General features: G+C 35.4%; 1 protein-coding gene and 1 long non-coding RNA gene across 2 annotated transcripts in view; one reads left to right on the forward strand and one right to left on the reverse strand.

Annotated features, from left to right (window-relative positions):
- Positions 1-8,373: 8,373 nt before the first annotated feature.
- Positions 8,374-44,824, reverse strand: LOC109136128 (uncharacterized). The gene is made up of 9 exons (XR_007269537.2): positions 44,136-44,824; positions 37,291-37,347; positions 24,336-24,392; positions 22,396-22,549; positions 21,169-21,268; positions 20,999-21,076; positions 20,444-20,537; positions 18,710-18,807; positions 8,374-8,715 (listed from the first exon to the last, which is right to left on the reverse strand). It is a non-coding gene; the product is annotated as an uncharacterized LOC109136128 (long non-coding RNA).
- Positions 44,825-63,845: 19,021 nt separating this feature from the next.
- Positions 63,846-72,089, forward strand: part of LOC104903074 (la-related protein 1A) — a 14,687-nt gene continuing 6,443 nt past the window's right edge. Inside the window, exons 1-7 of the mRNA XM_010691054.4 lie at positions 63,846-64,551; positions 65,069-65,600; positions 67,333-67,498; positions 67,926-68,016; positions 68,242-68,313; positions 68,446-69,164; positions 71,553-71,622. Of these exons, the coding sequence (XP_010689356.1) occupies positions 64,303-64,551; positions 65,069-65,600; positions 67,333-67,498; positions 67,926-68,016; positions 68,242-68,313; positions 68,446-69,164; positions 71,553-71,622 (1,899 nt within the window). The 5' untranslated portion in view covers positions 63,846-64,302. The remainder of the gene's footprint in view (positions 64,552-65,068; positions 65,601-67,332; positions 67,499-67,925; positions 68,017-68,241; positions 68,314-68,445; positions 69,165-71,552; positions 71,623-72,089) is intronic.

Consider the following 72,089-nt stretch of genomic DNA (forward strand, 5'->3'; position numbering starts at 1 on the left):
TGTTCAAGAAATTGAGTAATTTTTTAAGAAATTGAAAGTATAGTTCATTAGCAACTAAATAAATTACTCCAATAAAAAAACTAAATAAATTACCAAATTGCTTTCTTAAGTCACAAAAAAAGAGATAAGCTTATATTTTATAATGGTTAGGAGAGTTGAGGAAATCAGTGCTATTATAGTTAAATAAAAAAGAAAGTCTTTTAGAAAAGAAGAATAAAAGATAGTACAATCACTAAAAAAGATTGACATGAGCTAAAGATAAAGGGGAGGAAGAAAGAAAGAAGTAAAAAAGAAAGAAGGAAAAGAAAAAGAAAAAAAAAAGAAGAAAAAACAGAAGCATTTAAAATGGAGAAAAACAAAAAAGTCCAAATGTGTTGATACAAGGTTTGAACTTGCAACTGTACACCTTGCTTAATTGCCACTGTACCACAATTTGTTTTATGACAAGAACTATAATTTACTTATTCATCTTATACGGTTACGGGAGGTCAAACCCCCACCCGTCCCTTCTATAATCCGCCCCTGCACATCATCGCACACCTTATCACCCCAAAACCCAAATTCCCCTGCTGCCATACCAGATACTACACTTAAAACCCAATTAATTAGTGAATACCACCTCATTGCCATAAGACACTAATACTACTACAATAATCATCAAACACAAACTATTTTTTTAATACTCAGTTCAATAATTCAATTTTTCAAAATCCTTACATATCAACGATCTTGGACGCTGATATAATTTCTGAGGGTCAATTAAATTAACTATTTTTATTTCTTTATATATTTTTATTATTTTCTTGAAATTACTAACATTCTATTTGTGATATAGATTGTTAATGTATTTGTGTTACTGTAAGTATTGTATATTATACTAACTCTTTGCGATATTTTATTTTCTTATCTTTATTAATATTCATGTACATTATTATTTTTTGCCTCTGTGTGCAATATTTATCACCTTGTATTTATTGCTAAACAAGACTTAAAGAACTATTCTAATTCATTCAGATAATTTGGTGTTAGGAACCTTGTAATATGATTAATTGCATAATAACTTATCACTAAAAATATAGTCTTTTCTTGTTTCCAGAACTAACTTAGACTAAATATTTTTAGGGTGCTTAAAACATTGTTTGATTATTCATTTGCATAAAATCTATTATGAATCGATATTTAGTAGATGCCAGCAATGGGCAACATAGTTCCTGAATATGTTGTACCCTCACCCCTGAACTCAATCTTTGGTTCATTTTTGACCATCTATGGAGTCAAGATAGAAAAATTTATATTGAATAAGTCCCTAAGATGTCTCTACAGTTCTATATTCAATTAGGTTTATAAGCTTTCCTCCAAAAATCTTTTGACGACTTTAAAAACATATTGAAATAAAACCTTAACAATGGAATAGTCAAATAAACACGCTCATACCGCGTGTATGCATTAAAGGAATGAAAAATCCACGCCTACAACACACAATGGCATTTTTCAAACTATTCAGTTTCAAGGCACATGCGGGCAGATTCAAATGTAAGGAGATAACCATTTTTTCAACTATTCTGTCATCATCAACATTATGAGTCTAATAACACATAGAAATTTCACAACCTTGTACTTAGAAAAAGCTTTATGAAATTCACAAAGCTTTAGGGAATCACCTTCCTCTTTAAGTAAAGCAACATAGGGGCAGGTTTCATGGGGGCCCTTGAAACTCTCAAACAATTCTTCCAACTCTATCAAAATATCTCACTATTGTTGGTTGGAATCAAAAACTTTGACGCAAGCTACGATGTGTCTGACCATAACATGCTAGCAATAACTTGTGGATGGTTACTGGTGAAGCTAAATCGAAAAACCGAGGGGGAGGGATACCATTAACGAGTAGCAGGAAGTATCACCAGACCGGAAGCTCGTTGGTGGCCGATGAAGAGTAGCATAGGAATTCTAGCCATCGGCGAGCTCTTCAAATAGGTTAGATTGACGGCTATGGGAGGGAGGCGAGCGCCGCTGAAAGACGGTTTAGGTCGGCGCTAGAGAGAGAAAGTGAGTTAAGCATAAATACAGGACTTAACATTTGATATTTTTCACCTTTAAAGACCTCCCACTTTTTTTGACCTTTAACTCAGGCCATTTAATTCACCCGAGATTAGCGAAAAGTTGAAGACCCTAAAAAAAAAGTTAAGTCCTTCATTGCATTAAGTACATCAAAAAAATTAGGTCTTTTAGTGCATTTATATAACCAAAAAGGTTGTACATGATTTTTTTTCTTTATTATCATTAACTTGGACAAGGGTATTATCATAGCAGCCGTCTTCCGAAATGACATGCCTTATAACGTTGAGCGGTTTTTTTCCATCAATCGCGTTTGCCTTTCTGATTGATGTTTATGCAAACGAATTTTGCTGATTTCTGCTAGTTTCTATGTTAATCATATAAATACTTATTTTTTATATGACAAGATTTCTAATTTCCTGGTTTTACAAAATGAACACATTCAGAAAAACATAAGTCATGTCAAGCCCAAAGAACTAAACATTTGGAGCAACCAAAACCCTTTGATGCAATCACCATCTTCTAATCAGCAAAAAGGATTACAGAGGTGCTCTAGCCAGAAAGATTTCTTAAAGTCATATGATGGTTACTCTATATGTGCACTTTATGTCGTCTGATGCTTATTACTATAACTTCTTTTTAAATTGTTGAAAGTTGACATAACTACCCAACTTAAAGAAGCTGGTTTACAAGAACTTCTGTCTGTAATACAGTATTATATTAATGTGATGCAGTAATAGTTTCTTTAGGCATTCTGATTACGAAGTATTCTATCTTAAACTGTTGTTCAAAACTTTCAGAGCTATTCCTCTACGTTAATTGGTGATGAAGGGAATGATGCTTATTACAATTCTAATCGAAGAACAAAGGAAATGCAAATACAAGCAGCACTTGGACTAAATAAGGTTTGTGACTGTTGTTTTCTTTCGATTAGGGTTGGGAAGGGTGAGCATCGTCAGGCAGGAAGGAAAACTCATATTTTGCTCGCTGTTATATGTATAGGTTAAGGTTGAGAAGCAACTATCAAAATTGCTAGTAATAATGGTCTGCAATCAGCAGATTCTCATGTTCTTAAGGCTATTTCGACTATAAGTAGGAATTATGCACTAAAGGACCTAAGTTTTTGATGTAATTAATGCAATGGACTTAAAATTTTTTTTATGGACATCAACTTTTCGATGATCTTAGGTGAGTTAAATGGCTTGAGATTTAACTTTAGGTCCTTAAAGGTGAAAAATACCAAATGTTCAGTCCTGTATTTATGCTTAACTCGAGAGAAAGTATTTACTAATGGTGACCAAAACGTTGATCCCTTTCCTTGTTTATGATATATTTCCTCCGTTTCTCAATAAGTGCCACATAGAGAAAGTGCAGGAATACCATATAGAGTGAGAAAGTTAGGACCGGAATAAAGTAGAGTAATTCAAGTGATAAAAACACCTTCCAAAGGATTGGATGATGATTCTAAACATAGGGGCAATAAAACACTCACTTTGACTAGAAATCACTTGAAATAAGGGATAGTACCAAAACACAAGAACTCACTCAATGTTTTAGGGTTCTAGGCCAGAGATAAGACTCGCTCAATCTCCCCTCGGCTTATCACTCAAGACTCACTCAAAGTAATAAGGGTTAGCAATACTTGAGACAAACTCAAAGTAAAAACTATAAACACAAAGGTTTTTTTTTTATCAAACTCAAATCTGAACTTCTCATACCATATGCTCTCCTTAAATAGGATATTGGAGCAGCAAAAATGAAGCCAAACACCCTATAAAACTGTCCTCCCTTTGAACAGGTTTTGGGAGTTACAAACTCCCTTAAAACATGCCATTTTTCATGCTCATTTAATAAGCTATTACAAGAGGTTATAATCAGCACAATTTATCCTAATTTGCTACCTAGTCACAAGCCTAGTAGCAGCAAAACACAAGTCTAAGATGAGTTTACTTTATGAGTAATCTCATGGTTTTATTACAACCTAAAACTAACAACAAAAACAGATAAAAACCCAAACAGAACTTGGGCTTCCTTTATAATCATGCTTGAAACCCAAACAGATCTTCAATTGGTTGATGCACGCCTCATGTTGGACCTTCAATTTGGTTCGTTGTTGGGCTCATATTTGGTTCATTCCCCCTTCTTTGAAAAAGTTTGGCATCAAAATTGGATATCCAAAAGCAAAGAGATAAACCTCTCAAATGAAATGGAGGATTCACACTCTTCATAGTTGACGCATACAAAGGAAATACATGGCATTCTCAAAAGATCTTATTGCAACACCCTATTTGATATCTCCCATATTCAACAATTTGGTGAATGGACTCATGAAAATAGTGAAGTACTTATGGAACCTCTTATAAAAGAAGGCCAAAAGCACTATTAACCACTCATACACACTTTGTTTTGCTTTGGAAATCATTTTCAATGTAGCCCCCTCTAGAGATCTTTTTTGATGGTAATATTTCCTTAAGTATATTTTTGAAAAGACTAAGGTATCACCCAATTCATGCACTTTGTTGTCAAGCTTGTTACTCACTTTCGAGGTACATCTATGGGATGCTTTGTTGGGCAAATCAAGAAAGTCAACGCCTTGCTCAATGTCTCTTATAGGACAGAGAACTTTTGACATGTCATTGGAAATCCCTTCTTTGTACTCTTCTAACAACTCATTCAAAGGAGATGAGTCATTACAAATAGTACTATGATGCTTTTTGGCCGTCACAACCAATGTAGTCCCTTCCCCATTCTTTTCCACTATCTTGTCATATTTATTACAAATTACAAGATAGTTGCTTTTTTCCTTTTCTTTTCCAACAACCTTGGGGGTTAGGGGAAGCAATTTTGTTCTTCTGCCATCTTTGGTAGTTACATGATATACATTGGTTTTGCCTCTATGCTCCGAATCATGGTCGAATTGCCATGGCCTTCCAAGTAACAAATGAGACACATCCATAGGAAGAATGTCACACCATCTCTCATCTTCACACCCTCCAATGGAGTAAGTCACCAAGGCTTGTTTCTTCACCCTCACACTAGTACCATCATTTAACCAATTAAGCTTATGAGGCTCTTCATGGTCTCTAGTTGGTAGCTTCAATTTACTCACGGCTTCGGATGAAATAACATCCACTTGTGCACCACCATCAATAATCACATTGCAAGTCTTCTCACCTACCTTGCATCTAGTGTGGAACAAGTTGCTTCTTTGCCTCTCATTAACTTGAGGCTCACTAAACAACACTCTCCTAACTACCATCATGTTCATCTCTTCCTCCGGAGGAATTTCCTCCTCAAAATCATCATCCTCAAAGCTACTCTTCTCATGAACAACAAAATTATACATTTTTTCCTCAACACTCATGTCATTGTTTTGTGAAAGGTGGGTCAAGTTTAAGTATTGCTCTTGTTCATACTCCTTACTAACCCATTTATCCCTCATTTTCTTTTTCAATCGATTCCATGAATCAATCTTATCTTTTCTTTCTCTTCTTCTATTTGACTTGAGGTTTTCATACCATAATGCAACAAGTTTAGTGAGTTTTAGGACAACAACTTTAAACCTTTTCCTATCATCATACCCCTTATAATAAAAAACGGTTTAAATTTGCCTCATCCAATCTAGAAAAGCCTCAGTATCATGCCTCCATTAAATTCAGGCATCTCAATTTTCAAACCCTTATCATCATCAAAGTTTCTAGGTGTATTAACCTCACCATCCTCATTTTCAATAAAATTCAGTTTTCTACTTGCTTGCATCAACATTTCGGACATAGTATCCAACCTAGTCTTTTGTTGAGCCTTATCTTCATTATTTGCTTCTGATTTTCTCTCTAAGTTATCTAATTTCTCAGTAATTACTTGTAACATCATAGCAAGATCACCATAAGCCATGATTTCACTATTTTTGCTAGATTATTACAAATACAAGATACAAACTCCTGTAAACTTGAACAACAAAATGAAACTGTAAATGGCCTTGAGACTCTCAAAGGCTTACAGATTAATAAAATTCAGAAAATTTCAAGCAGAATCAGAAAAAAGAAACTCTTTGAAAAGATTTCCAGATGATTGAGGAACCGTCGTTTGAAGTTTTGTGTGCCAGATTTGCTCTATTTTGGCGCAGTTGCAAAAAACGTGCACAGTTTAATATCTCAAAAATACATAAAAATCTGAAAAGTTTTGTGAGTATTCTAGACAAAAAGTTATGAAGAATGAAAAAAGAATCGACCAATTTGGACTCCTCAAGTTTGAGAAATCGTCCTTCAAAGTCGGATGAAAAACGGGTTAAATTCTAGCAGTTTCGTTTCTTCTCCAAAACTCGATTTTTCCGACGAATTTCTTCAGCAAACCTCTGATAGCAGATGATGTAAGTCTAAAACACCTTCCAAAGGATTAGATGATGATTCTAAACTTAGGGGCAATGGAACACTCACTTTGACTAGAAATCACTTGAAACAATGGATAGTACCAAAACACAAGAACTCACTCAATGTTTTGGGGTTCTAGGCTAGAGATAAGACTCACTCAATCTCCCCTAGGCTTATCACTCAAGACTCACTTAAAGTAATAAGGGTTAGCAATACTTGAGACAAACTCAAAGTAAAAACTATAAACACAAAGGTTTTTTTTATCAAACTCAAATCTGAACTTCTCATTTATATGCTCTTCTTAAATAGGATATTGGAGCAGCGAAAAAGAAGCCAAAAATCCTATAAAACCGTCCTCCCTTTGGATAGGTTTTGGGAGTTACAAACTCCCTTAAAACATGACCTTTTTCATGCTCATTTAATGAGCTGTTACAAGAGGTTATAATCAGCACAATTTATCCTAATTTGCTGCTTAATCACAAGCCTAATAGCAGCAAAACACAAGCCCAAGATGAGTTTACTTTATGAGTAATCTCATGGTTTTATTACAACCCAAAACTAACAACAAAAACAAATAGATACCCAAACAGAACTTGGGCTTCCTTTACAATCATGCTTGAAACCCAAACAGAACTTGGGCTCTTCAATTGGTTGATGCACGCCTCATGTTGGACCTCTAATTTGCTTCGTTGTTGGGCTCATATTTGGTTCTTTAATGATGTAAGTCTAAAAACACCTTCCAAAGGATTGGATGATGATTCTAAACTTAGGGGCAATAGAACACTCACTTTGAAAGCAATGGGCGTCCCTATTCAAATTGTCTAACTTTGATTGCGGAATTTAGAACTTTAAAAGCAATGGGAATGTAAAGTACGATAGAGAGATTTAGCGAGGAATCTCCTATCTCAATATAAGGAGATTAACCTAGACGCACTAGGTTTTTTCACATCTTTTACTATATTAGAGGAACACCTAGTTACAATCAATTATGGACTTCACAAATCGAGTTCCACTAGGAACTTAACTACCCTCGCAATGATAACTCTATCACTGTCCTCTTTCTCTGTATACCCGACTTTACTCAATGGCTTACAAGAGTTCCCGCAACTCTTTTCCCAAACATAACTCTATAGAAAGAAAAGCTCTATTGTTTCGAAGATTAAGTAACGTACTAGGAACTCAAAACATACTAGGGACTTTAGGGATTTTCTTATAATTATTAGCTCAATGATGCTTTTGGAATATGTCAGTTGTGTATCTCAAAGCAAAACATTCATTCTATTTATAGCGAAGGTGTAAGGACAATTAATGACCTTTGTTACAAACTTCCTCCACTAACTGACTTCGTGCCTTAATTTTAGGCAGTTAGTTAGTAGTTGAATTATGCTTGAAGAACACTCACCCACACTCCTCACTAACGTCACTTAAGAATCTGTTAGAGATTTTTAAGGGAACGTGTGATATTATTGCTTTGCCACAAAATTAAAAATATTTTCTAAAAATATTTTCCAATTAATTTTTTCCAAAACAAGTTTATTATTTTCATAAGCTTGTACAAATGTCCTTGTTCCGTAGTACCTTAATCAAATACCTCTAAACACTAACATAAATCCTAAAATTAAACTCTTAATAACTTTAGCCTTCATGCCTTCACCATTTGAAGCTTGATCTCTTATGTTTCTAGCCAAGGACATGCTCAGGAACTCCATCTACTCTTCAATTACTTCGACATACAGGGACGTCTCTGACAATTTATGGGCCCTATGTCATGCATTAAATATGAACCCTATAAGGATATAAAACGGATCTCTAATCTCGTATTATGAATAATTAATTAATTTTTTTTGTTAAAATAGATGAAAATGAATTAACTTTCTTAAATACTTCAATGTTATTTTCAATTTTAGCAAGGAGACAATAAAGATTTAAAAGAATGTATAGTAAAGACATACCTTAAAACTACAATAAGCTATGAAATATGAAAATAAAGTATATAGATTAGCGGCAAAAAATTTGGATTAATAAATGTATTTTCCATCTAAATCTAAAGTGCCTAAAATGTAAGAAAAATAAAATATAGGTGGGGCCCCTTATAATTGGGGGCCCTAAGCGGTCGATCACTCTGATCATATGTTTGAGACCCCTCTGTTGACATAAGATATACAATACTTGATACTTGAAACGTTCCTTGACTTCCAATGTGACTTCACTTCATGCATTGGGCTATTACTCAAGGTCTTTTGCTGCAAACTCCTACTCAGGAACTCAACTCCCTTTGACGTTTTCCAACCTAGGAAAATTATAGCTAAAATAGACTTAATGAAACCATTATATCATTTGTTATGTTGTCATCACGGAAACATCAAAGGCAAGAATATTCCCTTTTTGGGATGACAACATAAGCACACTTTTAAGAACAAAAATGAAGCAAACGCAAATAAAATTTTGCTAAGTAAAGTAAAACCAAGAAAAAATTTACTAATTGAAATAAACTAAGAAAATTAAAAAAAAAATTACTAATGAATAAATAAAAATTACTTACTATAGAAAAAAAAAACAAAGCAAGATCAAAAGATTATCCCCTTTTTGGACTAAGAGATAAACACAATATAGTGATGAGGAACTTGAGTTAATTCAGTTTCACAAGTTTGCACTTTACTTTTCCTTGTTGGCATTGCCAAAAAGGTTTTATGCCAAAGAAATGACAAGTCAAATCACAACACCACTCTAATTTTTTTTTTCAGGTAAGAATGCAAGTTAGTAAGTTCATCAGTTAACACAAACAAATTATAAAGCGTAAGCACTCTAAAGAATAAGAGACACATCTCTATTCTAAATGGGAAGAAGGGTAGGACACCAAAATATTAGAAACCCCATTTTACCCTCATTATATCTCTATTCGAACTACTTTAATTAAAAAAAATAAAAAAATAAAGGAAACTACCTCATTAATTTTAAAAAAATTAAAAAAAGAAAACCATCAACAATTCAAATATCCCTAATTTATTAAATATAATTAACAATTAATTTAATTTTCTACATCCCCCCAAAAAAATAATTTTCTACGTATTTTCGCACGCATCGCGTGCATATAAAAACTAGTAGTCCTAAGCAAAAGTTACATTAAGAAGCAAAACAGAGAACAAAAAGAAACTTTATGTCAAGAGAAATTCAAATTATATAAGCCAAAATAAATAAAAAGAAATTGTCCCAACAAAATAACATTTTTTGGTTTTATGTAAGGGTTGATAGGTTTAGGCTTGAGGAGGTGGAGTAACTTCAACTTTAAAAACTTCTTCAAAAGCCGCCTCTTTGATGCGCTTGAGGATAGTTTGTTGACACTCTATCACTTGTTGATCAAGTGCAGTCACTACTTATTGAGGGCCTTGGATTATCTTCACAAATTAATCCACAGTACTATGAATCTTAGCATCTAGACTCTTCAGGGAACCCAAGACTTCCTCAACTTTGTCTTTTAGTTCCTTGATCGCAACATCCATGGAATCACTAGAGGACCTAGAGGAGAAAGGCGTGAAACCATTGAACCCACCAAATTGAGAAGGAACTCCTGATGTAGCTGGAGTTCCCTTAGAATGGGAAGGTACTTTGACTTACTTCATTTTAGGAACCAACCTTGTAATGTTTTTCACTACTAGGGGATATTCCTCTTATTCCTTGTGTTTCTCCTCGGGTTCTAGTTCAAGAACTTCCTCCATTTCCTCAGTTTCCCCAGTGATATCCAAATACATTGGAAATCCTGCTACCTTTACTGTTGTGGGCGTGTTTTTATTTCACCTAGGTGGGATAAGACTGTATTTGACTACCTCATTGTAAAGTTTTTGTTAAAAACATTTTTGAAGTCACAAACAAATCTAAAACCCCCCGGGGGTGGCCTTACACATAGAACATGCACTAATGAGGCAAGGTACGTAGATTGTCCTGATGGTGGCTTCAACAATAGTTATGCATATGCAAAAGTGTAATATTATTCTGTTGCATAAAAGAGTATGAAATATATTTTTTGAGTTTCAGCCACTCATTTTAAGAATTAATTTTTTGAAATCATCCACAGTTGAGTCACCAAATTTTAGGCATGTTTTTATTTCGCCTACGTTGTATGAGCGCCTATCTGAGTACCTCATTGTAAAGGGTTTTCTTAAAATATTTTTGAAGTCGCAACAAGTTTTTAATTTGATGGAAGACTCATATATAAACCTAATTGTATATTGGAAAATTGTAGGGAGAACTTAGAGACTTATCCAATGTAGATTTTCTCGTGCCGACTCCATAGATGGTCAATGCACCATAGATTGAGTTTGGGGTGAGGGTACGAACACGATCAAGAACCATGCCGCCCATGGCTGACCTCTACTTAATATCGATTCATGTCAAATTTTATGGAAAAGAATAACCAGGAAATATTTTCATACACCCTAAACATAATTTAGTCTAGGTTGGTTCTAGAAACATATAAAAGACTATTTTTAGTGGCATGTTATTAAGCAATCAAATTACAGAGAACCTAGCAGGTTTTTCAAATTATCTAATTAATGTTAGAACAATTCTTTGGGTCCTTGATTAGCAAAAATAACATGTGAGGTGATGAATTCATTAACTGGACGATCATAATAACATGCATGTGTATGTAAAATAAATAGAAAAGAAATGAAAGTGTTAGAACGTACAAAAGAACGAGTTTTATATTCTTCGTTAGGAAATAAAGCGTTAGTAAATTCAATATAAAAATAAAGGATTTACTAATACCCTCAGGATTATACCGTGGTTTGGGTCTAAGAGATTGACAACTTTCGGGACGAGTAATCGTGAAGAATGAACAATATATTTGCAAGTTATGACGAGTGTTTTGAATGTCTAAATGTTCATGTTTCTATGTGTTTATGTGTTGAAGAGTATGAAAGTTTTAGAGAGAGTTCGTAAAAGTTATTAAAGTGTCGAAGTGTAAAAGTAAGAAAGTCGTATGAAAAACCGTGTAAAAAATCCATTGCAAATGAAGACCTATTTAGAGGAAAACAGAATATGTGTGTTGTGCTGAGTATGCGCTTGGCGCATGTCTCTGTGCGGCACACATTTAGATGTGTTAGGTGCACATTGGTGAGCCTACCGCAACATGCCCAATCAGCTGAGTACACGCTTTAAAAAGAGATAGAAAAGAACAATATGCATCATACATGGGAGTGCGCCAAGCACACAACTCTGTGTCACGCATAGTGTCACGTGTAAGGTGCAGATTGGTGCGCTTGACACAGTTCGACAATGATGCACAAGGCGCACGATGATGCGCCAGGTGCACCATGTTGCTTTTTGACAGCTTTTTTTTAATATAGAACACATTTTAATGATTTTTTTATCTTTTAAGTCCGTAAATGCTATTTCAATTATGAAAACATCTTTGAAAATATTTATTTCTTGAAGTAAAACAATTATCTATCATGAATAATTAATTGTTGGGCTTTTTCAAGAATTAAGCTCAAAACTTTATTTTTGGGCTCAAGATGCAATTTATTGTCAGGAAAATTTTCAAATAAGACTTTAACCCTTTTAAAATCGTTTTGTGATGGCTTTTCAAACTGTTGTCCCCTTGGGTCGGACCAATTACAATTGCGGTATGTTTCATCCTTGGATCCTTAAATAGGGAGACATGATTATGTGCCTACAAAAGCCCCCACTTTGAGTGGGTTTAGGAAACCAAAAGTCAAGTATATAGTGTAGGGAAAGAGAACGATTCTAAATGCTCTGCAGTTTAGAACTGATCTACATACGCCACTTTCTGCAAAACAAAGTTAGTATGCAGGCCACAAACAATTTAATTACTTGCTGAAGAAGATGTTAGCAGATCAGTGCATACAACTCAGAAAAATCACATAATGATGCTATGATGCAAACTGAGACTCTCTTAGGATGCATGAGACTTTATCCAAAGACTAGGGTTATACAAAGAGAAGGAAGATGACACGTCATGCAAGATTAATATTATGCAAGACCTTAAAGATGGAATGTTATGAAAGGTCAGGGTTATGCAAGATTAGGATGTTTGGAAATCAAGGTCTGCAAGTGAGATCCCCATATTACAACTTTTCAGAAGTCTAATATGATTTGGGGGAACCCCCACATATATAGAAGGGACTACTTTGGGTAAGTTTGTATTGAATTAGGCTTGAGCCTTGATTGAAATGTAGTTGATCTGGCTTAAGTATTCAAAATTTTCAATGGGGATTCTTCTTTGGAAAGTTGATAAGGCAAAGTTAGATAAGTCAGATATCGCTAGAGATCATGGAATTGAAGGACAATTCTTTAGGAACAAGGGGAGTTTGGATAGAAAAAAAAGAAAGGTTTAATTTATGACTTATATAAATATAGGTAGAAAAAGGCTTTGACAAGGCTAGGTTCAGACTCGAGTCTATGTGAGGATCTAGAAAAAGTATGCTACTGAATTCTAGAAATTCAAATCATTAGACCATGACTAATTTATTTTATTGAAGCGGTCGGACCTCGAGATAAGAATTCCTACATATCTTTGTGGAATCAGACCATTCGTAATTCTGGATCTGGTTTTTTTTTTTTTGTGCCCCAACTTTTGCCTAGGCCGCCCTTTCGTGTATTCAACCTAGCAGGCTTGGACATACCTTGAATAATAAGTTAGGGTTGATGAAAGGTTGAAGTGGTTAAGGTAAGGTTTTTTAATGTTTTGATGAAGGTTTAATTGGATGGCTAAGGTAAGGATCATGTTTTTGGTTATATATGCTTTAAGAGTTTCATGGATTGAAGGATAATGAGGGGTAGAACTTGTTTGCAATCCCCATAGCTTCACTTTTTATTTGTTTGCTTTTTGGCTTTTTTTTTTTGCATTTTTTCTTTTTGTCCTCTGCGTTTTCTTTTGCTTTTGCTTTTTTTCGCACTTTGAATTTTTTTTCACTTTTTTTGAGTGGCATTGATTTTTTTTTGCACACAACTCATTTGTTTTAAGGTATTGGAAGGTTTGAAGAATAGTTTTGGAGCTTTTCATGGAGGAATTATTTTTGGCTAATAGAGATGATGGTTAATAGATGATGGAGGGAAGATGGGAATAACTACTGATCCAAAAGCTGTCCTTTTTTCATTTTTCTTTATTTTTTATTAATCATGGTCATTAGGAATAAACCGATTCAGGTTTCATCATCGAATCCGAAGCATATATGATGGTGAAAGACCAATGAAAACTAAAATAAAAACATAATAAATAGACAATTGAAAGGCTATAAGAAATAAATTTTCTATAGTGACATAAACTCAATGGGAAAGGAGAGAAATTACTTAGGGTAAGGACTCTCTGACTTATCCCAAGAAACCATAAGGCCACGTTTATGGACTCATTCCACCCTCATTAAGCTCTTGTTTAGTCCATTTTATGCTTATTTAGGGCTCTTTTCAATGTTAGTGATTCCATTAGTTTTCTGCATTTGAGTCTTTTAGGGAGTTCTAGGTTGTTTTCCAATTCATGCGAAGATTGGATGCTGTGAACACCGTATGCTATGACTTGTTCTTGTCTCCTTTTAGGTTCCGTAGCGGCCTATTCGAGATTACCGAGGTTTGGAATGGAAAAAGGGAGCCTCTAAATGAACAGAGGGAGCTCCAAATTGCAAAGAAGAGGAGAAGCAGAGTTAAAGCTGACACTCCAGCACTTGGAATGGGAGCTCGGAGTTCCCTGTATGCAAGCAATTTTCATCATCCAAATGCTGAGAATTCAAAGCTGGCGTTCCATCTTCTTGGAGCGGGAGCTTCGACCTCCTGCTGAAAAATCCCAAACTTCACATAATTTTTAGAGAGGATGGTTCAGGCATGGAGCGAGAGCTCTAAAGGCTTCATCTGTCGTTTTTTTTTTTTTGAAATTTTGCCCTTACATTAAATTGATTTTTTTGATTTTTGAAAAGACTGATTTTTTCTTGAATGAGGTGAGATCCTTAGAATGACCATGCGTTACACGAATGGAGATGGACCAAACATAGGATCGACCACCACGCAAATCGACGAGAAGCATGTGAACTACAGACTGCTTGCCACGCAACATTTTTGGTGCGTGACACACAACTGTGCATCTGGTGCAGGAGTGGTTTGCAGGCACAATGTAATGTTTTTTGGGGATGTAGGCGAGATTTTGGCCAATTGAGAATCTTTTGTTGTTTTTTGGACACGGTTTTTAGGTATGAAGCATAATAATGACAAATTGACAAGATAATAACATTCAAAATTGTAATCACAAGCAAGTGTCATGTAATATGGATGCGAAAGTTTCACCTAAAGTCCAGTTTTATATCTGCAACTATGGTCAGGTGTAGCTTAAGTCAAAAAGGGTCCATGATTAAGAGATTGATCTCATGCTTCGTTCTTCTGCTTAAAGAGGTTGCTATGGGTAAGAAGCACTCCAGTATGTTTTCAAGTCAGAAACAAGAGAACAATGCCATGGTTGGGTAGGTTTGCTTATGACTAAGATCCAGTACTATCACTCCGGAAGTTGTTTAGAAGGACAAAGCGCAAACCCCTCGGGGGTGGCCTCACGCATAGAACATGTGCCATTGAGGCAATGTAGATTGTCCTTATAGTGGCTTAAACAATAGCCATGCATATGCAAACCAATATATTATTTTAAGGCATAAAAAGAGTATGAATCGTATTTTTCGAGTTTCACCCACTCATTTAAAAAATTAATTTTTTAAAATCCTTGCCAATGCAGTTAAAATTGTAGACATGTTTTTATTTCGCCTACGCGGGATGAGCGCGTATTTCACTACCTAATTGTGGAGGTTTTATTTTGAAAATATTTTGAAATCGCCAACAAGCTAAGTGTTTAAATGCTAGTAAACCTAATTGGATATTGGAAAATCATAGGTACAAATTAGGAACTTATCCAATGTAGATTTTCCCGTCTTGACTCCATCGATGGTCAATGAACCAAAAAATTGAGTTCGGGGTTGAAAGTACAAGCATAGTCAGGAACCAAGTCGTATATTGTTGGCCACTACTTAATAGCAATTCATGTCAATTTTTATGCAATAGAATAAACACATAATATTTTCATGCACCCTCTAGGTTGGTTCAAGAAACATATAAAAGACTATTTTTTTACTGATATTTATTATGCAATTAAATTTATAGGGAACCTAGCAGGTTGTTCAAGTTATCTAATTAACGTTAAAACAACTCTTTATGTCTTTGATTAAAAAAAATAACATGTGATATAATAAAATCATAAACATGACAATCATGTAGCTTGCATAAGCATATGAACATGAATAAAAAAAAAAGTAAGAATGGGGATTAGTATGTACCAATAGAATGATTTTATATTAAAGATCTACATCATGAAAGAAATAGTTAGTAACTTCAATATAAAAATCATAGATTTATTTAATTACCCTCAATATTATATTTTGCGTTGGGTCTAAGAGATTGACAACCTTCGGAACAAGCAATCATGAAGCAAAAAGATATGAACGTGTATATGTATGACTAAAAAAATATGTTTGTGTATGTAAGCATGAATTTTGTAGAGAGGTTTTCTAAGGAGATTCATAAAGTATTGAATTGTAAATTCGAAGTGTTGTGTATAAAAAAACCGTATGATTAATTCGGAAAATCACGCCTATTTATAGGAAACTGGAAAATGCATATCACACGCAAGGTGCGCCAAGCGCGTGCCTTGTGTGATGCGCAATCGCACGTTGGTGCCCCTGGCACAACACGCCAAATTGGATAAGTACACATGGTATGCGCTTTAAAAAGGATAGAAAAGAAACTTGCGCGTCACGCAGAGAAGTGTGTCAGGCACACAAATCTTTGTGACACATAATGCAACGTATCAGGTGCAGATTGGTGCACCTGACACAGGTGGACGGACAATGGCACCGGACGCACCAAGGTGCGCTAGGTGCATGACGGTGCACCAATCGCACCGCCTTGGTTTTTGACACGCTTTGACAAGTCGTTTTAGAAAACGTGTTTTAGCGATATTATTTTATCTTTTGATTCCAAAAATATGGTTTTATATATGAAAATATCTTCGAAAATTTTATTTATTAAAATAAAATGATTAACTATCGTGAAAAATTAATTTCTGGACTTTTCCAAAGGGCTGGGCCCGAAATGCAATTTATTATCAGGAATAATTAGTTGGGATTTAAAATAGGAATTTCACACTTTGCGAAATAGTTTGAGGATAGTTTTTCGGCTTGCTATCCCCTTCGATCAGACCAATTAAGACTGTGGTATGTTTCATCATCGGATCCCTAAATTGGGAGACGCTATTATGTGTCTACACAAAGCTTGAGCCATTGAATTCTTGATTTTTGCCTATAAGCACTCTCTTTAGCACGTGTTGATTTACTTCATTGCGGTAGTGAGCCTCATGAATACAATCGTGCTATGGATGCAAAACTACTAAAAAAACTTGGGAGTTGCTCCAAAGAACTCATGAAGGAACTAATGAAGCAAACGTTAAAAATTGATCTTTTAATGTCTCTGTCTGAAAATTTTGAGACAATGTATAGAGAAACAATCAAAGAAATGCTTACTCGTTTTACTAACATTATAAATGAGCTTGTTCTTGAACAGGTAACGAAAGTTCTAAGGAGTCTACCTCAAGATGAGAGAGGGAGATCCAAGGTGACTGTCGTAATGGAGACAAAGGACTTTACTAAGTTCAAAATAGAAAAACTAGTAATGGTGACAGTTCCAAGAATCGTAGCATGGAGCTTAAGGCTGATGAGGATGATGAATACGAAGTAGATGATAAGGAAGGAGCTATGCTGGTGAGGAAGTTCAAGAAGGCATCCAACAAAATTTGGAGTCATAGGAGGAACTTAAACAGAAAATTCTCAAGTTCTAGAAAGGAATTGGGTTATCACAAGTGTAGTTGTATGGAGCACATTATAAGAGATTGTCCCCAATGGGATATTAAGAAAGGAAAAGTAAAAGGCAAGGAGCACAACAAGGAAATGTACTATAAACCTTCATACTCCGAGAATGATTTGAAGAAGGCTATGATCGCTGCTTACGGTGATAGTGATTCTGAAGGTGATGAGGAACAACCCGAGGAAGAAATTACTAACTTATGTTTGATTTCAAAGACTGATCAGGACAATTTCCTTGAGAAACTTGATAGCAAAGTATTCATAATTCCTATAGATCTTAAGTATCTTTCATAATTCCTATAGTTATAGAATGACATGATAAATGGATAGTTTTGAGTAACAAGAAATTTGAGTGCCAAAGAGATTATAAAATATGCAATGAACACTTTGATTGGTTGAACACTATAAGGATTGATGTTAAAAGTCTTTTCTTTGAGCTTTTTGATAAAAACATGTCTTTGAAAGAAACTATTGAAATTTTGGAAAGTGAAATCAATTACAGCAATGTGGAACTTGGTCGTTATAAGTTAATCAATCAATCTTAATATTAATTCACTACTACATTTTAAGCCTAATGCAACCCTTGAAATTCGTCGCATTAGGGCCAATTTCAGTTGCAATATGTCTAATGCAATGGCCCCCCCGTTGCATCTGAAGGCGTTGCTATAGGTCTAATGCAACGACGTTTTAGACCTATGACAATGGCTATCACATAGACATTGCAATAGGCTATCACATAGACATGACAATGGCTATCACATAGACGTTTATGACGTTTTAGACATAGACATTAATAGCACTACGTGCTGCACCACCGCTGCTTCTGTGAGTAATAACTCTCATCTTCTATTCCTTCATGTTGGCTAAACAGGAGTCACATGTTTTAGTTTCTAGTTCGGCATCATCTCACCCCTCTGAGGTGATTGTTGCTGATGTTATGGCTGCTACATGAGTTAAGACCTCATATCATGTTTTCAATCACTATACAAAGATCGAATGTTAAAAATAGTATAAATAACTAAATGATTTACATTATACATGCCATAAACATATAAACAATTTTCTAGATTTAAAAGCACAGATAAATAAATCAAATGAATAACAAAAACTACATTATGACAAGGGTTAAAAAAATAAAAGCGTAGATTAATGAACCAATACCACAAGCAGATTAATAAACAATTCAAATGGACAAATAAATACAACATGAAGAATTTTAGTTTCGGTTTAAGATTTGTATCAATCGGAGAAGATGCATGATCGACCCTTGTCTTTGGGTGTATGACATTGATACTAAACATACAATCAAATATCACATAAATGCATGTCAAGAAAAACGTACAAATAATCAGAGTTCAAAAACATGTACAAATCACTCACCCTCTATTATGAACGATAAAGAAGAGCTTAGCTTCAGCTTCGACATAGAATCCGCCCTTCAACTTAGCCTCTCTTCACATAGAGATAGTCGCTTTCTCCTGCAATCAATAAGCAAGTTGCATTAGGAACCAAACATCACGACTAACTACATGTAGTGACGGAACTAGTATGCCAAACCTGATTTTCGTATGTAGTATTGTGGAGATCTATTAAAAATTAGCTTCCTATTTTTAGCTCAATTATTTTGTTGAGCATCAAGCTCTTGCTTATTGGCCAAAATCTCATTCTTCCTCCCTTTTTTACATTTTCCAAAACTGACTTTGAAACCAAACAAAAATAACTATATCAAACAATATCTCTATACTAGAGCCATCGACATTACACTTAGCATGATAAGAGGAAATATACTATATACATAACATAACTGGATCAAACATTAACTCTATAATATTACACTTAGCATGATTAGAGGAGAGACAATATATACATAATATAACTAGATGAAAAACTGTACACACATAATAAAACTCTTTAATATAACTGTTGTTTAAGATCCTTTTGTTTCATTACCCAAGTTATTTTGGTGTTGAACCTTTCTCAAATTGTATGATCGTACTATATTGGACTCCACTCAAATGATCATGTATGATAAATTATAAATTCTATCACAATTTACTTGATGACGATTGTGTAAGGAATACGAAAATTAGGTTTGTCTTAATAAAAGTATGATTGGGGTTTGTACGGATACATAATAGCTAGCTAGCTTGGAGCTTGGGCTATATAAACTTTGTTTTCTCGGTTCATTATACTTCACACTCTTAATTTCCATGAATTAATGGCCTCAACTAGCTAAGTATAGCATTACTGAATACATTGGCCACTCCATACTCTAAATCAAGACATGGAAATAAATCATACATAAGATTTTTTTTTCTTGCTTTTAGTATCACATAAGAATATATATATATATATATATATATATATATCTTGATACTACCAAAAAAATAATGTACCTGCGTCCTGCTAATAAATGCTAATGAATTTACAAAGACTTCATACAATAAAAGTAATCATAATGGAGACATCTCTACTAAGGCCAATTGGCTAAGCTAAGGGATACACTCCTTGCAATATAACGTACATGATAACTAACTATTGTACTTGGGCGAAGTAGCATGTATGTAAATGTTTTTACAATTAATTAATTAATGCACTAGTACTTAAATATGAAAGATAATGCTGCTAGTCAGCTAGAGGTTAACAAATCACAATAATGTTTATAAGAACTTTTTTTCTAATTATCATATTTATTAAGTACTAAAAATTGAAAACGTAATACGACCGCGAACAGCGTTTAATAGATTCTGTTAAGAAATTCTGATGGTGATAAAACTTTTTCTTTAAACATGTGTTTTATTTAAAGTGGACAAAATTCTATATATGAAGTAAGTTACATGTTTTTTTGAAGCTAAGTAAATCTCATGAATTCATAAAGTAAATATGTTTGAACATGAAGTTTTATCACATGTTAGTTATAAATCCATTCATTACTATAAACACTATTTATTTGTCAACTACTAAATGGACCGTGTTAGCTTTAACAAACAATAGTTTATTTATGGTAAGGAGAAGGAAACGATTTTGACTTGAACATGCCAATGTTTTGGATTTAGTATTTGCGGGCCAAACACATAAGAGTATGGGGAAAAAGATAACGGGAAAAATCCCTACCTTCATGTACCGTAGTTCAGAAGATTCAAATTTGTAGCCCCCAACCAACTATACAAATCAAGCTTGGTATCTACAAACAATAGTGCATCTGTATCTATATGATTAAAAAATTCGTATATTACATCACATTAGAATTACCCTAAATATAAATATAGGAGAGCAAACTCCTTCTGTTTAGTTAAACTATAGTACTATTAGGGGGTGTTTGGTTCATATGATTTTGGTATGAGGTATGGGTTTAGAATGAGCAAAACCCATAACTAGTGTTTATTTACAAAATTAAAAGATTTAGAACCAATACCTCAAACCCATAAGGTATGGGGTTTAGAAACCTAAGGGGGGTAGGTGGGTATGACTCATACCAATACCTCAAGGTATCAAATAGAAGAAAATAAAATCATTCCCAGATAAAACCATACACATGGTATTAGGTATCCAGTTCCAAATTTATACCACCTTGGTTTCATTCCTGATTCAAAACCCATACCACTATATGAACCAAACACCTCCTTAGAGATAACAAATTTCATAAACTAAAAGATAAGCTAAACTGACCTTTTCCCTTGATGAAAATTCCTCTTTCCGCTTGAATTTTAAAGCTAGAAGATTTCACCTTTTCCAGCGACGAAGTGGCTAATAGACATAATAGAATTGTTGCTAATACATATAATAGAGAACGAATTCAAGTAGGAAAGTCTAGAATATAGCTTGAATTGTTCACTTACAATGGTTTACACATTCATGAGCTTCTTCTACCCTCTAACTTCAAGTTTCTCTCTCTTAGAGCTTTCCACAAACACTTCGTGTTCCTATCAAAACGCACTACTATACCAGAATTTACAAATTGCACATAGAACACATTTAATTTATACTAGTCTTTTGTGCACGCGATGCGTGCAATGATATTTATAGGCCTAATACTAAGTAGTAAACAAACTGAAAATGCAAGTTAGTATTTAAGTTCACCTCCATTTTGTGAATAAGATTCTTTCATGTACTTTTTATGTTGTTATTCATTTTTGTGATTTTGAATAGTTTTTTGTTTCTCAAGTCTTATATGTGCATGTTATTTTATAATCAGTATGATGTTCTTTACTAAATATCATCATGTTCTTTTTTTTGGTTTTATTCATTTTTGTAATTTATAATAGTTTTTGATATGGATTTCAGTAATTTCTCTATGATCCCAAAATTGTAACCGAAGAGTATAAGACAATTTCAGTGGTTTTTCCTTGTCTAACTTCTAAATTCTGATTTCACAAATTAATATTTAAAAACTTTCATCATTTTAATTTTTCTCCTTTTCTAAATGTTCACACTTTGAGTTTCAATTATATTTGAAATGAAATTTTAAATTTTCATAAACAAACTGATTTTGCATGAAATGATCATTTTAATTTTTCTCCTTTTCTAAATCTTAACACTTTGAGTTTCAATTATATTTAAAATGAAATTTTAAGTTTTTCATACACAATTTGATTTCGCATGAAATGGTCATTTTTTATTTTTCTCCTTTTCTAAATTTTAACACTTTGAGTTTTAATTATAGGTGAAACGAAATTTAAAATTTTTCATACACAATCTGATTTCGAAAATTAATGTAAATTTTTTTTTCTGAAAATGAATTTTTGCAAAAGTTGTTCGCAAAAAGGTATGATATTGTTTCGTTTTTTAAATTTTATTTCTGAACATGGATATTTTGCAAAAGATTTGGGCAAAAATTTATATTGGAATTTTTAAAAAAGAACTAAATTTGTAACTTTTTCATCAGTGTCATAAATGAATCAAATTTCATACACATCTTGTTTTCAGATTTTATTATGAAAATGAATCAAATTCAAGTCTAATTGTATAAAAACCCTTTTCAACTAATTCCTATTATCTCCATTTTTTTCAACTACATAACACTCGACTAATGTGAAATAACTTTGAAGGTTAAAAAGATTATGTACCTGTTTGAAAGTTCGCAAATCGCCGATGGACGAATGTGCATTTTCTCAATTCTATGAGTGATTTGTAAAGTTTCCTCATATAAGTGCTTTCTGAGTGATTGTTGAAATTAATTTCCGGTGGCTTTGTTTGACCTCCATTTTGGTATTGAGATTCCTTTTGTAATTTAGAAAGGGAAGGGGGGCAAAATAGTCAGTTCAAAAGAGGACACCGTTGCTCCCCTCTTCCCTTATGTAATAGAGATTAGAAATTTTTATTCACAAGCTGAAAAATCTATTAACTATTCACTAGCATCCCAAAACTACATATGCATTCATCAGTTTGCATCCTAATCTCATTTCCAAACACTAGGATTTTCGAAAAATCAAAATCGCAATCCCTAATCACAGAAAAAAATAATAAAAAGAAAACTCGAATCAAATGCTAAAAACCGACATACATAACCCTAAAAGTCTAATGATAAACCAAAATTCAATAACTTGGAATGTGGAAAAGACCATATTCAATCAAATGGAAGTACAAAATGACAAATACCAAAATCCCACACAAAACTTACAGATTTCGTAGGAAGTTTACAGAGGTGAGAGGTCGAACTTTCGCTCTCTTCGTCTTCGTTTCCTTCTCTCGTATATATATGTTTGTTATTTCGTGAGAAAAGCCAAAGTTCATCTCTTTATAATTTATGAAGCTTGTCTAGTAGTTTTTTTTGTTAGCAGCACGGTAAACGATGGTTTGAAGTTTCTTAAAAAGATAGAGAGCGAAATATAAAATATTGAATGCATATTTCAAATTTCTAAAAAACGATTTGTTTAGCTGTTACAACGATTGACTTACCTATTGCAACGGCTAAGGACCAACCCGTTGCAATAACTACCCTCTTAGTGGTTGAAGTTTTATTTCCATTGTATTAGACCCTAACTATTGCAACGGTAGTGAAAAAGTCATTGCATTAGCTTTTTTAAGTTGTTGCATTTGATCAAAAAATGTAGTAGTGATAATTCTAGTAGTTCCAATTAAGCTTTTGTTAAGTTATCTATGTATGATAAAGTATCCCATGTATGCCTAACTCATGTAGCATCATCAACATACCTACTTTGCTCTGCATTGAATATTAATGGTTCATCACAAGTCACAACCAACAAACCATCAGCTATGCTGAGTACGTACTTAAACAGTTACATAGTATACCTAGTATAGTCAATATAATAAGAATCATTCCTAGACATGAAATTACGAGAGTATTATATTTTATTACTTTTATAATTTAATTCGCAATGAACGGGCACCATCATCTTTCTACAATTATACAGGTGACTTAATCCTTAATAGACAACTTGGTCTATTAGATGGAATACAATGCGGTTTCGTTCTACTTGATCACACCCATCACCTTAGTATGCAAACCCTCAAGATCGTACAGAACCTTCTGCCTACTTAAGTTATCAAAATTAATAAGGACATTATTGTCGTCACAGTGGGCCTGCGTAGGAGTGTAGAATAAGTCCCACACTCGCCCATTGTTCACTACTGGTAGGAATTTCAACTACAAGTTTATCGTCAAATATCCTTCTTAGTTATATTCATTCACATAATATTAAACATATAATCATTTGATTTTCCTTCTTAGATATATTGTTTAATTCTTTAGTTTAGGCAACCTCTTGCAACATCCTTGCTCCAACAATAAATCATAGGATTCCAATCCAATTCTCATTTCAAGCTTGCGATACGATATAATTACACATACCAATAATAATTCATCCCAACTCACAAGTCATACAACAAGAAAATACATACAAATTTTCAATTAATTACATGTTACGAAAGAATCTCATCAATCATAACCAACAATAGTTCCCTATCATGATTCTAGGTTTCAATAAAATAATTCCTAACTTAGCATGATACTAATGTATCTAATTGAACTAGTACACGTACGTACCTTGTAACAAAGAATCTTCACTGACTACTCAAAACATGTCGCTTATGAAACTGGGACCTAATCGAAGAATAAAAGTATTTCAGTGCGAAGTCCTCGATATTATTAGAACCAAAATCAGCTTATCCAACTATGTAAAATATGATATTTTGAATATTAAAAATAAATGTTCTTGTTATTTAAACTTTATTGAAACTAACATATTTAGGACTTGATCATATGCTTGTAAATCTGACTTTTGTTAACTTATATTATACTTGGTTTGTAATAACAAAACTTACACAAATATACATGAGTGTTAAAAAATTAGAATTGAGAATTAAAATACTTCTAAGAACTAATAGTATAATCAAGAATCTGATTCCCTTTAACTTTACTATACTTTATTTACAAAACCAGCTTATACCATTACGTACACAAGTATTATAAAAATCAGATTTGAGAAATAGAATTATCTTAATATCTACAACATAATTATAAATACGATTTCTTTTACTAATTCTATACATTACTTATCATTACAAAACCTAATCAAAGATTGAAAACATTTAGAGCAAGAAATAAATTTTCTTCACTACTTTCTCTCATTCATTCATTCAACTGTGTTGCTGTAAACAGCTTACAACTTAGTCTTTTATAGACTAGAAAAAACCACAAGAAGTTTCCTAGGAAAGTGATGAAATAACGGCACAATTGCTAACAACACAAAAGGACAAAAGCTAATGATTGGCACTGACGCCAGAGAGAAAAATCCTCCTTGGGATTGCAGCATACTAGGTAGTGCTCACATACTGCTGCTGTAGTATCAGAACTGATGTACTATGATGTAGTAAAGTAGTAGTGTCTACTTTAACACTCCCCCTCAAGCTGAGAGTGGAGAGGATTGTAAAACTCCCAGCTTGAATAGAAGAGACTGATGTTGTTCAGTTGTCAAGATTTTAGTGAGTACATCAACTAACTGTTGTGCACTAGGTACATATGTAGGAAGAACATCTCCTGAACCAACTTGATCCCTGATGAAATGACAATCAATCCCTACATGCTTGGTCTTTTCATGGTGCACTAGGTTAGAAGCTATAGCTAATGCTGCATGATTGTCACAGAAAATAGGTGTAGTGTCCAAATTTTTCAAGCCAAGATCTTTAAGTAGCTGTTTGATCCAAATGACTTCACACACAGTCATGGCAAGAGCCCTACATTCTGCTTTTGATGTAGATCTAGCCACCACATATTGCTTCTTAGATTTCCATGTGAGAGGAGAGTTTCCAAGCATTATACAAAAGCCAGTGGTAGATCTTCTTGTATTAGGACAACCTCCCCAGTCACTATCACAGTAAGCTTGAAGTTTTGCTGCAGATTGACTGGCTAGAAGAATGCCTTGTTCCCTTGAACCAGCTAGGTACCTGAGTACCCTTTTTGCAGCTTGATAGTGCACTGTAGTGGGAGCATGCATGAATTGACTTAAGACATGCACATTGTATGCAATGTCTGGTCTTGTGATGGTTTCCCTATCAGCCTTTGATACAGCTCAGGGTTAGGCAGCAAATCTCCTAAACTTGTAAGCAGCTTCACATGAGTGTCCATGGGTAATTTCAGGGGTATGCAGTCCATTAGCCCAGAATCTTCAAGTAGGTCTGTAATATATTTTCTTTGAGATAAGAAAATACCTTGATCATTCCTATCAACTTCAATACCTAGGAAATATTTCAACTCACCTAGGTCTTTCATTTTAAATTCAGTGCTCAGAAACTGTTTTGCTTGAAATACTCTCTCATGTTGTTTCCAGTGAGTATAAGTCATCTACATAAGCTAGATAGCTGTAAATGTAGATCCTTCTTGCTTCACAAACAGAGAGTAATCAGCATTAGATTGAGTGAATCCATTACTCTTCAATACAGCTTAGCTTAGTAAACCACTGTCTGGGTGCTTGTTTAAGCCCATACAGTGATTTTAATAGCTTACATACCTTGAGCTTATTTCAGTGTAGTCACAGCTTCCCTTGGCTTATCAACATTAAATCTGAACCTTGCTTTGTGTATCCTGGTGGCAACTTCATATACACAGTTTCTTCAAGTTCTCCATGCAAAAAGCATTTTTCACATCCATTTGATGTGTATGCCAGCCTTGAATAGCTGCAACAGCTATGATTGACCTTACAGTAGTCAATTTTGCAACAGGTGCAAATGTTTCACCATAGTCCAGACCATATTATTGTCTATTCCCCAGAACAACAAGTCTAGACTTGTATCTCAGGTCTTGCCTTTGTGGATCAATTTTAGTTGTGTAGATCCATTTGCAACCAATAGCATGCTTCCCTGTGGGTAACTCTGTAATTTCCCATGTGTTGTTGCTTTCTAGAGCCTCCAATTCTTCATTCATAGCTTCAGCCACTGCTTGTGTTTCACTGCTTCTTTAAAGAACTTGGATCAGGTGCTCTCTCTATTGTACTCAGGAGATGTGTACTGCTTAGTGACTTGAATGTCAGTCACTTTTTGAACAAGATTTGCTCTCACTTCATAGTCAATATGCCAAGTTGGAGCTTTATGTTCTCTTCTAGATCTTCTTGGAGACACTGGAACATCAGCTTCCACATCCACCATACCATCTATTTCTGCATCACCATCACCCCTCTCAGTATTCTCTTGGTGTGTTTCTTCATTATTCACTTCACTCCATACAATGTTTTGTTTAGGAGGCTCACAAATGTCCACCTTCTTATGAGATGTAGTATGAAAGATGTGATAAGGATATATATTTCATGAAATTTTACATCCCTACTCACAAATGATACTCCACTAACAAGATTATGAAGCTTGTACCCCTTCTGAGTATTTGAGTATCCAATGAAGATACAAGGTATACCTCTTGCACCAAACTTATCTTTTCTTCTATCAGGATTATATGCCATAGCTAAGCAACCAAAACATTTCATCATGCTGTAATTTGGTTTCTTTCCATAGCACATTTCATAAGGGCTCTTTCCCTGATGAACTGAACTGGGCAACCTGTTAGTAATATAGGTTGCTGTCATCACACAGTCACCCCAGAAATGAAGTGGAAGACCACTCTGAAACCTTATGGCCCTTGCCATTTCAAGAACATTTCTGTGTCTCCTCTCTACTCTGCCATTTTGCTGTGCCTATCAGGACATGATGTTTGGTGAATTATCCCAAGCTTCTCAAAGTATGGCCTACACTTACTATCATCAAATTCTAAAGCATTATCTGATCTTATGACCTTTATGCTCTTTCCAAACTGTGTCCTTGCCATATTGACAAAGTTTTCCAAGGCACCAAAGGCATCAGACTTCAACTTCAGTAGATGCACCCATGTTAGTCTTGAGTAGTCATCTACCAAAGTGAGAAAATACCTATATTTTCCCTTATAGTTCACCTTGTAAGGCCCCCAGGTATCCATGTGCACCATTTCTAACAGTTCTCCTGCCTTTGACTCACTCCTTTTAAAAGGCAACTTTGTGAATCTTGCCAAAGGACATGTAATACAAACATCCTGACATCCACCCTTCAGATCAATAGAATCTATCATAGCAAGTTTCTTCATTAGAGCATGCCCCAATCTATGATGCCACAATGTTTCTTTGTTCAACTTTGGTACATCCCTTATTACACTAGGAAATTCAGTGTAATTTTGTGCATTCATAGCCACCCTTTTCTTGTTCTTTGAATTACACTACTGGTCTCTTCTTTAATTCTAAAAGATTTTCTCAACTGGTTCATTTATCAGATAGTAAAGACCATTAGCACTTTTTCCTACACCTTTTATTTCTTCATTCACACAGTCAATGATCAGACAATATTCATCAAGAAATGTTGCCTTACATTTTAGATCTTCACATAACTTGTTCACAGACAAAAGGTTATGTTTAAAAGCAGGAATATACAGAACATTTCTCAGCTTTATGTTGCTTTCTAATATCACAGTACCAGTATGAGTGACTTTAGAAGTCTGACCAATAGGCAAATTAATCAAGGAGTTATCTTTGCATGACACAACATGTTTTAATATAAAGAAATTCCCAGTCATATGATCTTAGGCACCAGAATCCATGTATCCATGTTTACAGAATCAGCAAAGTAACATGATACCATACCTGAGTAATGTATGTCCATCTCATCTTCAGTGTCTTCACCTTAAGATGGAGTAGGTAGAGTCTGAGAATTGCTTCAAGTTGTTGAGCAGTAATGGTGGTGTTGTTGCTTGAAATTGACATGTTGTCACTCTGATTTTGAACATTTGCTGCTACTTTCACACCAGATGGCTTCCCTTTACTCCATTTTTGCTGACCATAATTATTCTTTTCCCTTCCCTTTGTTGTATGGAAGTCCATGAGTTCTGGCTTTGTTCTTGGGAAACCCTACTACAAACCAGCAACTTTCCTTTGTGTGTCCAGTTTTACTACACACAGTGCATTGAGTAGTAGAAGGTGTGCTAGTTGAGGCTCCCCCTGTCCCTTTACTGAATATAGCCAAAGTTTCTATTTCTTCTTTCACTTGACTCAACAGCTCTCTCTGAGCTTCTTCTTGTTCTAAGAAGCTACAGGCAGTTTCCACTGTAGGAAGTGGAGACATCATGAGAATGTTGCTTCTCTGAGTTCCATAGACTTCATCAAGTCCATTTAAAAACTGGAACAACTTATGTTCATCTTGCTGTTGAGTGAGAGCTTCAACGAAGCTTGTTATCTTTGCTGTCACAGTGGTAATAGGAGGTAGAGTATTCAGAGAGTCCAGTTCCTCCCAGTGACACTTCATCATGGTTTAATACTCACTCACCTGTTTACCTTGTTGTTTTGCTTCATATAATTCTTTGTTCAGTTTATATTTTCTTGATCCATTTGTGACAGAGATACTTTTCTCTAATTGCATCCATATCTGGTGTGCATTACTCACAAACATTACATACCTCTTAATGGATTCATTTACAGAACCCAGAATCCAAGAGATAATCATACTGTTACATGTATCCCAGGCTTCTCCTTTAACAGCATCTTTCTCATCTCTTCTTACCACTCCTGTCACAAAATCCAGTTTTCTTTTTGATGCCAGACCAATCTTCATTGATCTCTTCCAAGATCTGTAATAAGCAGAACCTTGTAGTTTTTCTATCATCAGAAAATTATTTTCATCTGATGGATGGAGGTAAAGAGGACTACTTACCTCTATAGTGGTATTAGTCATGGCAGATTTATTTTTTTTTAGCTATTTTGAGAGTAGGTTGAAAGTTTAGATGTGTTTAGGGAAGATTTTTAGCGCAAAAACATGAGAGATGTAGTTAATTCTCGAGCCTAAGCTCTGATACCATGAAAACATTTAGAGCAAGACATAAATTTTCTTCACTACTTTCTCTCATTCATTCATTCAACTGTGTTGCTGTAAACAGCTTACAACTTAGTCTTTTATAGACTAGAAAAAACCACAAGAAGTTTCCTAGGAAAGTGCTGAAATAACGGCACAATTGCCAGCAACACAAAAGGACAAAAGCTAATGATTGGCACTGACGCTAGAGAGAAAAATCCTCCTTGGGATTGCAGCATACTAGGTAGTGCTCACATACTGCTGCTGTAGTATCAGAACTGATGTACTATGAGGTAGTAAAGTAGTAGTGCCTACTTTAACAAAGATACATAAGAATAACAAAATCATATTATATAAATTAATTTAAACAAGAAAGAGGGACGATAACCACTAGAGTCCACCGGCGTCTGACGACGACTCCCACCACTCGAGCCTCCGACCTGCTCCGAGAGGCCCGGCTAACCAGTGTGACATAACCATACTCGAGCCCAGCCTCGCACGAACACCCGCATAACACCAAACTCGATCATCGACACTGTCGAGCCACACCCAGTGCTCACACGACCTCGAGCCACACACCACGCGCAAGCCTTGCACACCCTCGACGCTAGCACTCGAGCACACTTCACACACACACACACACGTCAGCACCATCAACTCGCCTCGACACACCCTCGCACACCAAACTAGTAGCAACCACACACGAAGCAAGCCTTGAAGGCCGACGAGAACTCTGAGGAGGATAAGAATAGTTGTGTAGAGGAGGATAAATGGGTATGACGAGGAAGAAGAAAGACATTAGGAGAGAGAAAAATCTTTGGGGGAGGAAAAAGACTGATTATGAGAAAGTTAGGGTTATTATTTTTTTCCTTTTCTTTTTCTCATTTATAGGATGAGAAACCTAAGTTTAATAGGATTTCTTTCCAAATCAAAATTCCGATTTCTTATCTTATTTATTTGGAAAATAAAACAAAACCAAATTATAGTATAATAGGTACAAAAGTTGGTTGTATAGTTAAATTATAACCGTAGGCTTACCCAAATTATATATTTCTTTCCTAAATAATATTAAAAATACTTTCAACTTTATTCTTTACATTTTTTTTATTTATAAAACTAACTATAAAAAATACAGAGTGTTATAGGCTTCCTCGTTAAAGAGGAAGTATCATCCCGAAACTTTGAGGTAGCCAGTCTTAACGATGATCTTTTGCATGCCTAAGTCCCTATATTTCACAGGCGTTTTCTAATTTACGCAAGCCACATAAGCGATAAATACACATAAGTAACATACTTAACCGACTTTTGCAAACTTTAGCGTGGAAGTGTGAAATTCTATCGCATTCTTCCCCCCCGTAAAAGAAAAGTTACATCCCCGTAAATCACCTACCTCTCTAAAAAGCTCATGGTACTTCAGATGCATCGCATCTTCTGCTTCCCGTGTGGCTTCTTCATTTTTCAGATTTCACCACAACACCTTCACAACATTGACATCCTTATTTCTCGTATTGTGCACCTTGTGGTCTAGGATCTTGAATGGTTTCTCATCATAGGACAATGTTTCGTTTAATTCGACGGTTTAGGGTTCTAGGACATGCGAATCGTCATGTACGTATTTCCGGAGTTGGGATACGTGAAAATCTCATATGATCTTATAAACTTAGGGCTTAATTTATCTTTCTTCTTGAATCGCATCACTCCTTTCATTGGGATACCTTAAGCAACACTTTTTCACCGACTTCATAATTCTCTTCTCTTCGATTTTGATCCGCATAGGACTTCTGCCTATCATGTATAGCCCTTTTGAATAACTCGTACTTGATCAACAGTGTCTTCAATCATTTCAGGACCTAACACCACAATATCACTAATGTCGTTCTAGCACAATGGACTACGACACTTTCTCCAATACAATGCTTCGAATGGAGCCATTCTAATACTAGCATGATAATTGTTGTTGTATGAGAACTCTATAAGGTCCAAATGGTATTTTTGGTATTCTAAGGAATAAGCTCTTAACATGTATTTTAAGGTCTCGATGGTTCTTTCTATTTGACTGTCTGTAGCTGGGTAAAAAGTTGTACTCATCAATAGCTCACTACCAAACGCTTGCTAGACCTTTTTCTAGAAATTCAAAATGAATCGTGAATCCCTATTAGACACTATACTTGTTGGTATCCCATGCAATCAAATGACATGCTTAATGTATGCTTTGGCTAGGGCTTCCATAATCCACGTGTGTTTCATGGGTATGAACCTCGCAGTCTTATCTAACCTATCAATTATCACCCATATTGTGTTATTGCCTCCCCGACTCCTAGGTAAGGCTACGACGAAGTAAATGGATAAGGAATGTATAGAGGTTGGATTTTGCTTTAAGGTCTCTTGTGTTCACTCTTAACCTTCTAACATGTCAGACATTCGGGAACAAACTCGGCCACTACCCTCTTCATTCCAGGCCACTAAAACATCTTGAGGTCCTTATATAATTTATCTCCACTAGGTGGACGAAATAATTCCTATTATGACCTTCATTCATTATCTTTTGCTACAACTCCTCACATTTTTGCGGTACACACCACTGATCCTTGTAGCGTACACTCCCATCTTCGTGGATTTCAAACCCTTCTGTTTTCCCCTCCTTATGTTTCGCTTTGACTTACTCAAGCTTCACTCCCCAAGCTCCCCCTCTCTTATTTCATCTAGGATGTTGGGCTAGATGGTTAGGGAACTCAATATCTTTTCCACGTCCCCTTCATGAACAACTTCTATGTGGAGTTTAGGAAATTCCTCACAAAGTTTGTCGGCAACTACCAAGGTGTTCAGGCAATTGCTAGATTTACGACTCAATGCATCAGCAACAATGTTTGCTTTACCCTCACGGTATCATATGTCTGAGTCATAGTCCTTAATGAGCTCTAACCACCTGTGTTGTCTCATTTTAAGGTCCTTCTGGGTAAAGATGTAATTGAGGCTTTGTGATCAATGAAAATTTAACACGTCACCCCGTAAAGGTAATGTCTCCAGATTGCAAAGGCAAAGACAATTACGGCCAACTCTAGGTCATTTGTTGGGTAGTTAACCTCATGTGGTTTTAGTTGACGGAACGCATAAGCTATGACTTTCCCATTTTGCATAAGAACACAACCCAACCCATTCTTTGACACATCACTGGAGACATGATATCCCTCATTCCCGTTAGGCAAGGTTAGGACATGTGTTGAAGTCAATCTCTGTTTGAGCGTTTGAAAGGCTTTCTCACTCCAGTTAAACTTACAATCTTTCTTCATTAAGTTAGTCATGGGCTTTGCTATTTTCGAAAAGTCTTTAGCAAACCTCCTATAATAACCGGCTAAACCCAATAAACTTCTTATATCTATGACGTTCTTTGGTCTAGGCAATTCACTCACAACTTTTATCTTTTCAAGATCTATTGACACACCCTCCATAGAGATGGAATGACCCAAAAATGACACTTTTTCTAACCAAAATTCACACTTCGAAAACTTCACATATAGTTGGTTCTCCCTAAGTGTGTAAGATAAGCCTCAAATTTCCCTCATGTTCTTCCTTGCTCCTTGAATAGACGATCAATATATCATCTATGAACATGATTATGAATTAATCGAGTTAGGGTCGAAAAATCCTATCCATGAGGTCCATGAAAACAGCAGGTGCATCGGTAAGCCCGAAAGGCATGAAGGTAAACTCATAGTGTCATACCTAGTCCTAAAAGCAATTTAGGTATATCTTGATCATCAATCCTCAAATGATGGTAGCCAAACCTTAAGTTTATTTCAGAGAACATCCCTACACCCTGAAGTTGGTCAAACAAGTCATATATCCTAGGTAATGGATATTTGTTTTTAATAGTGATATTGTTCAACTTATGCTAGTCTATAAACAAACTCAAACAACCATCTTTCTTCTTCACAAATAAGACAGGGGATCCCCATGGTGACATACTAGGTCAATATAACCCTTCTCTAGTAGTTCTTCCAACTGGTTTTTTTAATTCGTTTATTTCTGTTGGAGCCATTCGGTATGGGGCTTTTAAGATATGTATAGTTCTAGGTACTAGGTCAACATTGAATTCTACATCTCTCCTTAGAAGCATACCATATATTTCTTCAGGAAAAACATCTTGGAACTCTATAACTATAGGCACATCCTCAGGTCTCAATGGATCATCCTCAAACCTCAATCCTTCTCACATAACACGTAAATAGAGGCCATCCTTTGTCTATATAACTCTAAAGTTGCAAGGCATATTGATTACATCCCTAAGAGCTTCCTCTTCACTAGTCGTCATCATATACAACTTCCCTTTGCCTTTATTATCATTGTTGATGGTCACATGGTTCCCATTTGGTGCATGTAGACACATAATCTTGTCCCCCCCCCCCATTTAAGGATCCAAAGAAGAAACATACCACATTATTAGTTGGCGCGACTCGTTCTAGTAGAAAAAGGATGATTTGTGTTGCCCCATTTGCGTCACATGAAAGGTAAAACGACGCGAAAACATAATTTGCGTCGCATGTTATTAAGAGTGTGAAGCAAAACATCCTTGCATAAGCACCATATAGGAGCTATATGCGTCGTACACTATCGATGTGCGACGCATATAGCTCATGTGCGTCGGACACTGAAGCCTATGCGACGCACATCGTTAAGTCATATCTGCGTCGTACTCTACTAAAGTGCGTTGCAAAAGGCCAATCTGCGTCGGACCCCTGGGCCAAGGGGTCCGACGCAGATCAACCCAAAAGCCCCCCTTGCGCCTCTTAAACACGTCTCTCACCCTCAAACCCTAAAAACCTCCAGCCTCATTCTCTCTCCCTCTCGCGTCTCTCTCTCTTACCCTCAATCGCTCTCCCTCTCTCTCTCTCAACTCAAACTCTCTCTCTCTCCGGCAAACATCGCCTCTCTCTCACTCTCAATCCCCGCCGCGCCATCTCTCTCACTCTTAAACCCTCTCTCTCTCTCACCCTCACCCTTAAACCCTAAAAGCAACAAAACCGTCGCGCCGCTCCTGTACTACAAACAACGAACAACAAACAACAATTTCGTGGTGTTTCGTCGTTCTCAATGAATCCTTCAATGGCGGTTTTTGAAATCTAGTCAACAACAAGGTATGCTCCCTCTTTTTCTCGTTTTTCAGTTTTTTCCAAATCTAATCCTTCAAAATACGATTTCTTCATTAATACAATTGTATTTCCTTGTTTTTAGTTTATTTTTTCTCGTTTTATTTCGTTTATTTTTTAGGGCACACTTTTAATTTGATTCGATTCGCCGGTTTTGATTTTGTGGTTTTTTTATGAGGATCTGATGGATTCGTCGGTTTTGATTTTGATTTCGTTCTTTCATTGCACTCCCAGATCTGGTGAGTGTGGATTTTTTTTGGCTTTTATTTGGGTTTTTTACAGATTTTGTTGATTCTGATTTCGTTCTTTCATCTCGCTCCCTCTTTTTTGGTTTTGATTTTGATTTCAATTTTTCTTTGTCTTAATTTGGGTTTTTTTTACAGATTTTGTATATCTGTTTATTCTGGGTTTTTTTCATATTTTTTTTTCCGTTCACTCCCAGATCTTGCATTGATACTTTGATGTGCTGAAGTACCTGAAACTAAAATGAAGGAGAATTCTTCATCAAATGCCGAAGCTGATGACGTGAGGGATCAAATATAGAGATGTTTGATTATTTGATTTTAATTTAAGCAAATATGTATACAATTTGTAATTGAAGCAATAAATGGAACAAATATCATTGTTGTGGAGTTGTATACAATTTAATTTTCTGAAATTTTGTCTAATTGATTTTCAGTAATTTATTTATTCTTTTTTATGTAATTATCTCTTTTTCTTTATTTTCTGTAATTTATTATTATAAATCTACGATTTTTTTGTGAAGAAACCAAAATCTTTATTGCGTTTGCAACAGCCTCATTCTTAGTTCATAAAATTTATTTTTGTTTCCTCTCAAAAAATAAAAAAAAGTTCAATTTGCGTCGCACGTAGCCCAAGGTGCGACGCAAATCACTCATCTGCGTCGCACCCTAGGCGATGTGCGACGCACATTACCCTCTGAAGCTCTGTGTTGGGCTGGGGAGAGCCATCTGCATCGCACCGTATACAACGTGCGACGCAAATAGCTAATTAATCTACGTCATATTCGCATACGACCCAGATCATTTTTAGGTCATCTGCGTCGAGACCTGTGCCGTCGGACCCAAGTCTGATGCAAATAGGTGTTCAGGGTCCGACGCAAATCAACAGAAGAGAAATCTTATGAACAACTCCAAATTGTATTTTGAAATGATATTAAAGCCTAATTAATTATTGATGATGATTAATTGTATTTGAGCCCAATTCTTTGAAAATCCCAATAAATTGATAATTAATTGATTTATCTAAATAAAATAAATATTTTCAAAAGATATTTTTTATAAACTAAAATCATATTTTATCCCGTAAAATCAGATACCCGTAATTAAAGGGATAATAGAAATCTTTTAAACGCAGTTTCAAACAAAGCTGGCGAAGGCTCGCGAGGAGCTAGGCTAGTGTACCTAGCACACCAACCTGCGTCTGGCGCATGGTTGTGCGTCAGGTACAGGTCTACCCACTTGTGCCAGGTGCACTAATTTGCACCTGAGACGTGGATTTCTAACTCATTCAGAGTCCTGCTTCAAGCACATATCTTTTACAAATAACACAAATAGTATACCAAACACATATAACAAACATAAATAACAAACCATCAGCTACGTTGTGTACGTACTTATACAGTTAAATAGTATACCAAGTATATTCAATATAATAAGAATCATTCCTAGACATGATACCATCAGCTACGTTGAGTACGTACTTATACAGTTAAATAGTATACCAAGTATATTCAATATAATAAGAATCATTCATAGACATAATACTACGAGAGTATTACATTTTTTTACTTTCATAATTTGATTGGCAACGAATGGGCAGCGTCATCTTTCTAAAATCATACGGGCTACTTAATCCTTAATATGCAACTTGGTCTAGTAGATGGAATACAAATGTGGTTTCGTTCCTCTTCACACATATCACCTTAAGTATGCATACCCCCAAGATTATACGGAACCTTCCACCTACTAGAGTTATCAAAATTTATAAGGACACTACTGTCGTCACAGTAGGCCTGTGTGGGAGTGTTGAACAAGTCCCACACTCCCCCCTTATTGTTCACTACTTGTAGGGATTCGAACTATAAGTTTATCGCCAAATATCCTTCTTAGTGATATTAATTCATATAACATTAAACATATAATAATTTAATTTTCCTTCTTATATATGTTGATAATTCTTTAGTTTAGGCAACCTCTTGTAATATCCTTGCTACAACAATAAATCATAGGATTCCAATCCAATTCTCATTTCATGCTTGTGATAAGATAGAATTACGCATACCAATAATAATTCATTCCAACTCACAAGTCATAAAACAAGAAAATACATATAGATTTCCAATTGATTTCATGTTACCAAACAATCTCATCCATCATAACAAACAATAGTTCCCTATCATGATTCTAGGTTCCAATAAAACAACTCATAACTTAACATGATACTAACGTATCTAATTGAACTAGTACGCGTACGTACCTTGTAACCGAGAATCTTCGCTGACTACTAAAAACATTCCACTTATGAAGCTGAGACCTAACCGAATAATAACAGAATTTCAGTGCTAAGTCCTTGATATTATGAAATTAAATATTAGCTTATCCAATTATGTAAAATATGATGTTTTAAATATAAAAAAATAAACGTTCTTGTTGTTTAAACTTTTTTTTCATAAACTTCATTGAAACTAACATATTAAGGACTTAATAATATGATTGGCAATCTGATGTTTGTTAACATATTTAGGACTTAATAATATGCTTGTAAATCAGAATTGAGAATTAAAATCATTCTAAGAACTAATAGTATAATCAAGAATTTTATTCCCTTTGACTTTTACTATACTTTATTTACTAAATCAACTTAAACTATTATATTACACAAGTATTATAAAATCATATTTGAAAAATAGAACATAATTATAAATCTGATTTCTTTTACTAATTCTATACTTTATTTATAATTACAAAACTTAATCAAAGATACATAAGAATATAAAAAATCAGCAGATTATATAAATTAATTTAAAGAAGAAAAGAGGGAGGATAACCACCGGAGACCACCAAAGGCTGACGCCAATGCTAACCACCACTCGAGCCTCTGACTGGTCGATTGGCGGCGAGAGGCCTCGCTAACCGGCGCGACACAATCACACTTGAGCCCAACCTCTTGCGAACACCCGCACAAGACCATACTCACTCTCTGACACCGTCGAGTCACACACACATCGCTCGCGCGACCTCGAGCCACACACCGCGCACAAGCCTTGCACACCCTCGACACTAGCACTCGAACATGCTTCGCACACACACACCGCAGCACCCTCGACTCTCCTCGACACACCCTCACACACCACACTAGCAGCGACCACACTTGAATTAAGCCTTGAAGGCCGATGAGAATTCATCGTAGGAGAAGACAAGTAGTGTGGAGGAGGAGAAAGGGGTGTGACAAGGAAGAAGAAAGAAAATAGGAGAGAAAAATATCTTTAGGGAGGAAAATGGTTGATTAGGAAAAAGTTAGGGTTATTATTTTTATTTTTTCCTTTTCTTTTTCTTATTTATAGCCTGAGAAACCTAAGTTTAATAGGATTTGTTTCCAAATCGAATGTCGATTTCTTATTATATTTATTTGGAAAATAAAACAAAACCAAGCTATAATATAATTAGGTACAAAAGTATGTTGTATAGTTATAGTATAACTGTAGGCTTACCCAAATTATATATGTTTTCCCAAATAATATAAAAATACTTTTAACTTTATTCTTTATATTTTCTTATGGATAAAACTAACTCCCGAAAATATGGACTATTAGAGTAAAGCTTATAGAGTCTTGAATAAGAAAACAATATTATTTTTTTGATGATTTGCTGGAATAAGAAGATTTTAAGGTTGGATTACTGAGACCATATCTAGAAGAACAACCATCCAAGACACAACTGCCAAAAGTTCAAGAAGATCAACCTCTTGATAGAAGGCGAAATGACCAAGTTCTTGAAGATAATGTTGAATTTCCAAACAAACAAGAAAATTAAGGTAACTCCAGTAGAGAAGTTCAAGTTCAAAATGAAGATGAATCAAGGTTTGTTCCCTTAAGAGACTTTCAACCAAAATCATGGAAATATAAAAAGTCCCATCCAATATAAAAAGTGTGGAAACGAACTAAGACCATATCACTGTTAAGGAACTTCTGGGCTTACAATGCATTCTTATCCACTCTCGAGCCTCGAAGTCACTTTGAAGCACTTGAGGATGTTGACGAGATATTAGCAATTCAAGATGAGCTCAAGCAATTTGAGAGGAACAAGGTATGGCAGCTTGAACCCAGGCAAGAACACCAGAAGGTGGAAGGATTGAAATGGGTGTTCAAGAACAAGATGGATAAGCATGGAACTATCGTCGGTAACAAGGCAAGTTGAGTAGTTAAAGGTTACAATCAGCAAAAAGGTATTGATTTTGAAGAAACTTTTGTTGTAGTTGTTAGGTTAGAAGCTATAAGAATACTAATTGCTTTTCTTCTTACATGGGTTTTGCTATATCAAATGGTTGTCAAATGTGATTTTCTTAGTGGTTATTATGATGAAAATGTTTATGTGGAACAACCTCCTTGATTTGAAAATTTTGAAATGACTAATCATGTTTGTAAGATTGAAAAAGCTCTCTATGGGTTGAAGCAAGCTCATAAAGCAATGTATGAAAGGTTGTCGATTTTCCTTTTGGAAAAAGAGTTTAAAAAAGGAAAAGTTTATGTAACCTTGTTTTAAAAATCAAAAGGATCAAATCTTTCCCTTGTTCAAATTTATGTGGATGACATTATATTTGGTGCTACTAATGAATCCTTATGCGAGGAATTTACTAATCTTATGGGCAGGAATTCAAGATGAGTATGATGGGCAAACTTAACTTTTTCCTTGGCTTGCAAATAAAGCAAGCTGAAAAAGGAATTTCCCTCTATGAACAAAATGTATCACGGAACTTCTCATGAAATATGGGTTGGAATCTTCAATGATTATTCACACTCCTATGGGAAGTAACACCAAGTTGGATGAAGAACTTAATGGTTCTTTGTTATATCAAATCAATTTAAAGGAATTAGCTCTTTGTTATGTAAAACTACTAGTCGACCATTTCTTTTAGTAGTGTTGGTGTATGTGCCGGGTTCCAAGCAAATCCAAAAGAATCACACTTGTTAGTTGCGAAGAGAATGTTGAGATACTTGAAAGAAAGTGATGATTCAACTTTATTATATCCTCTAAGTGCCCCATTTGATTTGAATGGATTTATTGATGTTGATGCAGGTGACATAATTAGTCAATTGTAAAAGCACCTCAAATATGGTACAATTCCTTGGAACTTGTTTAGTTTATTGGAGTTCCAAGAAGCAAAACACGATTGCCTTATCCACCATAGAGGCTAACTATGTAGCAGTTGCTGCATGTTGTTCCCAACTACTTTGATTAAAACAGCAACCAAGGGACTTTGGTATTCAGAATGATTATGTTCCTATCTATTGTGATAATACAATTCAATCATTTGCATATCAAAGTATCCAGTACATCATTCACTCGTAAAGCATATTGATATTTGTCATCATTTTTTTAAAGACAAAGTGGAGAAAGGCTTGATTAGGTTAGTCTTTTGTCCAACTAAAAATCAAATTGCTAACATCTTAACTAAGCCTTTACATATGAGACAGACATGACAGGATGCGGATGAAACTTGGAATGGTCAAGATGGGATGATTGCCAAAGGAACCCTCAAGTAAGTTTGTACATATTGTTAAGTTCCTTACTTGTTTTCTTATCATCACAATTTGAATGCGCAAGCATGGTTCTAGTGGAACTTAGTAGAATGACTTGTTATTGTCTCGTAATATTACCCATATCCTAGTGGAAAACTTCAATTATACTACTTGGTGAAATTTGAGTGGTAATTTGAGATACGTTGAAGTTGCGCATGTTCCATCTACATTAAATTAAAATCCAAAACTAAAATTCAAAAATCCAAAAATATTATTTGGTGTTCTTTCATGTTCCTCCAATATTAGGCTCTGTGTAAATAGCCTATGTTTTTAACAAAACGTCACTAAGGAAACACCACCTTTTTTACCTGAAAAACCCCTCCAATTTCATCAAGCTTTTCCAAAACCGTAATTACCATAAAAAATACCCGCGATAATGTCGACAACCTCCATCACATAACACAATCTCACTCGTAAAACCTAAAACCCAGATGATGGATCGACACTTAACATTTACCCGCAAAGGAACGCTTTATGAGTTAGGATATAACAACACGTAATTAAGCCATACTGATACAATATTAGGAGCATACAACAACTCTTCAGGGAAGGCTATACGGACAATCAATCTTCAATTGAGGTATAAAGACTGGATTTGTGATGCAGACTTCATGGTCGTCAAAACCTTAACCTCATTCTCTTTGTTGTTGGGACTACCATAGCTCCATGCGAAAAAAGTTGTTGCCTCTTTTGCACATTGAAAACTCAAATGCCCAACAACCTCGGGGACAATAGCCTTCCATGGGAATCCGGCACAACCTAGAAGTATTATCCCTGCACCGCCAACTTTAGAAGATAAAACCGGTCCTCAAGGAGGTTCTCTAAACCATTGTATGGTAGGGAGAAATGTTCCTTCAGTACCCAAAAGGAACAAATATAGAAACTATTTACATCATCCCAATGACAATATATCAACTCATAGCCTGGCATTTGTTGTGGCCAGAATATGACGGCAAGGTATTTGTAGTTCAGGCTGATGAATAAGAAGGTTTCCTAACTTTTGCCTAAGTCGCCCTTATGGGTTTTTGACCAACCGGGCTTTGGTTTGTCTTTTATATATGGCTTTTTGGTATGCAATGTGCATAGTTGTTAAGAACGTTTATTACAGAGATTTGAAGTTGGAGGTTTAGAATCGGAGGTTGAAGGTTTTGAAAAGAAAGTGCATTTGGCAAAGCTATTGATGGGCTTATTTGCATCATTTGTTTTCTTTTTTTTGATTTTTATATATTTTGCACTTCTTTTTTTCATTATTTTTGTTTTTGCTTCTTTTTTTTTTTGCTTTGATTTTTCTTGTTGCTCTTTCTTTTACCCTTTATATTGATGTCAAATATACTTCCCATGAGGTAGGTTAAAGGGAGACTGGTGTTATGTATTTAGGTTTAAATGGAGGAATAGTTGTAGTGAAGGGATGAACGCCTCTTTTATACATGCCAATTTGTTCATTGTCTTAATTAGAATAGTCATAAGAATTAGAAATTCATTTCTTTTAAGGCGACGATCGTGATTTCGATTAATGCTCATTAATGCAAGGTAGAAAATAAATACTCATTTATTAATTGAAAATTATGAGTACATGCAATAGGTAGGGGAAATCCTATATTAAACAGGGAAACATAAGAAAGATGAAATAGAAAATGCAATCCTAAGTTTAAACTTCTATGTCAGGTGATGAGATAGCTTCATTGCTTTGATCTTCATGAGTTCTCCTTCTAAATGAAAAAAAAAGTGTGTATTTTTTAGTTGAGTAGACCTAAGCGAGTCCAAATGCTTTAATGAGCGATTGACCTCGGAAATACGTCTACTTCTATTTGAGGTCATTATCTTTGGTGTTTTTCAACAAATCATTCTCAATCTGGATACCCACATCATATACTCTTGCGAAGCTATCAAAAACCAAGTATTTGAGGTGGTTTTTGTATTTAGGGAGGAGGTTTGAAACAATATTCGTGCCTAAGTCTTTTTCTGCAGGCCTTGATTCTATATGGGTTGATTTCTCTCTCCATCTATTAAGGTAAGTGAACCTTCATTTTCACCTTGTTTAAGAACCTTGACTTCTCTAAGGGAGCTTTGCATTTGTGTGTTCGATCCATATTATTTCAGGAAAGCAATAGTGATGATTTCCCAAGTTTCAGTTTGCTTGAGGTCTAGGTAATAGAACCAATTTTGACAGATTGTGTCCAACAACATCGGGAATACCATTGGGTAAAGTTAAGGGTCAACTGATTTGATGATCATGGTTGCACGGGAGTTTCTTAAATGATACTTTAAATTATCTGGTGGTTTAAATTTAGGGATGTAAATTGTAGAGAACTCTTCAGGAAGTCAGTTTGGTTTTCATTTCACTTTTCACTATTTTTCTCTTTCCTTTTTTAACACTTTCAATTCAATTTTCAAGCTCAGTAAACATATTTTTTGTCCTTCTAAACTACAAATAGAGCACTTCAATTCAATACTAGCCAAACCAAAACTAAAACTCGCTCCTCCAAATTAGGCTTGGGACAAGAATCAAATGAGGCCAATGGCTTGTAATGTAGGTATCAATTAAACAAAGTTAGAAAAGGCTCAACGAGGCTAAAGGAAGGATAATATGAAAATAAGAATAGCTCTAGAGCTAAGATCATCAAATGAAACACCTCAATCATATCAAAATGTATGCATTATCGAATATCAAGGAGTATCAAATCAAAGTCAAAATCAATGTAACAATTGAAAAACTAATCACACACGAAAGAACATAACAGACAAAGATACATCAGTTTACAAGCACAAAAGCTCAATTAGGCTAGGGTGTCTGCATAGTCAAGTTAAATTGAACCAAAGGGAGATCAAATAATCTTACCACAAACAATCAATTGTGAAACAATCGTGCTTTGAAGAATCATGAACAAGATGAATGACGCTTAGTAAATGTAGTAAAATATCAACAAAAATCTCAAAGAGTGGTAGCAGTGATCCCATAGATCCAACTAAAATGAGATAAAGTCTAATATGAGGAAGAAATATGCTAATGCAACTAAGAAATTAGTATAATTTTTTTGGTTACACATAAACTCCCACTCCTAATAAGCGGTACAAACCGTGCAACATCCTACTAAAGCAATAAAATCTACACTAGAAAGCAATAAATGACAGAATATTCCTCCCCCAAGCTAAAATTTGAAGTGTCCTCACTGGAAGAAACAAGATTAGAGAAGGAACCACAACCAACCCCGACAATCACCGAACACAAAAACCTCCCACCAAGAGCCATAACACACCATGAAAACTATACAAACTCCAACAATCCAAAAATTGAATCCATGTGTCTATAAGATTCTCAATAACAGGGCATCAAAATACAAATCCATGCAAAAGCTTCAAAGTCATATCAAGAATACTACAACAACAACAACAACAACAACAACAACAATTAAGCCTTATTCCCAAGGTGATTGGGGAAAGTCATATCAAGAATATTAACAATAAAAATTATAAAAGCTTACTACCCAATTGAAGTACCGAACAAGCTTAAAAGTCACATTACCGGACTTCTTGAAGACTAACTTGAACATTTTGTTGCCATTTGCACAAATCCTACAACAATCATTAATTAAAGAAAGAAAAAGAATTAGATGATCATGGACAAGGTAATAATAAAAGACAAAAAAATAAAAAGAAGAAAAATCAGACTAATTTAAATGAAAAGAAAAGCAAAAGGGAAAAAAAAGGAAGAAATAAAAGATCAGAGGGGAAAAGGGTTCGTGTCTTGGCCGAAGAAGACGGAAGCTGTGATCATGGTGGTGGAGCGGCAGAATCCGGCGAGATGTGTGGCATTGCACAAGAAGGACGCGGTACTGGGCGGGAGCGTTGGGTTGCTGTTGGTGGGAGGTCACGCATTCGAGAGGGAGACGCAAGGGAGGCCTGCTGTGGTGGTGGGTTGTAGGGTCGTGGTTGTTGACGATGGTGGTGTGACGGTTCTTGATGGTTATCGGTGATGGTGGCGGATAGAGATGGGTGAAGAGTGAAGAAGTAAGGACGAAGGAGTGAAACAGGGGAAGGGGGGGTCTAGTATGGTGCGAAGGTTGGGGGAATGAAAAGACGAAGGAAGAAGAAGGTCTCGTCCGGTCAGAAAACTGAAGGCCCGGTCATAAAACTAACTGCTCGGTCAGGCCAAAATTCTGCCTGGTCCCAGAATTTCACCCGGTCAGGCACAAACTCTGCCCGGTTAGGTGACTTCGCCTAGTTGACCGAGCAAGCAATTAGACAATTTTTTTTATTGTTCTAACTTTTGGTCCAAAATGTTTGCGCCCCCGGTGGGGCAAAAACCGCCCGGTTTGACGACTCACTTGACCAACATTTCGAAATTATGTATTTTTTTTTTTAAGATCTCATTCCACCTAAAAAAAACAAAATGAGTAAAATCACTCAAAAAGGATGAAACAGAGATGAGAAATAAAGTAAACAAAGAAAAAAAACAAGCACGTGTTGTCTCCCTAGAAGCGCAAGGTCTTACATGACCATTAAGACTAGTAGATCACTCACAATAGTTCAATGCTCTAAGAATCTTATCATATATTCTTGCCAACATCGCATAGCATATTATATAAGAGTGAACATGAAAAATAAAAAAGTTAGTTCTAAATAACTCTGAAAACTATAAAAAGAAGGATTTTTCAACTAGAATAATACAAACTTTTGACGGTTTGCTTGCAATAATACAAACTTTGGGTTATTTTTTAATAATAAAAACTTCACACTAAAATTCCTACAGTAGGTCAAATTGACATGTGACTTGTAAAACAAGTAATTTTTTTTTTAAAAAAAACTTCTTCTATTTGCCTTCCTTCCCCACCCTTTCCCATCCGAAAGTACCTCCATCAATCCTCCTTACCCCCACCTCCACCCCCATCGACTGCTTGGCTCTTCATCATTTCTCACTGCAAGTTGAATGTGATGCGGTACGATTCTTGTTTTCTTGCTGTCTTTTGCTGCATTTCTAGCCGACTCCAACACCTTCATTGATTAATCCAAAGATAGGTTAGAGACGAGCAAATTGAGAGGACGTACTAACTTCGTTCCTGAAAAACGATGAATATTTGGACAATTAACGATAAACCAGAAGCCTTTGAAAATTGAAGTGCAAATAGAACTCAATCAAATCAGGAATTCTGAGGCGCAACCAAAAACTAGAAGATAGAGAAATTCTCAGTCAAAACTAAAATTGAGGTATAAATTGAACTCGAACAATCAAGAAATTGTCCATGTAGAATTTAGGTTTAATGATGGAAAAATACCGAGGCGGAATAAAAACATAGAAATTTTCAGTCAAAACTGAAAATAAACTAGAAATAACTACAAATTAATCATGTAATCACTGTTATAGAGTTTAGGTTTGGAAGTGAAAAAAATATGAACTAAGAATCGAGAATTTCAGAGTTGAAACACTGCCAATAATCAAAGTTAGTAGTTTAAATTCGAAATCAAAAATCGATACAATTTAAGAGACGTTTAACATAGGTTAAAATCAAGAGCGAAAACACTTGAACAAGAAATTGGACGCAACGGCGAGATACTCAAGAACGGCAGCGGGATAAACAAGAGCCCCAGCACCGACACGCTCAGCATACTTGCTAGACTTGAGAAAATGTGCGATTCTTCTGACGGGAAACTGAAGGCGTGGAGGATTGTGGACCAATTAAAGGGAAGTGCACGGATCGATGTGGATAACCGTTGGATTGAAGTTCAATTGATGGTGGTGATGGATTTGGGATTTATGGCGGTGGGACTTTATTTTTTGTGTTTGATGGCTTTCAATTTCAAAAAAAGACAAGCCACCGGTGAAGGTGGGGTTAAGGTGGTGGTTTTCAGGGATGGAGTGCAGGGGGTTTTGGGGAGGACTGGAAGGGGGTGTCTCTGATGGCAGGAGTGGGAGATTTTTTTTATTTATTTATTTGAACAAATTTATAAAACAACATCGTGCCAAGCGTCTCATTGACCTGTTTATCAGGTTATATCCGATTTTGTCTTGCTCTTTTAATTTTGGTGTAAAGTTTGTACTATTAGAAAATAACCCAATGTTTGTATTATTGCGAGCGAACTGCCGAAAGTTTGTATTATTTTGGTTAAAAAAAGTCCTAAAAAGAAAAAGCAAAAGGAGAAGTTATATTTACAAGAAAAAGAAGAGAAAATGTTAGTATTTTTACATAACCCAAAAGGAGGAAAAGAAATTAAGTTTACATTAGTTACGTTACATGATCATAAGTGTCATTCAAAGGGGGATAAAAAAGGAAAGATGGAGGATATAATATAGGGGAAGAAGGAATAAGATCAAGTTTGTGAGATAATGTAACATGAGACTTAAAAATAGTAGGTGGTACCGGATAAAGACTCATAAATCAGCTCACGCTCAACTTGACTTTCCTCCAAAGAGAAAATTTCAAATATGGATTCTTCCTCCTATAAAACATCCATCACATTAGTCGTTCTTTCAATCTTTTCATCATCCCAATAGCTCTCATTTATTATCCACCTCTCATTATCATCATAAATAAACGGGTTGGGGCTAGAATTCTGAGCAAATTGACATTCAAATTGGGAAGAGGGGTCAAAGCCATTTACTAATGTCACATCACACAAAGAAAAATCATTAGAAGTACACTGACAATTAGAATAATAAGGGGGTGGTGTCATGTACGTTTGGGGTGAAAGAGCAGATGAAGACATCTCTCACTCATAAGTATCCCTAGCCAACCACACAATTAAATTCCAATAGTAATCAGATGATTGGAATAGAAATCCCTCATTAGACATTGATTCTACCATCATCCTAGTCTCTTCATTTAACACTTCAGAAACCACTAGGCACATATCCCACAATTTAATTTCATGATTAGGACCAATAAAATCACCAAGCCTATGATAGTACTTCCAAAATACTTCACTCTCATACTGAGGAAAAGAAAAAATTGCTCTAGAATTACTAGCATGTACATGGGGTTCACAGAACATATGAGGAAATTCAGGAGAATCATGCAAAAATAAGGAGGATTTTGATATGATGCATCAAAATTCTAAACATGAGAATCTCAAGAATTATTAATTATTACTATTGTAATAGCCCTGTTTTAAAGACGTTTATTTAGAAGTTAATTATATTTATTAAGTTCATTATGTTTCGGAAATTCTTATATTATTTGAGTTGTGGAGTATTATTTTTATTTGTCTTGTTGTAATATATTCGTTATATTAATTTTTTATGGAGTTATTATTATATTATTTATATATATCGTGTTTAGTTAGCAATTTGTGGATTTGTATTTATCCGATTAGGAAACCAAAATTGGCTCTCATCCCTTGTTGTCGGTTTAATGAAACCCCAAGCCGACCCTTATTACTTCTTTCTCTCTCCCGTGTCTTCTAAACCCCAACCCCCAAATTGAAAAACTAAAAGCCTCGTGAAACCCCATGAAACCCCAAACCCCTTAATCTCTCTCCTCCCCAAGAAACCCCGGCGAACCAGACCCCCTCTCTCTCTCTTGTTCGCCGGCGCTGCTCGCGAAGCTCTTTTCGTGGGCGCCGCCGTCCGCCGTTTTCAGATCGTCGGAGACTCGACCTCGCAGCCCTGTTCATCTCCCTCGTGTGCTGTGTTGTTGTTCGTGTCGCTACTGCCTTGCATCGCGTTGCTAGTTCGCCGCCTTGGCGGACCCGCGTCACACCACGACCGCTAGCTTCGCCGAAGCTCCGCTGCTCTGCACTAAAGCTTCGAAATTCCCCCTTTATCCCTCTGTTCTTCGCTGCTCTTGTGAGCAAAGGTACTAACGTATTTTTACCTTTCTTTTGAAATTGGGTTTTGTTCTAATTGTGGTTTGTAATTTTATAACTATGTTGATTATGAATTTGTTTAGTGGTTGATTATTGAATAGTTATGTTGAACCATTGTTCTCTATTTAAATTAGAAAGCCAATGGTGTTTGTTGGTAAGTTGTTATTATTGTGGCAGAAGTGTTGTTGTTGTTGTTGTTGTTGCTGCTGTGTAGTGTTTGGAGAGGCTGTGTATTGGTGTTGGTGTTATTGTTGGTGGTGGAGGTGGTGTTGTTGCTTGTTGGTGTGGCTGCAATATTATTGCTAGTGTTAGTGTTATTGTTGTAGTTGCTTCTTGTTATGGTGGTTGATGTTCGGTGTTAGTGGTGTTGTATTGTTGTTCTAAATTCTAATAACTCCTAAGTCTTTCTTTGATTCTTTGCAAAATAAATTCAGGTTATAGTTTAGTTCATGGGTTTTGAAAAGGAAATCAGATTAAGCTTTGTAATTTACTTTCTTGTTGTAATTTTGATGGTGGTTCATCAATTTAAGTGATGGTTTAATTTCACTTCGTTATAAACTTGATGTTGGGATGTCGAGTTTTATGATTAGTTCATGTTATGAAATGTTATAGTAGTTGTGAATTAATCTGCTATACTTATGTTAATGTCTGAAACATTACTAGAATGTTCTCAAATTGATGAATAGAATTCTATGAAGTTGTGTTAATTAGATGAAAGTTTATACCAAAAATGTACTAATAAACTATAAGAGTTAGTTTCTAAAAGAGTGTATAATCCGAGTAAAATTGTTCAACGAATCGAGTATTATATAAATTAGATCTTAAAAGTGGATTGACTTAATTAGTAGTCTTACATGAAGTTAGAGAGAGGTTTTACTAATTAGTAGTAATAGTATGAAGAGCATAAGAGTTGGTTTAGCTGGTTATGGATTAAATTAGTGATGAGGATGTGTTTAATAAAGTATTTTAGTTGGATAACTATAAATGGGATAATATATATAGTTGAATTACTTGACTAGTTTCACTAAAGTAAATTAGTGCGTTTAACTATATAAATAAATGCAAGCTGTCAATTACCATGAAGAAGTTCCACTGAGATACTAGGATGGTTTCCTAATTAGTAATGAGATAGACTCACTTTATATGATTAACCAATGATATAATATGAACTATATTTAGTTACTTTGAAGTAATCTTCGTGTAATGAGCCTTAAGCTATAGAATTCGAGTCACTCTCGATAGCTAGTTCATTCTAGTTAAGAGATCTATGGTAAGTTTTGTGGTTATTTCATAACCACTATCAGTGTTGCTGTTGAGATAAATGTGGATTAATAATCATGAAGCATAAGAAAGTATAAGTTATTTATATGTATGCAAGAGTGTGAATTCGGCGAAAGTGGTAAGAGTATGAGTTCAGTAACTCCCTCCTTAGTTAATCTAAGAGAGAGACATATGTATGGTAAGTGTTGTTAAGACTTGATAACGGATATTATTATCAAAATGAATATAGATTGATACAGGCAAGAGTATGTGTTGTATGGAATTAGTTTAGTAACTCTCGTTAGTTAATTCTAGCTGAGAGACCATTTGCTATTGTTGTTTGGTATTGACCAGATATGATTGCTTATGAGTTGCGATAATTTATAAGTTTATGATTAGATTGGGTTGAACTTAAATGTATATATATATTGAACCTCAATTACGTATGGAAGGACTATGACATGTGATTTATAGTTTTCTAAGGCAAGTCTCCTAGTAAGGTTGGTTGTTTAAAAGAGGTTAAGAATCACAAGTATTATTGGACGAGTTCCACGAATGATTGATTGTGTTATGAATGATGATCGAGAAGAAATCAAAAAGGGGAAAGTAGCCTCGTCTGAGTCGACGGATGAGGTGACACGAACAGTGCCCCATGGACTGTGAACCTTGGGGGCCCCACGGGGAAACCTGCCCATTGCTCTGTGGGGCGATAATCGGGCGTATATCAGGTAATGTGAAACCTGTGGATGGCTGATGAAATCAGCGGAAAAATGTACTCCGGACTAGTCGCGATTATTGGCCAAAAGTAAAGCGAATGGTTGGGTGACGACCCCCACTGTCGGAGTGTAAGCTTTGTCTCCTCCGCCGCGTTCTCTTTCCCCCTGGTTGAAAAGAATGTCATCGCAAAGTAGGAAAGTTATATCGATAAGGGATTCCCGATAAAGAATCGTATTGTGGTAAGTTGTTTCGATATTAAATTCCCGATAAGGAATCATATCAAGTAAGTAATGAATGTTTATTCAGTATATGAATACGAATATTGATAGTGGTTTCCTGATAAGGAGGCATATCTTGGTAAGTGATACCAATGTTGGATTCCCGATAAGGAATCATATATTGTTATGTGGATTTCCGATAAGGAATCGTTATAGTGAAAGTTATGATATTTATTGCCGATAAGAGGTTGTTTATAGAATATAAGAAAGTGATTGATAGAGTATGAAAACATAAGTTTGGATTTCTGATAAGAAATCAATTAAAGGAAGTAAAGTATATTGCTTATATCAAAGTTGGTAAACCCAGATTCCTTATAAGGGATCGTGATATGTTGAAAAGTTAACTAATTAGTTTCTATATGAGATATGTATCTCTTACAAGATTGTTTGAAGTCACGTTGTTGGGTTTGCTGTTATTTGACCGACGATGTAGTATAAAAGGAACAATCAGATAAAGATGTATAAGTATGTTGTCAACATGAGTTGATGTGATGCATGTTATGACAATGTGATTATGTTGACTGCTGAGTCGTTTTCAAGTAAAAACCACCAAAGTATGTGTTACTCTTATTTACGGGTTTATACTCAGCTTTGCTGATGTGTGTACATTGTTTTGTCATTTCTGTGGCCTGTCACTTGGTGGGTGGCAGTATCTTAAATGTTTCAGGTTGAAGCCGTGAGTTATTCTTTTGCAAGTTGAAGCTGATACGAGATGAAGTATTATATTTGTTATTGAAGTGAGGACGCTCCACTTGTAATAGTTAATCGTTTATTTTCTATAATTTATTTCTTTATTTAAGAATCGCTAGCTAAGTGCTCCTGATTCTCTGCTGGTTGTTGCTCCGCGAAAGCGTTGAGATTGTTGAGCTTTGGGATTTGAAAATATTTTATTTATTAAAATTGTAACAGGTTCATATTATTTTTTTCGCTTTAGCGTTGTCCTATTTTCAAAGGAATTCTGCCGGATTTTCTGTAGAAATTCATGAGAATAGAGTCTGAGAATCAGAGCATAGTTATAATAGTTAATTTATTTGAATAGAGTTGGGAATTGAGTTCCACACTCTCCGATGTAGTTCGGTGAGTGTGATGGTAATAGTTCGGGTTATCTCGACTAGAGTCTCTTTCGCTGTGCTTAATCCTTTGTAAGCTGGTCGGGAGAATTCGGGCTGTTACAACTATGTTGCCTAGTAAAAGAATTATCCCCGTCATCAAAATAGCATGACTCCATGATACGAAAAAAAAAAAGTAAAAAAAATAATCAAAATATTCGCAAAAGGGAAAAAAATATATACAATTTAGTCTCACCAACAATAAAAACTAAATAAAAATATATCGTCTCCCCGGCAATGGTGCCAAAATTTGATAAATTGTCATACACATGTCAAAAATAATTCCTACAAAACCTTCGAACAATATAGTAAGGTAAGTAGGATCGAATCCACAGAGAGATGGTCGTTTTAATCTAGTTTTTAAGGTATAGAGAAACTAAACAAGATCACAAATATTTGAATTAAAGTTCTAAACTAATCAAACTATGAAAATAAAACTAAAAAGGATCTAGGGTAATAGTTCTTCATGTTTATAAATATAATCTATCAAAATATCATCAATAGTTCAATTAACCAGATATCTAGAGTACAGGTTAATTCTACGGTTGGGACTTAACGCTCTCAAATCAACATATGCTAGTACGATCGCTCAACATAATCAAATTTGCTAATTATTAGTAAGCCTCTAAAGAGTACTATCTCTCGATCTATAACCTGATTTAGCAATATTTAATCAGACAATTTATCAGATTGCAAGATTAACAATTAGAGATATAAGTAACTAATCAAATCGTCAATAAATATCAATCAATAATCACTATCATATAAACATGGATTCTCAAAACCCTAGAAAATAAGACTACTCAATCATGAAACAAAGAATACAAACTACATCTATCAAGGAAAACATACTTAAAGAAGTCAATGAAAGAAATAAATAGAATTAATGAAGAACATGAAAAACTAGGGTTTGCAACTAAAAAATCTAGAGAGAGAAAAGAGGAAAAAACTAAAACTAAGAAATAACGTCTGAAGGGAGGGGGAGGAGAGACAAAGAGATATTCCTAATCTGAATATTATTCAATAACCTAATATGACTAGGAAAGTAATTTACAAGATAAGAAAATTCTTAAATATATATCATTAGATGGGCGGAATAGTGATTCGCGCGTACGCGTAACAGATTCCAGCAGAAACACTAAAATCTTCCGAAAGGCATAACTCCTTGACTAGAAGTTTCTCGTAGCGTGCCACCTATTGTTGGAAATATTTTCAAGTCTAGTTTCCAAATATGCCGGAATTACGCGATTCTAAGTATCACATGAAAAGTTATGAGTAGAAGAGTAGACATAACTCTTTTTCACATTTCTTCTAATAATATTCCGCTTCGTTTTCACTCAAACTCGTACTATGAAATATTCATGACGATCCTTATGCATTGTAGCTTCCTTCCAAGTGAACCTAATCCTCAAGATTAGCTAATCATAATCCAAATACGTTCTCATTACTTGAAATTCATCAAAAGTAAGAAAACATACCGAATAGGAGTAGAATAACATAACTTAAAAATATGTTGCAATAACGAACCTAAATATGAAACTAAATGCTCTAAACTGCAACCTAAATGCACCTAAGAATTATATGTAAGTATGAATTATCAAAGGCACACTCTAGTCTTAAGTGATGAACAAGAGAACAATGTCAAGGTTGGGTAGGTTTGTTTATGACTAAGATCCAACACTATCACTAAGAAAGCTTTTTGAAAGGACAAAGCGCAAACCCTCCCGGGGGTGACCTCATACTTAGAACATGTGTTAATAAGGCAAGGTAGATTGTCCTTATGGTGGCTGAACAATAGCCATGCATATGCATAACATTATATTATTCAAAGGCATAAAATAAGAATGAATCGTATTTTTCGAATTTCACCCACTCATTCTAAAAACATTAATATTTTTTTTTTAAATCCTCCATAGTGAAGTTGCCAAATTATAGGCGTGGATTATTGGAAGGACAAAGCGCAAACCCTCCGGCATCAGGGTATTTATTTGACTACCCATGGTTAAGCTAAGGTTTTATTTAAAATATGTTTTTGAAGTCACCGACAATTCTTTAAAGGGAGAATCATAAACCTAATTGTTTATTGACACGGAAGGGACATCTTAGGGACTTATTTAATATGGATTTCCCCGTCTTTACTCCATAGATGGTTAGGAACCAAAAATGGAGTTCAGAGGTGAAGGTAAAATATAGTCAGGAACTATATTACCCGTTGCCGACTTCTACTAAATACGGATTTATTACATTTTATGCAAAAGAATAATCAAACAACGTTTTAAACACCTTAAGAATAATTAATCTAAATTGATTGAGGAACCACATAAAAAGACTAATTATTTAATGATAAGTTATTATTCAATCAAATTACAAGGTTCCTAGCAGGTTGTCCAAATTATCTGAATTAGTTAGAACATTGATTTAGGTATTGGTTAACAATACATTCAAAGTGAAAAATATTGCAATCAGGCATGAAGAATAACATGTTCATAATAAGAAATAAAAATAAGAAAATAAAATATTGCAAGGAGTTAGTATAATATATATTATACTTACAATTACATGAATACGTTAATAATCTACATCACGAATAAATTGTTAGTAACTTCAAGAAAATAATAAAAATAAATAAAAGAAATAATATAAAGTTAGTTTATTTAGTTGTCCGGGTTCGTTGATTTGTAATTTGGATCCAAAGTTGAATGAGCCTTTAGAAGAAAAAAATTTGTTGTTTGTGTAATGCTTGCGTTGACTTTTGTTTTGAAGAGTTATTTGATTTTGTGAGGAATATTGGTATTAGGCTCAATGTGATGATGATTAAAGGGTGATTGATGAATTGATGATGAATTGTGAGATGATGTTGTAGGGGTGATGTGGCGCATGAAGGTATATGGACTTTGGAGTGATAAGGTGTTGATGAGATGAATAATCAGGTGGTGTGTATTTGGCAAGAGGATTGTAGGAGGTGCAAAGAGATTTTGAGTATTGAAAGATTAGTTTTCTTAGGTGGTGGAATGTGTCGGGTGTTGTGTGATCGCTTGTGCCGTGTAAAGCTAAGGTCAAGAAAGATTGGTTGTATGTTGGTGGTGAGTTGTTTGCCATGACAAATTTGTGAGCCGTGTATTTTATTTGTTAGATATCCCATGTGAGGAGAGTTGTTAGGCTGCCCTCAGATTATGATGATGAGGTGATAATATATAGTGTATGTAGATTTAGGTAGTTGAGTTATAATAGGTTTTTGAAAGATATTAAGTCTTTAAAAGATTTTTATCATAAAAGATTTTAGAAAAGAGTTAGATAAAAGATATATAAAAAGATTTTGGAAAAAGATTATTTTTATTGAAAAAGATTTTAGATAGTTAGATAAAATATGATTTTTATAAAAGATATTTTTATCAATAAAACTAATTAATTTTTTCATTAAGTTCGGCTAGAAAATGCATTCTATAAATTGGGCTTTCATAAAAACTATTTTTAAAATGTTTTTAAAGATGGACCTTAAAAAAGTTATTTAAACGTATTAGAAAGTGGTCTTATTAAAACTAGAGGTGGACATGGACCGGCCTGACACGAGCCCGCTCGAGGCCCGATCCGGCCCGTTGTCCGCTACGTGGGCCGTGGGACTGTCACGGTCAAGAAATTTTATTTCAAGCCCGTACCGGCACGAGCCCGCCTAGATGGCCCGCAGGAGGCACGAGCCCGGCCCGCCGGTCATGGGTCTGGGCCTGGGCTGGGCCGGGCCGTGGAACAAATCTATAAATTTCAAGCCCGGCATGGCCCGGCACTCACAGGCTTGGGACCGACCCGTCATCTCCCAAAGCCCGCGGGCTGAGTTCGTGAACAGGCTCGGCCTAGCCCATTCCCAGGTCTAAATAAAACTAGTTATAAAAAGGATTTTCGGATTGGGGTTAACAAAATGAGTTAGAAAATGGATTTGGGCATAAAACAATTTATTTTAGACTCATTCTTTACACTTTCCTGGATCCGGACCAATTGGAGCAGGGTATTACTCATCATAGCGTACTAAATGAGGAGACACGATTATGTGTCTACAATATCTCATATATGTTACCTAGATCATGAGGAGAATGAGGATGGTCACACGGAGATACTGCCCCTCAAAATGGTAATATACTAATTTTACTGGTCTATTTTTCAAGAGGATCTTGATCAACCAAACTGGGTACCTGACAAAATAGAGGTTAAGAGGATTGAGAAAAAGTTCCACTAGCTTTACAAGGAGTCTGGCCCGTTAAGTGTGAAGGAGAAGAGAGTTCACCACACAAGGTTGTTGCATTTCAATCTATCATGGAACTTATATCTTTCTCGATGAGATTGATTATGAAACAAGAGCCTCTTGCATGCTTGTGTGCAAAGCATGGGCATCATGGTTCCTCAGCCGAGAAGACAATCCTTTCTATGTCGAGAAAAAATAGGAGAGGTGGAACAAACGTCTTCAGACGAGAGAATACATGGTGTGGCATCCAGCGGACTAAATTCTGAAAAAGTTTGAGAAGTACCTTAATTAGTAATTTATTTCAGTTTGTACTCTCTAGGTAGAGCTACGTGAGGCTTGATCCCCTAAAAAAATAAAAAATTCCAAAGTTGTAATATATGTATTTGTACTAAAAGGGGTACGTAGGCAACTCATATTCTGAGTGCAGCTGCAAAAAAAAATTATGTAATATTTCATTTTCAATATATCAGAATTACGTATGTTGGGCCTGATTCTCCAAAAAAAAATCATCACAAGAAAATTTCTTCCCAAATCCAAATCTAGCTACGGAGATACGTAAGCAACCTTTGGGTTCGACCCCTTTTGCATTTGATATTTTTTCCTTTATGGTTTCAGTGCTTAAAAGCGGTCAATACATACGGATCACAAAGAAGAATGAAATTTGGGGCATTATAATTTCCTAAAATAAGGACACATGCCTCGTAAAACCTCTTTATTCATTTGCTTTAGTAGCAATAGAATTATTGGTTTGTTGTTCAATGATTGTAAAGAATTGATATAAGAATGGATGAGTTCTAAGAATTAGCTGGTTGTATTATGAACGATAATGGAAACTGATCTAAAGGAAAAAGTAGCCTCGTCTGAGTCGGTGACACGAACAGTGCCCCATGGATTGTGAACCTTGGAAGCCCCACAGGTAAACTTGCCCATTACTCTGTGGGAGCGATAATCAGACGATATATCAGGTAATGTGAAACCTGTGGATGGCTGATGAAATCAACGAAAAATTTGCTCTGGAGTAGTCGCGGTTATTGGCCAAAGTAAAGCAAATGGTTGGGTGATGACCCCTCATGTCGAAGTGTAAGCTTTGTCTTCTCCACCGCCTTCTATTTCCCCCTGGTTAAAAGAAAGTATCTATAATTATGAAAGTTATTTCGATATTGGATTCCCGATTAGGAATTGTATCATGGTAAGTTGTTTCGATATTAGATTTTCGATAAGGAGTTGTATCAATGTAATTGATGTTTATTCATATTTGAATATTAATATCGATATTGGCTTCTCGTTATATCCCTTTTTCCTTATTTATTTCTGTAGCAGCAGGAAATGGAAGGATATCATCAAATTGATTTTGAAATTTTTTTGTGTCTTATCCCGAAAAATACGAGTCTAAAATGCAATCTATAATAAAAAGTATACGTCTAAAAAAAGAAATCAAAGAAATTCAATGAAAAGACTAAAACAAAATGATTGGAAACTAGGGTTAAAAATCTTGTAGGGAATATAATGTATTTCATTCCCTGTGGAATAAAATAAAACAAAAAGAGTAAAAAAGAAAGAGACAGTCTGGATAAGTTATGATGTTAACTTTTCATTTCATTTATAGGAACTCCGCCTGGGCCAGCTCAGGATTTAAGTTGATTCGTCGAAGTTCTGACCACAATGAACATTCTCTGTTAGTGATATTGTCATCCTTGTCTGCACAGGCTGTATTCTCTGCTACCCATCTCAGCAATATGTCTGAAATTCCAAACAATGAGCAGCCACATAACTCTCCTTCTCTACCCGATCCAATGGTTGAGCTCCGAGTACTTGTCCAGGCCATGCTTGACCAGCAGGATAACATTGAATAAATTGTGTTGGGCATAATGCGCCAAAGCGCCCAGATGCCTCGTCCTCCATCGGAGTCGGAAGTAGCTTCCCCTTTTCGCCTTGATCCCTTGAACAATGAGAAAGAAAAGCCCATTAAACTTGAGGAAGAAGTGGCCGGTTAAGCTCAAAGAAGTCTTGAAAGGTATGACGAAGGTTGAACCATGGATGAACATTCATAGAATAACACTTTTCCCAAAGGCACGATTACCTCATAGTTTCAAGATGCCTAATCTGACAAAGTTTGATGGTACCGATAGTCCCACCAATTTCCTGGAAATGTATCTAAGGGCAATGAGTCCTTGAGGAGTGGAAGAGTCTTTGATGGGTCAACTCTTTCGACATTGGTTCAGCAATTCCTTGGGTTGATGTAGTCAGAGAATTCTCAAACAAAATGATGAGTAGGCCTAATGAAGAGGAACAAATACAAATGATTATGAAGAATCTTCTTTCTGTATACCGGAAACATATGGCATAAAAATAATTTCCAACCTTCAAAGCTTTGATTGCTGCGAGAACTCCAGTAGAGGATGCTGTGAAAAGGGGAGACATTAAAAAGGACGAATGTACTGGTGGCGCGACTTATAATGCAAAGTTTAGAAATAAAAAAAGAGCCCCAAACGACTCATCAACTCCTAAAACAACTAATGTGATCCATGTCATTGGCGCATCTTTTTCATTCCAGTTGTGACCCCAAAAGGAACTGCACTCCTTTGAACATGACTTATTCCCAAGCTTTCTCCAAGCTAAAAAAGGTCAATCTCATTCAACCGTTGAATCCATGCCCACCTCCTAAGAATTTCGGAGCCACACATCAAAGGGCTGCAACCACTATCCTTCATGACCTCATCGATGACATTGTGAAGGTCTATGTAGATGACATGATTGTGAAAAGTGAAGATCTTGAGGGACATATTCCTACACTAAGGTCCTTCTTCGAAAGAATCAGGAAGTACAATCTAAGGCAAAATCCTCAAAAGTACGTATTTGGCGTCACTTCGGGGAAGTTGTTGGGATCATTGTCAGTCAAGACGACATCAAAGTGGACTCTAAAAAGGTGAAAGCCATTCAACAATTGCCTCCTCTAAAAACAGAAAGAGAAGTAAGAGGATTTCCTGGCAGAATTCTAATCAGTTGATCAGAAAAGAGGCATCCCGTGAGTGGAACGAGGAATGCCAGGAAGCTTTTTATTCCATGTACCTTCAAATTCACCTATTCTAATGCCACCTAGACCAGGAGAACCTCTGATTTTGTATCTCACTGTCACAGAAATGGCTATGGGAGCTCTCTTAGCTCAATATCAAGAAGGAACAAATAAGGAAGTTGTCATATACAATCTCAGCAAGGTATTCCTAGAGTATGAGACAAGATATACCCCACTGGAAAAAGCATGTGTCTTTTTGGTCTATGCCACAAAGAAGTTGAGGCATCGCCTCCAAGCTCATATCACCATCTAATCTGAATACTTGATCCAATCAATTATTTATTTGAGAAACCTATTCTTAGTGAAAGATTGGCGAGAAGGCATGCTCCACTTTCTGAGTTTGATTTTCAATGTGTCAGCTAGAAATCTGTTAAAGGAAGAGCATATCTGAAACCTTAGCAGAAGGACCAGTGTTAGGAGATGAGTATGATGATGCATTCCTTGATAAGTATTTATGCTTCATTGACAATCCACAATGGTACATGTATTTTGATGAAGTTTCTAATAGGAGAGGTAATGGAGCAGGGGTTTTGTTAATAGATCCCGAAGGAGTCCATATTCCATTTGCTGTTAAATTGGACTTTCTAACAACAAAGCTTCTTTTATATATGGATTAAAAGCTTCTTTGGTAGCAGGAGCAAGACATCTCACGGTATGGAGATTCCAATCTTATCATATATTAAACAATAGGAATTTGGAGAGTTAGAGATGAGAGATTGCAGCTCTATACAAAATATCTTCAGGAGTTAATCCCTTATTTTGATGATATCAGCTTCAAACATCTTCCTCGGGAGGAAAATAGTTTCACGGATGCTTTAGCCAATTTCACTATTAATTTGACATAGGAAGATGGTACAAGGATCCAATAAGTTCTAATTGAAGAAAGAAAGGGGCCTATAGTGATGGTGGCACAAGTTGTCTCCATGCTGGGGGATGAAGATACTTGGTACAAGGATATCAAGACTTTTTTGGAAATTATATCACAAATAAGGGTTTGATGGTACTCTACAACTTTAGGTGAATGATAATGAGAAGCAATCCATCATGGAAGAAGTTCATGGGGGTGAATGTGGACCTCATATGAATGGAAGGATGTTGGCTTGTAAAATTTTGCGAGCATGTTTCTATTGGAATACTCTACAAGATGATTGCATTAGCTTTGTCCGCTCTTGCAAGCAATGCCAAATATTTGCTAACCTCAATCATATGTCGCATGTGTCACTACATACTATGGCCTTTTCTTGGCCATTTTCGAGTTGGGGAATAGATAAAATCGGACAAATTCATCTGAAGGCTTCAAATGGGCATCAATATATTCTTTTAGCAATCGATTACTTTTCGAAGTGGGTTGAACTTGCGTCATTTTCAAAGCTTGGGGCAAAGCAAGTCTCGAAATCTGTGATTAACAACATTATCTGTCGGTATGGCATACCTTTTAAAATCATCTTTGATAATGAATCAAAATTTGAGGGTCACCTGAAGACAACTCTCACAAAATATGCAATTAAGCATCATTAGTCCTCACCTTATCGTCCCTTAACAAATGGTGTGGTGGAAGCAGTCAATAAGACAATCAAGACTATTGTTGCCAAGATGACTGAGAAGACTAGGGAATGGCATGACAAACTACCATATGCCCTTTGGAGATATAGGATATCGATTAGAACTCTAACAGGAACAACCCTATACTCTTTGGTTTATGGGATGGAGCCAATCCTACTAGTTGAAGTGGAGATACAATCTCTAAGGGTCATAGCAGAAAGTGAAATTTCAGAACACCAATTGTGCAACACTCGTTATGATGAGCTTGCATTCGCAAACGAGCACCAACTGCAAGCTTTGCATAATATTCAACTCTATCAACGGAGAATTGCCCGTGCATTTAACAAAAGGGTTCGCGATAGAGACATTCTAGAAGGCGATCTAGTTTTAAAGGAAAATATAGCTCTGTTGCATGATCCTCGGGAAAAAATTCAAGCCTAACTGGTCTGGACCATTCCTACTCAAGCATGTCACCACGGCGGGAGCAGTAAAGCTAATGGATTTTGATGGTAATGAATTCACCCATTTCACTAATCTTGATCAATTGAAGAAATATTATGCTTAGGCATCAAAGTAAGTGTAATTCTTGTAATCAGGTAGCCAAGCAATCTGTGGATTTTATGCCCTATCTATTCATTCTTAATAAACATACCATGTGTTCGTCGATATTCATAGAGTGTGTACAAAAAAGGGAAACAAAAAAAAAACAAAGAAAAACGAAAAAAAAGCAAAAAAATAAGAACAAGAGGATAAAAATAAAAATGACGAAGCACGTGAATTTTTTAGGTTTTATGTGTTATGCTTTTATGTGGCATATGATTGATAAGTTATAATTTGCATATCATATTTAATGTTAAAGTATGCACCTGTTTAGAATCGCGTTCACATTGAATTTCTCGCAAATAAATAATCCTCACAAACAAATATTTTTTTATTCATCCCAATTGGGGTACTTCATTTCATACATAAAAGATACATAAAGCCTCTATTTTCTACCAAACTTAAATAAATAAAAACAAAAAACAACAACATAGAAAATAAACATGACATTTCTCGCAAACTCTTTTTCTCTTCATGGTAGGCCCTTCTGAACCATTGCCTTGACCAATATCATGCAGGCGCCACTAAAGGTAGTCATCATCACCTATCGAAAAGGGTGATTTCGCTATTGCAGATTAGCCCTTGCCATATAGTAGGTATTCTTTGAATACCACTCATATCAGCCTCATAAGTGGTACATGTTGAAAGAGTTTTGAGGGCACGAATGTGTTGTTGCCTCCAACCAATTTACCTTAGACACTTCCATGGAAGGTAGAAAGTGACTTGGCAAAGCTCGGGTAATTGTACGCCTCTGCGATCAGAATTGCAATATACAATTGCACCAATGCCAGGGTGGTTTGTTATCCACTTTATGTCTTGTTGCAGGAAAAAAATCCCCCCCCCCCCCCACCACCTTTTTTCTCAGGAATCACCATAGTTTGTTTAGAGGGTAATAACCTTTGGTTAACCCTTTTAGATCACATGATTTTAGAGATTTTCTTTTATCTTTTAGTATGATTTTATAGGATAAAATCCGATTATGAAAATATCTTTGAATTATTGATTTAAACAAAATAATTAATTATTATTAAACAATTAACTAGGATTTTCAAAGGATTGTGCTCAAAATACAATTAATTATCATGAATATTAATTGGGCTTTAGAATAGGATATTAACACTTTTCAAAATGGGTTCAATTAGTACCACAATATGTTTCATCATTGGATACTTAAATGGGGAGACATGATTATGTCTCTACAATGGGAAAGAGACTAGTGCTGAGACCAGTACTAAGGGCCTTGCAGCCAACTTGTCTCTGGTGAAGCGATCAGTGAACAAAATTATATGATGCAAACGATGCTTAGTCCAGTCACTTAGTTATGGAATGTCTTTAAGGAATAGCGAAAGAGGATGGATGCTCGTGTGCCCAACACTAAGAAGAAATTAAAGAATGTTCCTGCTAGGCATCCTCATCCGAGTCTAATTCTGAAGACAGGGTCTCTCCAGAGAAGTCTGAAAAGGAAGAGGCAAGTGAGTAAGAAGAGGATGATGATGATGAACAAGGCAATGAGACTAGAGATGACTCTGTTGAATGATAATTTGCTCCCCTTTTCCATATTTATAACTTCTTCTCTAATATCAGACTTTTTATGCAATCCTTTCCCCAAATTAGAACACATTGATTTTAATGTAATTTGGTTTGCTACTGGTTTGTAATATTTTGATAATTAGGATTATTATCTTAGATTGTAATCTGTAGGAAAAATGATAGTCACAACATCTCTAGAATGTTGTTAAGCTTCTTAACTAGATAACTTTAATGCTTAACTAAGTAGTTTACTATCGGTTTGTGTGATATGATCTAGTAACATTGTTTCATTGCATGGTTGATTTTTTGATGATGTTAAAAGGGAAAGAATTGATGAAGTTGTTCAACATCTTGAAAGTGGGAGAAAACATCTGACTTCATAATGGCAGTTGAAGCTAAACTAAGTCTAGAGAGTACTTAGAATTTTTTGAAACCATTTTTATTAGCTTATTTTCTGTTTTTATTAGAAAAAAATAAGTTTAGATAAGTCAAATTCAGCAAAAATAAGGTTACACTCTCACAAATTTAAAATCTAATAAGTTCAGATAAAAACTAACAAGGTCTAATAAGTTCAGATAAATCCTAAGTTGAATAGAACATACATCATTTACATAATTTACAGATATTAGTTTTAGAATTTTCAAATTGTTATTGGGTTAATAGAAAATACTAGAGGCGATCAACATGGGTCCGACCAGATCCGCTCCATAATGGGCGGGTTTTGGGCATGATTTTCCGATTCTAAGTTCTGAGCAAAAAACGCCAAGACACGTACAACCTGAATCTGAAAAATTAGGCTAAATTTTGACGCGGTCTGAAAAGTCTATTTGACTCGACCATAAAACGTTTTGGGGCGAGAATTTTTACCCAAGGCTTTGGAGCACTTTTTTTAAAACTAAAGTCCAGTCTAACTTGACCTATGATCAACTCTACCAAATAGAAAAAAAGAAAATGAGGTGGAAACGAAAGGGTGATGTGGATGAATCAATGGTCCGGATGGGCTTAACTTTGGTGGACTTGAATACTGATTTTCCAACTTGGTAAACTTGCAGTCCTACAAAACCCTAATCTGCTATAAAACCCCACATCACCTACCACTCTCTCTCTCCTCTCTCCTCTCTCCTCTCTCCTCTCTCCCTCTCTCTTGCTTACTCTCTCTTTTTCTGAAAAATTATCCGCTCTTCTGTCGAAATCTATCCTTCCCTCTACTCTTTGCTCAGTGTTTGACTATGATCACAACTGTGTTTATCCACTCCTTGATCCAATGAAGCTGGTTATACAATGAGCTAATTGTGTTTGAATTGAACTCGGTTTGTGTCAAATTCTTGTATCTTTTTCCGACTTTCTTGTGAGGAACCTTTTTGTTTGGGGTTTAAGGGTTACAGAATTTGTTCAACTCAAGAAGTGAGATTAATAAGTTTGAATAGAACTGGGTTTGTGTCAAATTGTTGGAATTTCTTTTGGTTTGTGGGAATATTTTGGTTTGGGGTTTAAGGGTTTATTTGAATTGAATAATTGAGATTGGTTGAAATTGGTATTGGTGCGTGATGATGGCGATGACGCCGGAGAATGAGATTGGAGATGATCCGAAAGAGGTAAGTGAGAGTGTGGATGATGGTCCGAAATCACCTTGGAAAAGGCCGGTTGATAAGAAGGGTGATAAACCTGTTATGGGGGCTGAAGCTTGGCCTCCTCTCTCGGATGCTCAGCGGCTTAAGAATCTCGACGCTCCCTCGAAATCCCTGGCTTCCGAGGGTGGCACTTCTTCTGCTCAATGCACTTCCAGTGATGTGCAGGTTAGTTTTTTCATGCTTATTGAATTTTTCAATTTGATACTCGGAATGAATTTGGTGGCAAATAAGACCCTTTTTTTTTTTATAAGTGTTACCATCAAGATTACGAGAGCTGGGTTCTTATGAACAAGAGTTTGTATTGACGAATGTGCATCAACAAGAAAGAACTTAGAAAGAATGAAAAGTAACCATAGCATAATTTGCATAATGTGGCAGTAACTTTGCCTATCCATTCATTGCGTTCTGGTGCTTGAAACTTTAGCTACTACACACCATATGTTTTAATATATGCTGATGACATCAAGCATCGATTTTGTTTTAATGTTCTTCTATGTGATGTTGCATACTTATTAGTCATTACTGAAGATAAATGAAGCTTTGTCAATTGTTATCATTGTAGTCTATTTGTGATTTGATGTGAATTTGACATTTAGATACAACAAGACATTGGATGATGGAATGAAAAAATACACAACCTTTTTATAAACTTATTTTGTATTATGCTTGTTCTGTTTTACAGGATTCAGCTGTGCAGCAGAAAGCCTCCAATGTTTCACATAAGCATGGGCAAAACCGTTACCACAGATCTGGATCTAAGCGTAACCTAAATAGTGGGCCTCCTTTGAATGTTCATCATGTACCATATTATCAGCCAGAAATGCCACATGTTTACCCACCCATGATTCTTTCTCCGGTTCCGCTTCAAGGATACGGGTACCAGTCATATCCAACTGCTTTCCCAGGGGCTGAGAATCAACTATCTAATGCAGGCAGTGAAACTCCTCTGCGAGGTTTTGTTCCACCAAGTTATAGTATTGATGCCAATCGAAATATTCAACCTCCACGAGGAGATCCCAACATGACTGGTCCCAACCCCTATAACAGAAGACCAAATGTTTCTGAAGCTGGTGCTCGTCCATATCCTTTGTGGCATTATCCACCAGCATACAATCCTACAGATGGTATGATGCAGCAAGCTATGCCAAGGGCTTATCCGCAGTCTTCTATTTATGGGCCAGCTCCACCATATGTGGCTGGACCAAGCTTTCCTGGTAGAAGTTTCAATTTCTAGTTCAGTCTTAAATTTTTAGATTTTATTTTGTTGCGGTGTATGCATGAGTATCTTTATCGAATTGTCTTGAAGTTCCTTTTCTTCGTGCTATATAACGCCGTCTTCTTTTGAAGTCGACATGACTAAGGCTATGTTTAAGTTCACCTTAATTTACTCATCTGATCTTGAACGTTTATTTTATCTCATCTCATATGAACTTATTTAAGTAGATGTGACTTGAATCTTTTTCTTTGTCTTGTGTGATCTGATTGTCTGTACTGAAACTATCTTATTATCATTCTTATTTAGTAGTTATACTAAATCTGTATCTGTTTTTGTTCTTGCCACTTTCCTTTTTAAGTTGTATTTTTGGTTCTTCCCACTTTTACTTTTCCCCTCACAAGTCACAACTACCCTATTTGACTTCATGGTCCATTATTCCTTTCTTTTGTAAAGCAATTGGGAAGAAAAAATACGGAGTTAGTAGTTGGGTTTATATTTTACATCAATCTTCTTATTAATATTATCACTACTAGTGTTGTTATTGTAGTTATTATTTAGATAATTAATACTACTACTTCTAACAATGAGAACGTTAATAGCAATAAATATAATAAATAACGTATTATTATTATTATTTAATGAAGAACTAGTGGTACTATTACAAGTTGTCAACGTGTCGAACCCCATAGGATCCAACTCCGACCCGATTCATAATTGGACCCTAGAATCAGGTCTGACTCTGGATCCGGATCAACCAACTCCGAAAGTGATCTGAGTCTGACCCTATAGTCTTTGAGTCCGACCTGGGTCCAACCCACTTACCTGCATTTTTTACTTCCTGGTTCATTTAGTGTCGTTCAACCCTTAAAAGAAAAAGAACCTCTTGCAAGGCAACTTTCAGTAGTTTCAACATTATCATTAGAACACAAATGAAATCGCCAAATAAACAAACACAACATTATTGAGAGTATCAAATTGAGGTCTAATATTCATATATTACACTCAAAAAATATATAATACCAAATGAGTTCGATAAATATATAAATCAACAATATTCAAGAATCTCAAGCTTCTATAAAGATCTATGTTAAATCCAAAAGTTAGAGCATAAAATTTTACTTATAAGTCTAACTTTCGACCATTAAAATTAGAGGGGTGAAATTGAAAAAAAAAGTGGAACTACCATGTTCTTGAGTCTTCCAATCTGAACATAATTGTGATGATGTGACCTTTGCATCATGGTGATTAAAATTTCAGATGATAATGCTAGGGTGTGACAATCATATAGGCAAAAAAATGGAGGGTTAGGAGGAAGGAGAAAGGAGCGGAGGTTTTGAGGAGATTGCAAGAGAGATAAAGAGAATGGTTTATGAGAAGAAAAATAGAGGCAGACTGAAATATCTACAGTTTTTTTTTTGGTTTTTATATGCAACAATTGACTTGTATATGAGCAGCCTCAATAGAAGTCATACTCGGGTAATCGGGTCAGACTTTTCACAGCCGCCGAGTCCGAGTTTGATTAGGACTTTATTTTCCTGACTTGGATCGGACTTTTTGCTTCGGATTGGGTCAGACTTGGATCAGATTTGAATTAAATTGCCATCCTTACTAGTTACATAGCCTAATCATTTAGTTTTGCTTTTCTTGTGTTATTCGCCTGACATTTCTTTTGAGGTTTTGATGGCTAAAATATATAACCTTTCTTTTTGAATATTATTCATGGGTTACAGGTGCTGCGCCAATGTATTATATAAATACTCCTCCTCCAGGTTCTATTAGGGCACAGTACGCACCAAGCTATACCACACATCCTTTGAGTCCTATGGCACCCATTCTACCTCCAGAGACTCCAGCATTAAGGGAGAGCATAATAAAGCAGATTGAGTACTATTTCAGGTATTTTATGCTCGTTATAGTTATGTGGACCAGTTCTGGGGATTAGTTATCTCTGGATGCTGGAATCTCGATCTGTATCTAATTTTTAACCTTGTTTTTTAAAGAAATTGTGTGGTAGCTTCTGATGTTGGAGTCAACTTGATTTGGGCCTTGTTTCCTCTTCCTTTATGTAGTAAAACTTGGCTGCGATTCACTATTTCTGTTGCATTCACATTAGAATTGAGTTTGTGTTTAGCAAAAGACAGCGACTTTGGCATAGTATGTGCATTTAGAGGTTCACACTGCCATCATAGCTCACATCTACTTTATGTAACCTTATTTGATACTGTGGCATTGTTATATTCTTGTTTGTGTTGTTTTCAGTTTCCAGAACTTCCCCTTGAGTAAGAAGATTTTTCTCACGTTGAGTTCTTGTATGCTTTGGCAGTGATGAGAATTTGCAGACTGACCATTACTTGATTTCTCATATGGATGGTCAAGGATGGGTTCCGATTTCCATCATCGCTGATTTCAAAAGGGTAATATGTATTGGGTTGTATCAAGCAGTTAACCTGCTTTATACCTATCTTGTTCTGGTTGTTTCCATATTGTTTACTCAGATCTGTATACTATAATCAGTATTTTTACTAGCATTTTTATCTATCTCTTAGCATTTCATGTTTGATTTTTAAAATATTTTCTGCATTGACTTGGGTACACCAAGTGCTGACTTGTGCTATTATAACTTGCTGTGATATATATAGGTCAAAAGAATGAGTACAGACATACCATTCATATTAGATGCACTTGAGAGTTCCAGGGCAGTGGAAGTGCAGGTTAAGTAGTGTCCTTATGATTGTTTTAAATTAAAATCATTATTGGTTATTTCTGTAAATTCTGTTCTTTGGTGTGATAACTCCTCATGTATGTCTTCTCTTTCTCTATTTCCCATAAATTGTTTTAATCAGGCTGACAAGCTAAGAAAACGTGATAACTGGTCAAAGTACACTGCTGCTGTGGAGCATACATCTCCAGTAAAAGCTCAGATGTCGAAGGATCAAATTGCAGGCACAGTGATCAGCAATGAGGAGAATAATATGATCAGTGAAGTTAGAATGGATGGTGCAACTGAAACAGCTGCCATTTGCTCATCAAGCAGTGATAATTTAGCAGAAGTATCCCGAAATGATAATAAACTTAAAGGTGAAGATCAGAAAAGTGTGATCAGCAATGAGGAGAATAATATGATCAGTGAAGTTAGAATGGATGGTGCAACTGAAACAGCTGCCATTTGCTCATCAAGCAGTGATAATTTAGCAGAAGTATCCAGAAATGATAATAAACTTAAAGGTGAAGATCAGAAAAGTGTGAAGGTCATAAATGATAGTGATAAACAAGCTCTGGTTCATGGGCAGCCATTCTCAGATGAGAAGCAAAGTTCTGAATCAAACATTAAGTATGCAGTTCCACCTGATGTGGCAAGTGGCTCCTCCACCAATGATAAAGTTAAAGCACACAAGCCTACAAGAGAAGCGTTTCGTGAAGATGATATCATTGATGAGCAACGTGAAATGACTATGAATCTTGATGATTTATCAGCTGATTTTTCTGGTACTTTTATGCTTGATGAAGAGCTTGAAATTGAGCGGAAAATGCAGAAAAAGGGTGTACATGGCTCATGTAAAAGGTAATATCTCTTATATGTACCGAAGGTTTCTTATTAAGTAATTCTTTATTAGGATAAGGCTGCTCTTAATGCATGTTTCTTACTGTTGGGTATTAATTGTTTTCATAGGGTAATTTGATTTTGGTATCACTTGATTTTTGAATATTTGAAAAGGGGATATATATATTTCCGTATTTTAAATTGCACCATTTCATTATGGACACTATTTATCAGCCAACTTAGGAGTAAATTCTCTTATTCTCATATAAGAAAAAGTATAGTCAAGTAGGATCTTGTTAGATTAGTCCAAATGCGAGGATTCCGAATATCGATTTTTTATTATTTTTACTTATACGCAATTAGAGATATTAATGCTTAAAGAAGCATGCTTTATTACGTGAAAAAACAACTGGTGCAACTAAAACAAATATAGAGGTTGTATAATATAAGACTGTCTTCTAAAAAAAAAAAAAGAATATATTATACTTCATCCATTTCGAAATACTTGACACGGTTTGTCTTTTCCACTATTCATACACTCTTCTTTGATCGTCTCTTCTGAATTTAATGTAAGGCAAAATATAGTCATATGAGATTTTGTTAGACTCGTCTCAGCATATACTTTCATAATACCAACTTTTTGTAACTTTTACTTATAGGTAATTAGATTTATCAATCGAAATATGCATTGGGCCATTGACAAGTGTGTCGGGAGAAGTGTATCAAGTATTTTGAAACGGAGGAAGTATTGTGTTATAACCGATGTTACTCCGACACCTTCATTTACCTCAAAAAAGGGTGTCGTGTCCGACACAACACTTTACTTGGATACTTCATTATAAACTAAAAACTTGACTTATTTCTATAAAATAGCCGAGTCGAATACTTGGACACCCGTGTCCAAGTAAACACTCAATCCATTTCTGATTAACATACATTATAATTGTGTTTTCTTTTACTTTTCAAGTATTTGAAATCTATAAGGGTTTAACTTGGTGAACAGATTGTTGGATTGTTTACCTCATCCTAGAGAATAAGGGTTTAACTTAGTGAGTGGATTCTTATCCCATCTTGCATTGGGAAGAACATAAACCCCATTGTCCCATTATTAATTATTGCTTTGTCATGTAGTCATATGAGATTTTGTTAGACTCGTCTCGGTATATACTTTCATAATATCAACTTTTTGTAATTCTTACTTATATCATATTAACCGACTCGCCTCACCCATGAAACATGAAAGCAAGTCCAAACTGTGAAACATGAAAGCAAGTCTATCCTAACACACGACTAACAAAATTAAAAGTCCTAATGCAAATAAACTCTAAACAACCAATAAGACTCTATGACTAAGGGAATTAGACTCCTAATCATATTAGGATCCCTTCATCATTCACACTCCTAAACCAAGTAGAACAAGCCCAACTTGCAACCAACAAAGTGGACTTCTATTCAAGATATAACTCCACTCCAATTAGAATCCTAATCCAACTAGGATTTGGAATTCTAACCCAACTAGAATTACAACCATAATAAGACTCCTAATAGAACTAGGAGACTAACAAAATTAAAAGTCCTAATGCAAATGAACTCTAAACAACAAATAAGACCCTCACTCAGGGAATTAGACTCCTAATCATAATAGGATCCCTTGATCATTCACACTCCTATACCAAGTAACCAACTAACTAGAATTCTATTCAAGATATAACTACACTCCAATTAGAATCCTAATCCAACTAGGATTTGGAATTCTAACCCAACTAGAATTACAACCATAATAAGACTCCTAACATAACTAGGAATTCTAATCCTACTAGAATTAGGAAAACTAATCCTATTAGAACTAGGAAACAACAAATCCTAACAGAACTAGGATTTGTAGGAAATGACCATTTCTCATATGGATCTTTGCATCGACTATTTTGTAGAAAAAAGTGAAGTTTTTAGTTTAAAATGAAGTATCCAAGTAAAGTGTGGTGTTGGACACGATTGGACACCCCGTTTTTGAGGTAAATGAAGGTGTCAGAGTAACACTGGGTACTACTGTTATGACTTTTTTTGGTATTTCCCATCCTTCGAAAGGCCATGATTGGAACTACATGGACGAGCTCTTTCAATTTGTATTACCTAACTTTTTAGGTTGAGGGGAAGTGGCTAAAGAATTCATTAATGAAATAATGGTTATGTTTCTCTATGCGTGGAAAGGGTTTATTGATAACGTGGTTAAAGAAGTTATTAAATACCTGACCCAAATCAATAGTTTCATAACTGATATTTATGCCTAGATGTGTGTAAAATTACTCTTAGTACAGTATTTCTGTAGGAAATTTCATGCTATGGTAATATGTTTTTCTTTTACTTGTGTTCGTGCGCCTTAATGGGGGTCTAATTTGTGAACCTTGACAGGATCGAGGATGAAGATGACGAGATAGTGGTCAACGATCAGGATGTTGAGAGACTTGTAATTGTCACTCAGGTTTAGTTTTATAACGATTGTTAACTGTAGAAGTACTGAATTTTTTTTTATGAGGAATTTATCTATGGTTTGACTTTATTAAGTTGCTATTCTCTGGGTAATGTTAGTTAGGCCAACTGACAGTGTTAGTCTTATGTTGGTTTCTAATTCTCTGGATTTTTAGCTCCAATTAGCGAATAAACCACGGAATTTTCTTGTTATGAATTGGGTTGAGACCCTAAAGCGATACTTGGTTACAAATATAAATATATTATTGAATTCTTGCTGGAGTTTATGCTGTTTTGATGTCAACACAGATTCTTTTTATCAGTCAATGAATTTCCATTTTGGGGTGTATCTAATTTTATGGAAGTTTTAGTTGATTTTTTTTATGCTTGTCAAAAAGTTAATAAGTATAACAAAGATTTGGAGAAGATTTTAAATTAAAGAAGACATCAACAATGCCAAAGGCCTAATGCCTTAATTCC

The sequence above is a fragment of the Beta vulgaris genome, chromosome 9, assembly GCF_026745355.1.
Source record: "Beta vulgaris subsp. vulgaris cultivar EL10 chromosome 9, EL10.2, whole genome shotgun sequence".
NCBI lineage: Eukaryota > Viridiplantae > Streptophyta > Magnoliopsida > Caryophyllales > Amaranthaceae > Beta > Beta vulgaris.